Source organism: Mesocricetus auratus, unplaced genomic scaffold (genome assembly GCF_017639785.1).
Source record: "Mesocricetus auratus isolate SY011 unplaced genomic scaffold, BCM_Maur_2.0 Super-Scaffold_100007, whole genome shotgun sequence".
Taxonomy (NCBI): domain Eukaryota; kingdom Metazoa; phylum Chordata; class Mammalia; order Rodentia; family Cricetidae; genus Mesocricetus; species Mesocricetus auratus.
The window spans coordinates 52,792,826-52,864,914 of NW_024429191.1; the positions used below are offsets into that span (position 1 = coordinate 52,792,826).

The 72,089-nt window shown below is 41.3% G+C and overlaps 4 protein-coding genes across 4 annotated transcripts; 1 reads left to right on the forward strand and 3 right to left on the reverse strand.

Annotated features, from left to right (window-relative positions):
- Positions 1–19,332: 19,332 nt before the first annotated feature.
- Positions 19,333–20,271, reverse strand: LOC121141161 (olfactory receptor 1A1-like). Its single transcript, XM_040748011.1, has one exon. It carries the CDS (start codon positions 20,269–20,271, stop codon positions 19,333–19,335), a length of 939 nt encoding a protein of 312 aa, XP_040603945.1.
- Positions 20,272–39,706: 19,435 nt separating this feature from the next.
- On the forward strand, positions 39,707–40,708 carry LOC121141206 (olfactory receptor 1P1-like). Its single transcript, XM_040748050.1, has one exon. It carries the CDS (start codon positions 39,755–39,757, stop codon positions 40,706–40,708), a length of 954 nt encoding a protein of 317 aa, XP_040603984.1. The 5' UTR covers positions 39,707–39,754.
- An 11,246-nt stretch (positions 40,709–51,954) lies between these two features.
- Positions 51,955–52,902, reverse strand: LOC121141162 (olfactory receptor 3A1). The gene has a single exon (XM_040748012.1). It carries the CDS (start codon positions 52,900–52,902, stop codon positions 51,955–51,957), a length of 948 nt encoding a protein of 315 aa, XP_040603946.1.
- Positions 52,903–62,637: 9,735 nt separating this feature from the next.
- Positions 62,638–63,762, reverse strand: LOC101844005 (olfactory receptor 3A1-like). Its single transcript, XM_040748013.1, has one exon. The coding sequence runs from the start codon at positions 63,748–63,750 to the stop codon at positions 62,803–62,805; it is 948 nt and encodes a 315-aa protein (XP_040603947.1). The 5' UTR covers positions 63,751–63,762; the 3' UTR covers positions 62,638–62,802.
- Positions 63,763–72,089: the final 8,327 nt, after the last annotated feature.

The window sequence follows — 72,089 nt, forward strand, 5'->3', positions numbered from 1 at the left end:
TGGTTGCATGAATTTCCACATAGAATGACAAAAACTTAAAAGGTATTTTCTTAGAAACTAAATAACAGAGAGAAGCACGGCTTCTTGGTAGCAGCATTTTCTCAGGTGGGATATGTTTTGCTAGAGACAAGCAGAGACTCGCACGGCCAGGGCTGGCAGTAAACTTACTCCCACCATCTTGGAAAGACAGCAATTAAAACAGCTATGGCTTTTATTTTAACAATGTTGTTTAGCAGATAACAGACACATGGACAGAAAAATATAAAGATTTACAGTAAAGTCAGATTCAGATAAAGTAAGACCTCTAAAAGGTTTATAGTGTGTTAAAAATATATGTAGGCCTGAAAGAGAAAAACAAACAGGATAATGGCTGGGTGAGGTGGCATAAGCCTTTAATCCCAGCACTTCAGAGGCAGAAGCAGGCTGATTTCTACAGAGAAATCCTGTCCCATAAAAGGAAAAAAAATAAAAGAAATAGAGTTATAGTAAATTAATAATTAGATAGATAAATAAGCCATGTAAAGATGGAAAATACAGAGTCTGGATGTTGTATGATATTGTGTTGTCTTTGAATTGTTTGACTGCTGAGGAAATAGCAACAACTGATAAAAGAAATGCTGCTGGATTAATACAACTTATATATCTTAAAAGCTCCTTGACTTCGAAACAAGAGGAGGCCGGGAGTCCAGGGAAGCAGCTGTTCCTCCGGCAGCAACAGGTAAACAGGCTGGCTTCCCGGCCTGTGTTCCAGTGCCCGCAGATCGCCTGGGAACTACACAGAGCTCCCAATCCCGGCGGGAGCCAAGCACCCCAGACTCCAGATCTTCTCTCCCACCAACGAGACCAGGAAACCAGAGGAGGCAGGGAGACCAGGGGAGTAGCTGTTCCGGATCAGGTACAACAGGACCCAGCATAGGGTCCAGGGGACCAGGTAGGAGGCTAAGCGCCCCAGATTCCTCTTCTTCTTCTCCACCCACGGGACCAGCATTTGGACAAGGAATAGAAGAACCACCAGATTATTGGACTTGCTAGGACCCATCAAAAGGGAACTCTGGTCCCCAGACCAGTAAGGGGCTCTTTCTGCACCCACTAGAAGAAGAGATGGGAAAGAGACAATACAAAAACACAGTCAGCAACAGAAAAACAAATATGACACCGCCAGATTCTAGAGACTCCACACCAGCAAGACCCCAACATTCCAATGTGAACGAAGCAGAAGAGAACGACCTTAAAAGCACTTTCATGAAAATAATAGAGGCCCTAAAAGAGGATATAGGAAAATCCCTCAAAGAAATGGAAGAAAAACAAACCAAAAAAATGCAAGAAATGGAAGAAAAAACAAACCAAAAAATGCAAGAATTGGAAGAAGAAACATACCAAAAAAGGCAGGAAATGGAAGAAGAAACAAAGCAAAAAAATGCAAGAAATGGTAGAAAAAACAAAGCAAAAAACGGAAGAAGAAACATACCAAAAAAGGCAGGAAATGGAAGAAGAAACAAAGCACAAAATGTGAGAAATGGAACAAAAAGCAAACCAAAAAATGCAAGAAATGGAAGAAAGAACAAACCAAAAAAATTCATAAAAGGCAACAAACGGATGAAAAGATAAACAGAAAATTGCAAGAAGCAATGCAAACACTGCAAGGGTTGAAAACTGAAATAGAGACATTAAAAAAACCACAATCTGAAGAAAGGCAGAAAATAGAAAAGCTGGACAAACAGTCAGGCACTACCAATACAAGCATTACCAACAGAATAGAAGAGATGGAAGAGAGAATCTCAAGTGTTGAAGATACATTAGGAGAAATGGATTTATCAACCAATGAAAACCTTAAATCCAACAAATCCTTAACACAAAACATCCAGGAAATATGGGACACCATGAAAAGACCAAACCTAAGAATAATAGGTATAGAAGAAGGAGAAGAAAACTACCTCAAAGGGGCAGAAGGCATATTCAACAAAATCATAGAAGAAAACGTTCCCAACCTTAAGAAAGACATGCCAATGAAGGTACAAGAAGCCTACAGAACACCAAGTAGAATGGACCACAAAAGAAAATCCCCTCGCCACATAATAATCAAGACCACAAACATACAGAATAAAGAAAGAATATTAAGAGCAGCTAAGGAAAAAGGCAAAGTAACATATAAAGGCAGACCTATCAGAATTACACCTGATTTCTCCATGGAAACTCTGAAAGCCAGAAGGTCCTGGATAGATATTCTACCTACACTAAGAGACCATGGATGCCAGGCCAGACTACTATACCCTGCAAAGCTCTCAATAACTATAGATGGAGGAAACAAGATATTCCATGACAAAACTAGATTCAAGCAATATGTGTCCACTAACCCAGCCCTACAGAAAATTTTGGAAGGAAAACTCCAACCCAAGGAAGCTAACTACAATCAGAAAAACATAAGCATTAGAGAATCCCTCTCTACCAACAGCCAAAAGAACAAAGGTGTGAAATTCCACACATAATTCCACCAACAACAACCATCACAAATCGAAGAAGGATGAGCAATCAATGGTCATTAATATCCCTCAATATTAATGGCCTTAACTCACCCATAAAAAGACACAGACTAGCAGAATGGATTCAAAGACAGAACCCTTCCTTCTGCTGCATACAAGAAACACACCTCACCCTCAAAGACAAACATTACCTGAGAGTTAAAGGTTGGGAAAAAATTGTTCAATCAAATGGACCCAAGAAACAAGCAGGGGTAGCAATCCTAATATCTAACAAACTAGACTTTAAAATAAAATCAATCAAAAGAGATGAAGGAGGTCATTACATACTCATCACAGGTGAAACCCAACAAGATGAAGTGTCTATCCTGAACATCTATGCCCCAAATACAAAGGCATCCACATTCGTTAAAGAAACATTATTAGAACTTAAATCTCATCTAAAGCCCCACACAGTTATAGTGGGAGATTTCAACACACCACTCTCACCACTAGACAGGAATACCAGACAGAAACTCAACAAAGAAGCAAAGGGTCTAATAGAAGTAATGACCCAATTGGGATTAACAGATATCTATAGAACATTTCATCCACATAAAAAAGAATATACCTTCTTCTCACCACCACATGGAACCTTCTCACCACATACTTGGCAACATATCAAACCTCAGCTTCTACAAAATAATTGGAGTAACTCCATGCATCTTATCAGACCACCATGCTTTAAAATTAGAATTCAACAACAACACAAATTGCAGAAAACCTACAAACTCATGGAAATTGAATAATGCTCAACTGCACCATCCCTGGGTCAAAGAGGAAATAAAAAAAGAAATTAAAGACTTCCTAGAATTCAATGAGAATGAAGACACAACATACCCAAACCTATGGGACACTTTGAAAGCAGTGCTATGGGGGAAGTTCATAGACTAAGTGCTCACATGAAGAAACAGGAGAACAGTTATACCAGAGAATTAACATCACAGCTGAAAGCTCTAGAACACAAAGAAGCAAACTCCCCCAGGAGGAGTAGATGCCAGGAAATAATCAAATTGAGGGCTGAAATCTGTCCCGCGCTACCGTCTCGCCAGCAAGAACGACGCAGAACACTCGGATCCTTCTGCAGTAAAGCTTTAATGCATCTTGAGAGATAGATGATCAGCTTCTTAGAGGGAGACCCCAAGCTAAGAAACCCAGCCCCTTATATAAGCCTAGGAGCTCCGAGTGAGATGTGTAGAGCCGGGATTGGTGGTTTGCACATCACCCCAGATGACGTCACGGGAGAGGCACAGTTTAAACAGTTAACTCCAACTGACAGCGACAGTTAACTCCAACTGACAGCGACAGTTAACTCCAACTGACAGCGACAGTTAACTCCAACTGACAGTGGATGTCAGCGCCATCTTCTAACGGCAATAGCGATAGCGAGGGCGGCTCCTCACATCTCCCCTATTCATTTATTTTTGAAGCAATAGGACACCCACAACTTTGGAGTGGAGATAGAGGTCAAATCCCCATGTGCAAATTCGGAACATGTACAAAGCTCCTCTCCAGGGTCTTATCCCCAGAGGAAGTCCTGACCAGTCCGATGTCTTTTTTCTGGGGGAAGGAGATCATGACATAGAACCTTCATGCAAGATGACTTATCTCCCAGGAGAAAGTCGTTATACCGCAGACCTCTCCTGTGCAGTGCTTAGCCTTGCAACTCCTTGGGCTGCTGAAGCCTACCCACTCTATCCCGTGCAATGAGACTAGCCTCGTGGGGTGCAAGAGCTGGGAGGCCAGCGACCTATTGCTTTAACATGGTTAACCAAATGTCAGGGATGCTCCGTGTTCTAAGGCAGCAAGTGCTTGTGCCACCACCACTTTCTCCTTTTGTTTGGGCTCTGAGCGTACACACCATCCAAAGCATCAACACTATTCCACAGCAGAGAACTAGGCTAAATGATCCTACCCCCACCCATTCCTTAAAATAAGAAAATGCAGATGAAATCCAGGGGAGAGGTCTTCCATCAGAGAAAGATCCAGATGCGTCGAATTCACTTGCAGGATCGCCATTCTCAACTCACGGAGTGTCTGCTCAAACTCAAAAGTCCAATTCTGTAATAAATGTTGAGACAGAGCTTTTGACAGGTTAGCTGCTCTTGTAAAATTCTCATATTGTACTAAGTGACACAAAGGCCAGGCAACTTTGTTCACATCCCAATTTGGCCATCTGCCACAATATATCCAATTGTTCCTGAACCAAATTAATCTGTTGGTTTACCAACATCAGGCCTCCTTGTATCTGAGAATTGGCAGTGGCCTGTTTATCTAGGACCATGGTCACAGTGGCCTATAGTTCATTAATGGTTTGAGTTGTCTGCACAGTGGCAGAAAGTGCAAGGGCCGAGGCGGTAACCGAAGCAGTAACCGCGGCGGTGGCTATCAGGCCCACAATAATAGCAGAGATCCCAAAATCTCGCTTTTCCCTAAACAAACTCAAATTACTTGGCGCCTCAACAGGAGCTGGAATAAATCGAGGCATGCGCATTACCAAAGCAAAAGGGTGCTTAATAGCATCCCAGCATAATGCATAAAAACAATTCTAAGCAGAACAATTTATTTCTTTCTGATTCTTACCTAAGGTATCATTACTCACAACCCAAATAAAGGGCAGCTGAATAATTAGTTCTCTTAAAAGGGGTATACTTAACATTGGAGGAGGACCAATCAGATGATCCAGAGCTCTGTCCCTCACTCAGACTGTTGCCTAATGCCCCTTTCCAATCAAAAGTAATCTGTCCCTTCTCACTATCATAGGAGAAAGATCAGTACAGCTTCCATTAATTCAAAAGGATTAGCATTAGATCTTTCTGGATCCATATGAATAAAATTATCCTTTAATGAAGAAATCACAGTAAAGCACAAGCTTCCTACTAATGACAAGGTTCTCTCATCCTGAAAACTCTGTATCTGAGGATCTAAAGGCAAAAAGGCAAGCCCCAACTCTCTATTATTTGTGAAAAATCTAGGGAACACCTGGGCATTCTGCATCACTGGCATCGGTAGGGGAAGGTAGACATGATGGCCCACCGTAACTCTCCCATCATACTAGGAACCATCATCCCGAGTAGGAGAGTCTTCATCACCCACTTGGCCTCCATCCTTCTTATTCTGGAGTTGTGAAGGAGCTCTTCGAGTGAGTCTTTCAGGGATCCACAGGGGTTTTCTTCCTCCTGTGGAAAAACACACACAGCTCCCCTGGATCTTATAAGAATAGGATCCGGGCCTTTCCAGAGATCAGTCAAGACATCTTTCCATTTTACCATTTCTTTTGGCCTATCAGGCTCTAAACTGTGGCGATCAGCCGCAGTGTGGCCTTGGGCATCACAGTTCAAGAAATTAAGGGTAAAAAGTGCCATGGATACAGCAACTCTTGGTACCGAGGGTAGAACATCCTCAATACTCCCCTTTTGTTTAATCAGATATGATTTGAGTGTACGATGGGCACGTTCCACAATGCCCTGTCCTTGAGGGTTATAAGGTAGGCCAGTTAGATGGGTAACATCCATTTGCCGACAAAACTGTCGGAATTTTTGAGAGGTATATGCTGGTCCATTGTCTGTTTTTAAAATTCTGGGTTTTCCCCAAGCACTCCAGGCCTCAAGGCAATGTTGAATCACATATGAGGCCTTTTCCCCTGTTAGGGGTGTGGCAAACATTACGCCAGAACAGGTGTCAACAGAAACATGAACATATTGAAGCCTTCCAAAAGAGGGAATATGAGTAACATCCATCTGCCACATCTGCAATGGTCTGCATGGGTAGACAAGGCAGCGGCCACCAGCTTTGTAGCCTTGTCCGCTAAGTCATTCCCTAAGGACATGGGACCTGGGAGTCCAGAATGTGCTCGGACATGGGTAATGAAAACAGGAAATCTCCTATTTAACAAGGCAGCTTGTATCTTCTGAAAGATGTTAGCAACTCTGCTGGAGGATCTTATTATTCCAGCTATCTCAAGGAGATTAACTGCATTAACCACATAAGAGGAATCTGATACAATATTGAGGGGTCCTGGAAAAGCCTCAAGAACCTCCAGTACTATCAGACATTCTACAACTTGAGGTGAAGTTTCATTATATTGTTTAGATATAACCCTATCCTTGACCACATAAGCTCCCATACCAGTTTTTGATCCATCAGTGTACACCACAGTCCCATCTGGGAGTGGGTCTTTAGCTGTCACTTGTGGAAACACTATAGCCTGGTTTAGGGCAAACTGTAAAATTGGATGCTTTGGAAAATGATTATCAATTTGTCCTGAAAAGGAAGTAACTAAAACTGCCCAATCACTAGATGTGGCTGCCAAGGTCTGAACTTGTGCAGCAGTATAAGGCACAATCAAGGAATCAGGATCCCTGCCAAAATGTGTAACAGCTGCTTTTATTCCGCGAAGCGCGAGCTGTGCAACAGCATCAGGGTACCAGTCAATAATCTTAGCAGGGGAAGCATTTGGATGAATCCAAAGTAATGGTCCATGTTGCCACAGGACTGCAGTTGGCAATTGAGCTGTCTTAAAAACACACAGATTAAAAGGTAGTGACTCCTCAATTCGTTGTAATTGTGCTTCCTGTAAGGCCTCTTCCACCATCTGTAAGGCTCGGTGGGCGGCAGGGGTAAATTTTCTGGGTGAGGAGATATGAGGCTCACCCTCCAGGAGATCGAAGAGGGGTTTTAGATCAGCAGATGGAATTTTTAAAAAGGGCCTCAACCAATTTATATCTCCCAGAAGTTTCTGAAAATCATTTAATGTTTGTAAGTGGTCTTTGCGAATTTCTATTTTCTGAGGAACTATATTTTTGGGAGTAATCTTTGAGCCCAAAAAGAGGCCTGTATCTGCAATTTGAACCTTTTCTGAGGCAATCTCTAATCCCCACTGTTTTAATTCAGCCACCAGCATGGGAAAAGCCTTTTGTAAAACATCTAACTCTTTGTGACAAATAAGAATATCGTCCATATAATGGATAACGATTAAAGATGTAAATTGCTTCCTAATTGGCTCCAAAGCCTCCTGCACATACAGCTGACATATTGTTGGGCTATTGGCCATGCCTTGCGGCAGTACCTTCCACTGAAATCTCTTGTCTGGTTCCATATGATTAAGAGAAGGGATAGTGAAGGCAAACCTTGGTCTATCCCATGGGTAAAGTGGAATAGAGAAGAAACAATCCTTAATATCTATAATAATAAGCTTCCAATCTTGAGGAAGTGCAGAAAGCAAAGGAAGGCCTCTTTGAACAGGGCCAAAAAGATGCATCTGATTGTTAATGGCCCGCAGGTCGTGGAGTAATCTCCACTTCCCAGATTTCTTCTTAATAACAAAAATTGGTGTATTCCATGGGGAGGTAGAAGGCTCTAGATGCCCCAGCCGTTCCTGTTCTTGCACTAATCTTGTGACAGCCTCTAATTTTTCAGAGGATAGAGGCCATTGAGAGACCCATAACGGCTCCTCTGTTTTCCATGGTATGGGTCGTGAAGCCTCAACGGCCCCTAAATAAAACCCAGTCCTTTTCTACCCCGATTTCCGTGTTGTGTAATGGGTTTTATTCTGCCTTGTTCTTGCCTACCCAAGCCTCTACCATTTGTATACCCCATCTTTGCCATAATGGCTGATGCCTGGGGGAGTATTCATTAGTTAGGGTCATGCCCATGGCTTGTAACACATCTCGTCCCCATAAATTTACAGGGAGTGGCAACACATAGGGGGTAAAACATCCCTGTTTGCCTTCAGCATCCCGCCAGGTTAAGGCTGAGGCACTGATGGCAGGAGAGGACTGGTATCCAAGACCTTGTAGAGAATGAGATGAAACAACAGTGGGCCAAGACTTCGGCCACCAATGGAGTGAAATAATGCTTTTGTCTGCTCCCGAATCCATTATCCCTTCAAATTCTTTTCCATTAATTAACAATTTTATTGTAGGTCTCTCATTTAGGGGTATAGCCAGATAGGCTGAATCACTTCCAGAAGATCCCATAGCCCTTTTTTGTAAAGTGTAGGTTTCTCCATCCCCGAGGGAGGGCAGCAACACCAGTTGTGCAATTCTATCTCCCTGCTTTATAGAAAATACACCCCGAGGGCTAGAACAGAGAACTTGAATCTCCTCTTTATGATATGGGTCAACAATCCCAGGATATATAATGAGTCCCTGTAAAGTTAAGGAGCCACGGCCCAGAATAAGCCCAATGGTGGCAGGGGGCAAAGGTCCAGGGAATGGACTGGGACCGGTTGAACATTCATTTGGGGCATGAGTAAGAAGTCGGAGGCGGCACGCAAGTCCATTCCGGAGGTTCCTCGGAAACCTCTACTTCCTCTTGATTGCTTTTCTGAAATTGGTTCCCATATTTCTGAGGGCCCTGGGACCATGGGCCCCGTGACCCGTTTTTTGATTGGGGTACCTTGGATTCTTCAATAGGGGGCAGAAGCCTCCCTTTTACATCCCGGACTGACCTGCATTCGCTAGCCCTATGATAACCTTTACCACAACGATAGCAAAGCTTCGATTCTCTTGTTCTTTCAGGGGCTTGACAATCTTTCTTAAGGTGCCCCATTCTCCCACAATTAAAACAAGCTTTTCGATTAGATAAATCTCTATACCTGTGCGTTTGTAAAATGGCGGCAGCTAGTCCTGCATTGGTTAGGGGTCCCCCAGCTCCCTGCACACTCTGAGCCAATCTTGTAAACCTTTGCTTTTGCGAGGGCGATAGCCGCTCGACATTCCTGGGTTGCTTGTTCATAGACAAGTTGCTCAATCAGGGGCATAGCTTGTTCTGAATCACCAAAGATGCGACTGGCGGCCTCTGTCATTCTGGCCACAAAGTCTGAAAATGGCTCTTGGGGTCCTTGGACAATCTTTGTAAGGTGTCCACTGGACTCTCCCCTTTTGTGAGGGCCTTCCATGCTTTAATAGCGGCGGCCGACACCTGACCATAGACACCCCAGATGTAGTTGGTTTGATTAAGGGCATGTTGACCCTGACCTGTCAGCATTTCAAATGTCCACTGCCTCTGATTCTCATCTTCAGCCGTGGCATTAACTCTAGCTTGTGCCTGGGCTGCATCATACCAGAGAGCCTTCCATTCCATGTATTGTCCCATGTTGGGAAGCACTGCTTTCACTGTCGTTTGCCAGTCAGTGGGAGTCATGGCAAAATTAGCAAGCCTTTCCACCTGTAATGTGGTAAAGTTAGCATTGACCCCATAATTACGAACGGATTCGGCCAATTCTTTAATTTGATTGTAATCTACAGGGGTATGTACTCTTCCGCCTTCCGCATTCTCGAATACTGGAAAAGCCATTTGTATTTTTCTCCGTTCCTCTAAAGGTAAAAAGGAGTCAGTACCAGTATTCAGCCGAAGCTCATATGGCGGAGGCGCTGAGGGGCGTGAGCCCGCCGGATTTATAGGCGGTGGCCTCACATTCATTTTTGTTTTCAGTGGCCGGTGTCTATCAGGGTGATATCTTTTTTCCTCATACCGTGCCACCTCCTCCTCTAGACCACCTTCTTCGCTAGAATCCAGAGTGTCAGAATCAGAATTATCTAGCTCCAAGGCTTCTAGCTCTACTGCAGGGTATAGACTAGATTCTGGCTTTTTCTTTTTCTTAGATTTGTTAAGGGGTGAATGATAACTCCCTTCTTTCTCTCCCCCTTTCTTAACTTCCTGGGGAGGGCCTTTTTTCTTAGACATGTCTTTTCTTTTGCGAGCTCCCATTCTCTCACTCCGTTCAGTTTCTGACATGCTATCCTGAACTTCCTCTAAGGTTCCCTGACTTTCTATTATAGCAGGGTGACAGGCCTCATCCTCCAAGCAGTTTTTAACTAGCTTCCAAATGGCTTTGGTACCTAAGCAGAGATCTCCTTCTGCATGCTTCCTGTCTAGTTCTTTACCTAGCTTGTTCCATGAGGCCACAGTGAGGGACCCGGAACAAGCATACCATGGTGCCACTCTATCTACCTCCTTCATAAAATTTTGAAGTGTTCGTGGTGCAATTTTAAGATCTCTTTGTTTTAGCACAGTCTGTAAGGCTGTAACCACTGACTGTGACGACCCCATCGCGCTGACAGCTTATCTAAAAAACGCGCTCAACTCCGTTACCAGACTGACAGCACCAGACTGACAGCACCAGACTGACAGCACCAGACTGACAGCGCCAGACTGACAGCGCCAGATGGACAGCGCCAGATGGACAGCGCCAGACGGACAGCGCCAGACGGACAGCGCCGTTCTGTCAGCACCAGCCACGATGAAGGAGAAGGACAAACAGGACTAGCACCAAAGCCTCCACTGACCCGTCCCACGGTGATGACAAACTAAGGCCAAAGTCGAGAAAAGGGTTGTTCAGGATAAAGCATACCTCTCTGAACCTACGTCCCTGCAGTTCTGAATCCGCCCCGTTTTCCGAGGGGTCTCCCGCGGCGCCGGCGATGTTGAAGAGTTCCCGGGTTTCGGCACCAGATGTCCCGCGCTACCGTCTCGCCAGCAAGAACGACGCAGAACACTCGGATCCTTCTGCAGTAAAGCTTTAATGCATCTTGAGAGATAGATGATCAGCTTCTTAGAGGGAGACCCCAAGCTAAGAAACCCAGCCCCTTATATAAGCCTAGGAGCTCCGAGTGAGATGTGTAGAGCCGGGATTGGTGGTTTGCACATCACCCCAGATGACGTCACGGGAGAGGCACAGTTTAAACAGTTAACTCCAACTGACAGCGACAGTTAACTCCAACTGACAGCGACAGTTAACTCCAACTGACAGCGACAGTTAACTCCAACTGACAGTGGATGTCAGCGCCATCTTCTAACGGCAATAGCGATAGCGAGGGCGGCTCCTCACAGAAATCAATAAAGTAGAAACCAGGAAAACAATACTAAGAATCAATGCAACGAAGAGTTGGCTCTTTGAGAAAATCAACAAGATAGACAAACCTTTGTCCAAACTTACCAAACAGCAGAGAGTGAACATGCAAATTAACAAAATCAGAAATGAAAAGGGGGACATAACAACAGACTCTGAGGAAATCCAGAGAATCATCAGGTCATACTTTGAAAACCTGTACTCCACAAAATTCGAAAATTTAAAGGAAATGGATGACTTCCTGGACAGCTACCATTTGCCAAAACTAAATCAAGAACAGATAAGGAACTTAAATAGACCTATAACCCCTATGGAAATAGAAGCTGTCATCAAAAGTCTCCCAACCAAAAAAAGTCCAGGTCCAGATGGCCTCAGTGCAGAATTCTACCAGAAATTCAAAGAACAGCTTATACCAATTCTTCTCAAAGTGTTCCACACAATAGAAGCAGAAGGGTCTTTGCCAAACTCATTCTATGAGGCTTCAATAACCTTGATCCCCAAGCCACACAAAGATACAACTAAGAAAGAGAACTTCAGACCAATATCCCTCATGAACATTGATGCAAAAATACTCAATAAAATACTGGCAAATCAGATCCAAGAAAACATCAAAACAATCATTCACCACGATCAAGTAGGTTTCATCCCAGGGATGCAGGGATGGTTCAACATACGAAAATCCATCAACGTAATCCATCATATAAACAAGCTGAGAGACAAAAATCACATGATCATCTCACTAGATGCTGAAAAAGCCTTTGACAAATCCAACACCCCTTCATGATAAAGGTCTTGGAGAGATCTGGGATAACAGGGACATACTTAAACATAATAAAAGCTATATACAGTAAACCAACAGCCAACACCAAACTAAATGGACAGAAACTCAACGCAATTCCTCTAAAATCAGGAACAAAACAAGGCTGTCCACATTCTCCATACCTTTTCAACATGGTACTTGAAGTTCTAGCTATTGCCGTACGACAACAAAGGGGGATCAAGGGGATACAAATTGGGAAGAAAGAGGTCAAACTTTCACTGTTTGCAGACGATATGATAGTTTACATCAATGACCCAAAGAACTCTACCAGGGAACTCTTACAGCTGATTAACACCTTCAGCAAAGTGGCAGGCTACAAGATCAACTCAAGAAAATCAGTAGCCCTAATATATACAGATGATAAAAGGGCTGAAAGAGAAATCAGAGAAACATCACCCTTTACAATTGCCACAAACAACATAAAATACCTTGGGGTAACGCTAACCAAACAAGTGAAAGACCTGTATCGTAAGAACTTTGAATCTTTAAAGAAAGAAATTAAAGAAGCCCTCAGAAAATGGAAAGATCTCCCATGCTCTTGGATAGGTAGGATCAATGTAGTAAAAATTGCAATCCTGCCAAAAGCAATCTACAGATTCAATGCAATCCCCATTAAAATACCAGCACAATTCTTCACAGACATTGAAAGAACAACAATCAATTTTGTATGGAAAAACAAAAGACCCAGGATAGCCAAAACAACCCTGTTCAACAAGGCAACGTGTGGAGGCATCACCATCCCTGACCTCAAGCTCTATTACAGAGCTATAGTCCTGAAAACAGCTTGGTATTGGCACAAAAATAGACAGGTAGACCAATGGAATCGAATTGAAAACCGGGGTATTAACCCACACACGTACGAACATCTGATCTTTGACAAAGAAGCTAAAAATATACAATGGAATAAAGAAAGCATCTTCAACAAATGGTGCTGGCATAATTGGAGACTGGCATGTAGAAGAATGCGGATCGATCCATGTTTATCGCCATGCACAAAACTTAAGTCCAAATGGATCAAAGACCTCAACATAAATCCAGCCACACTGAACCTCTTAGAAGAGAAAGTGGGTGGTACCCTTGAACGAATTGGTACAGGAGACAGCTTCCTGAACATAACACCAGTAGCACAGACAGTGAGATCAACAATTAATAAATGGGACCTACTGAAACTGAGAAGCTTCTGTAAGGCAACGGACACAGTCAGCAAGACAAAAAGGCAGCCCACAGAATGGGAAAAATATTCACTAATCCCACATCTGACACAGGGTTGATCTCCAAAATTTACAAAGAACTCAAGAAGCAAGTCTCCAAAACACCAAAGGACCCTATTAAAAAGTGGGCTGCAGAACTAAATAGAGAGTTTTCAATAGAGGAGTCTAAAATGGCTGAGAGGCACTTGAGAAAGTGCTCAACATTCTTAGCCATCCAGGAAATGCAAATCAAAACAACTCTGAGATACCATCTCACTCCTGTCAGAATGGCTAAAATCAAAAACACCAATGACAATTTATGCTGGAGAGGATGTGGTGAAAGGGGGACACTCCTCCATTGCTGGTGGGAGTGCCAACTGGTTCAGCCCCTTTGGAAATCAGTATGGAGATTCCTCAGAAAAATGGGAATAAACCTACCACAAGACCCAGCAACTCCACTCTTAGGCATATATCCAAAAGATGCCCATTCATACAACAAAGATGTCTGTTCCACTATGTTCATAGCAGCTTTATTTGTAATAGCCAGAACTTAGAAGCAACCTAGATGTCCCTCACCCGAAGAGTGGATAGAGAAAATGTGGTACATCTACACAATGGAGTACTATTCAGCAGAAAAAAATAATGGAATCATGAGATTCGCAGGCAAATGGATGACACTAGAAGAAACCATCCTGAATGAGGTAACCCAGTCACAAAAAGAGAAACATGGCATGTACTCTCTCATATATGGATTTTAGACATAGATCTGGGGAGTGCCAGCCTACAATCCTATGGCCAGAGAGTCTGGGAAACAGAAACTTCATTTAGTGGCTGATCGAAGAAGAGGCAGACTCCCTTGGTTAAGTACTGCGCTGAACTCAAGGAATCCAGTAACAGAGAGGGAGGACTGATGATCAAAGGGATTAAGACTGGGCTGGTTTAACCCCCAGAAACAGCTGACCAGACAAAGGTTAACTCGTGAATCCCAGGCATCAGCCTGGGAATCCAGCATGGGACTGATCAAGACCCCCTGAATCTGGGTGTCAGTGAGGAGGCCTAGGGAATCTATTGAGCCTTGGGCAGCAGATCAGTACCCATCCCAAGTATACACACGGACTTTGGACTCCCATAGAACAATGTGAGGTGCACTCTCACCCTGAACTCTTGGGGAAGGGTCTAGGCCCTGCCCTATATGAAATGACAGACTATGGACACCCCCATGGAGGGCCTCACCCTCCCTGGAGGAATGAGGGGATAACGGGGGGGGGTTGGGGGGAGGGGACGGGAGGAGGGGAGGGAATGGGAGAGGGACCTGGAACTGACTTGTGAAGCAGCCTCGTTTCTTATCTAAATTTAAACTGGAAAATAAAATATAAAAAAAGAAATGAATTGAACATGTAAAACACATTCTGAAAATAAATACCAAATAATGTAAACTTTTCCCTTGCAACTAATAAATTCCTCTCCCAACTCCAAAAAGAAAACTCCTTGACTTCAAAATTTAAGTATAATATTTTACTTTGGAAAAGAGATTTTACTTGTGTTTATACAGAAAATGAAAGGCTGTGGATTCCTTCCAGACGTCTATGGTTTCAAGAAGTAAGACCTCCAGAAGCAGTGGCCCAGGTGATCCAACATCTAAAACAGCTGAGATGATGCAGCTTGCAGACAACAAAAACAAGGACTTAGCCAGGTTTCTGTGTTTTGTCATGTTCCCCATGGTATGGACAGTGCCCTCAACCAGCAGGAAGCAGTTTGGAATGAACAATGCCCAAATTCCCAAATATTGTTTATAAATTTTGTTTTCATTTAAATGGGGTTGGTTATAAATGATTAATGATCACAACCAATCTCTTTTTAAAGGTAAAAGGGAGATATGGGATAGAAATGAATACTTTGTATTGGAATGGATTTTCACTTATTGATACAAATTTAAGGCCAATTTTGTGATGTGTATATTTTTCCTGTTGTTTAAGTATAGTGTTTATACTGATCTTTTAAAATATAATGCATAATTAAATACAGATTGCATATAATCACCTATAATAGTCAGAACTTAGGTTAGTTAGCTTTTCTAGATATACAGAGATGTATTTGAGATGGATAGATATTCTTAAACCTTTCACAGACCTTGAGAAAATTGAATTTAAAATGGTTCAGGGTTTTCTTGACAATGAGAAATGTCTTCTCCTGGCAGCACCAATAATATCAGAGAAGATGATGGGCATCGAAGAAACTCATTATGGAGTTTACTTTCAACATGGCAAGATTAGCCATTTGGGCAAGAATCTGCTCTTGCCTGCACTGTTTGATTGTTGCTGTATAATCTGGACATGTAGGACCCGCAGGAAAGTAACTACTGAACTTCAAAACTAGATGGACAGTCCTAAAGGGTTCCTGCTTCATGGAAGAGTCTGCTGAACTTTCTGTAGGACACAGAAAAATGACTGACAAACTGCCAGTGCAGGCAGACAATTTAAAATTTCCTGCTTTGCTGAGAAGTCTGCCAGACACACCATGGCCTATGGGCTGAAGATGGATGCCCCAACATTACAGAGGAACTTCCGGTGACTATCCAGGCAAAGAGATGTCTCTGTCAATTCTAGTGTTTATATATTATTCTTCTGTGGTCTTTGATGGAATTGAAGACAGACAGTTATAAGTACAGTTTTCCTTTGTTATGATAAAAGATAAGTTATATATAAGACTTAGACTCACCATGATAGGATAGATGATAGAATATTTTCCTTAAATCTTGCTAGATGTTAATGGACTAAATATTGTATTTATAGTTCTTGCTTAATAACCACCTTGCTATATATTTTACTATGTTAAAGTTAAAACTTTTTATTTTAGACAGAAAAGAGGAAATGATGGAAAAAGTCCTTCTGTGTATGTGTTTGTCCGATTGGTATAAGTAAAACACTGATGGCCAATAGGAAAGCAAGATAGGTGTGACTGAGAGTCGAGGAGAATTCTGGAAAATGTAGTCAAGAGTGGAGAGTCGCTACGTGATCTACTGGGAGGAAAGGATGCTGTCAAGAGGGCGTTCTCAGAAAGATAAGTCCTTATAGAAATATATATTAGTAGTCATTGGTTAATACTTAAGACAGTCTGGCCATTGAGAAGCCCTGGACATTGGCCAATAGCATTGTAACTGATAGAGTCTCTGTGTGTTATTTTGGGGGGCTAAAGCAGTGATGGGACCTGGGTGGAAATCCTGCAACACCTGAACCTCTTTGGCCCTGGGATAAAGGACCCTGATGACACCGGTACAGGATAGCTGTTCCTGCTCCATAATAGAGGAACATGCCCTCACACTTGGGAAAGCTCACCTAACCCTCTCCACAAGCCTGGAAGAGCTGGCTCACCTGAGAGGAGGGGATCCAGCCAGTAGCCTGGAGTGACCAACTCAGCTGCCATGCAGGCACACATCCACGTCTTGGAGTTGGCACACCCTGACGTCTACACAACCTTCTGGAGTGTGTGAAGGGGCTGATCCTGTAGAACCATACCTTCAGGATCTCCATGGCTTGGGGCAACAACAGGATACCAGTGAGGGTTCAGTATTGAAGGTATACAGAAGCCAGTCTGGACCAACAACCCATTACACAATGAACATTTACAAGTAAAGTTGTTTGGGAAAAGTGTATATTGTATGATATACAGCAGCTTCTAATGCCACTGAGATGAATAAAAAGACAATGCAAAGGTGCAAAAGATGGAGGAGTGAAGTGTTTCTTTTTTCTTATTGTTTATTTTTATCTTATTTTTATTCATTTTAGCTTTTCTTTGAGGGGGACACTACAGGATTGAGGGGTGGATATGGAGGGACTGGGAGAGCAGTGGAATTGGGATGCATGATGTAAAGTTCCCAATGAATCAATAAAAGAGAAATATAATAAAAACGGAAATGCATTTCACCAGAAAAAGCCCAAACTACCCAAGCCTTTATTCTTTTTCTATACCATCATATACATTAGTTTATTGTTTGGTGTAGTAACATCCACTTTTAAAAAACTTTATTAGTGGCTATTTAGTTCACTAGTAGAATGAACATGCTCAGATCATTTTTCTTGGAGGCCAAAAAGATGCTTCTGAGGTTAAGTGTGCCAGCTGCTAAGACTGATGAGTTTAATTTGCTCCCAGAACCCATGTGAGGAAGGGCAGAACTAAATGCTGAATGCTGTCATCTGATCTACACATGCATATTCCCTAATAAAGAAATGTAAAACACCAAAGCTAAACCAAGCCAAACAAAAACCCTTTATTTCTTAAGAGGAGAAACTGCCGGAGATGGAAAGGGAAAAGGAGGAGAGAGGGGGGATAAGTGAGACAGAGTAGCTGAAAGGGTTAATATGATTAAAGTATATTATTTTCATCAGTAGAAAAGTTCTAACAAGAAAGACCTTTACTTTTTTTCTAGGTTTTTCGAAACAGGGTTTCCCTGTATTGTTTTGGAGGCTATCGGTCCAGCCCAGCCTCGAACTCACAGAGATCCGCCTGCCTCTGCCTCCCGAGTGCTGGGATTAAAGGCGTGCACCACCACCGCCCGGCAAGAAAGACCTTTACTTTTAACAATTAATACACAGTAAAAAAAGAACAATAGAACAAATATTTTCTAGCTATGACACTAAGAACGAAATTATGACTGAAGTTCACTTTGTGTGGCACTAGGATTAGAAAGTGTTTTCCCCACATTTCTTCCCAGTCTCCAAAATTACACTCTGCCAAGTTATTCTGAGATGTAAAATATAGGTCATTAACACTACTTAAATTTGTGTCAAGAAAAACAGCTAGAGTAGTATCAAATGTTGAGCTGTGAAATTTTGCTGCTAACACTCTGAAACTGTGGTTGGGGAGATGGTTCAGTCACTAAGTGCCTGCTGAGGACCTGAGATTGGGTCCCCAGCATCAACATCAAAAGTTAGGTGTAGTAGTGTGTACCTGCAATCCCAGACCTCAGGAGGTGGGGACAGGAGCTTCTTCAGGGCTTGTTGGTCAGTATAGTGAAACTAGTGAGCTCCAAATTCAGTGAGAGACTCTATCTCAAAAAATAATGTAGAGAGTGATGGATGAAGACATCCTGATGTAGATCTCTGGCATCCAAATGTATGAGCACACCTGGGTATGTACACCTACAAATGCTTGTACACACACACACACAAACACACACACACACACACACATACCCCTCTGGTGTCTCTTTAATAATTTTCTGGCATTGGTGTTTCTGGGAGAAATCTGAAGCCAATTTGAATGTATATATTTCTTTAGATAATCCTTATATTTTGACATTGACATTTTATCCTGAAAATGTCTTTTCAATCACAAATATGCAAAAGCATGAATAAGGTCCATGAGGACATATGCCCCTAACTATTCTCCAGGATACAGGGAAGCTTTAAAAATTCAATTTATTTTAACTGGTACATAAGAAAACACAAATTGTATACATTAATTAAGCAACATACAATCATTTGATACAACTTTCCTTTGAGTAATATTTAAATCAGGTTAAATTCACTTCCTAAAATGTTTGTTTTAAGTAAATTTTATTTTTAAAATTAATTTTAGATTCTCACACAAAGCAATATTTTTATTATGGTATTTTCATACATATGTACCATTATACTTTGTTCTCAGTCATTCTTATCTCCACCATTCACCATTAAAAATTTTGAACCTCTTTCTTTTTTTTCTTTTGAAATGTACAGTGACTAAGAAGACTCTTCCCTGAGGACTAGTTCTCATATTATGAGATTGTGTTATTCAAGCTGCAAGAGGGCAGAAATGTGTCAAAATCAGATGCTCCCTCAGACTATCTGAAGGCTCTTGAGAGAAAGAATTTCAAGCTGGAAAGATGACAGGTAGCTCCTTGAAGTTGTTATATTGGAGCTGGATTTTCCCAGTGCTCCTGATGGGGAACCACGGTGTCTGCATGGTGTGGTCTCACATGGGGGATGAGGAGGCATTGTGACAGAAGAGTTTCCTCAGCGCAGCCTTCATGTCCCTGTTCCTCAGGCTGTAGATGAAAGGGTTCAACATTGGGGTCACTGCCGTGTACATCACAGTTATCAATGCATGCTTCAGACTGTAACTGTTCAGGGGCCGGAAATACATGCCCATGACTGTGCCATAGTACAAAGACACCACTGTCAGGTGAGAGCCACAGGTGGACAGGGCTCTGAGGAAGCCCTTGGTGGATGGAACCCGTAAGACTGTGGAAAAGACCCTAGCATAGGAGATGATGATGCACAGCAGCGGCACAGAGAAAACCCCCACCCCGAGGTACATCATCTTCACGTTGACGCGAATGTCAGAGCAGGACAGCTGGAGCAAAGGAGTGATGTCACAGTAGAAGTTGGCCACATCCTTGTTGCCACAGAAGGACAAGCGAGCTGTGAGTATGGTGTGGGGCAGTGCATTGGCATTTCCAATCACCCAGGACCCAGCAACCAGCAGGACACAAGGTTGTGAACTCATAATTGTTGCATAATGAAGTGGGCGGCTGATGGCCACAGCTCTGTCATATGCCATTGCAGCTAGTATATAGCTGTCTGTGTTTCCCAGTGCTATCATGAAATACATCTGTGCCAGACATGCCTCAAAGGAGATGGCTTTGCTACCTAATAGATGGTTGGCCAACATCTTGGGGATAGTTACAGAGGAGAAGAAGATGTCAACAAGGGAGAGGTTGGCAAGGAAGAAGTACATAGGATTATGAAGGCGAGTGTCAGAGTGAATGGCTAGGATGATGAGCGTGTTTCCAATCACTGTGATGGGATAGATGAACAGGAAGAGGATGAAGAAAAAATATTCCTGCTCCTGCTGCCTGGTAACTCCCAGGAGAGTGAAATCTGTGGACGATGTCTCATTTTCTTCTCTCATGGCTCCTTCAAGATGAAATTGGACAGGAAGCCAGAACCATTATCACAATTATTAGCTACATGTTAGCACTCCCCATATCCAACAGATAGATGGATAGATAGATAGATAGATAGATAGATAGATAGATAGATAGATAGATAGATAGATCTGAGTCCATGAAATTCAGAACAACATAATTTGGAGGAATCCCTGTTGATCAATTGTACAGATTATCAATTATCTATGAAAATTAATCATGCCTAAGAAATAAGGACTCTGGCCGGGCATTGGTGGTGCACGCCTTTAATCCCAGCACTCGGGAGGCAGAGGCAGGCGGATCTCTGTGAGTTCAAGGCCAGGCTAGACCAACTGCCTCCAAAACAGAGAAACCCTGTCTCGTAAAAAAAAACAAAAAACAAAAAAAGGACTCTGTATAACGTATTCATTTTTTCTACCAACACCACCACAGCATCATCAAAGATTATTTCATAATTAAAGTTTGCATTGCATGATATAGATATATAGATTTCTCTCAGAGGAAAATCATAAGTATGGGACAAATATGAATTATTTCTTGTTCATCCAACACATAGGACATAGTCTCCTAGAGCCTTACAGTTTAAGAGAAAGGTTGGAATCACACTCATCTCAGTAATCATCATAAAGAAAGACAGGCTTTTGGAAGATTCAATCATGTATGTCAATCCAAATGTTCCTTTGGAAAAGCTAGCCTATTATTTGTCATTGTCATTGACCGAATACAGAGTGATCTCATACCCCAGTGCATAGATTGAATACAATGCCATGGGGAGACTGTAAGTCATAAGAATCACTGAATTCAAGTCCTACCAGCAAAAGTCCAGTGAATGTTCCTCCCAGCTCTCCCATTCACAAAGTAGACTTTCTCTGTCTGCTTCACACATTTCCCTTTGGCAGCTTCTCAATTACACACACTTCATGCTTTCTCTCTAGTCTTCTCTTCCTGTTCTTCGTTATTTCTTTTGCTACCACCACTGCTTCACAAACTCTCCACTCTATTTCTGTTGTTTTAACTTATAACTTACAGACTTTAATTTTCTTATAACTTATAAACTTTAGTGGGATATATCATCATATTTTTCTACTGGAAATGTTGTAATATTTCTTTAACTGATTCAGCGGTCTCCTCCAATTTCCCTTATCTTTTGCTCTCGGGCATTGATTATGACAGAGACTATTGGCTGTTTGGTCATATCCATATTATTCTCTTCTTTATCAACAACTCCAATTACATCTACCAGTCTCCCATGCAGTGAGGTGCAATCATGTGACTGAGTTTTAATCAATCCAATTATATTCTCTACTTGAGAGTTTTCTCCACACTCCAGTACTAAAAGTTTGGAAATGTTGAAGATGCTGAAATCCCCGGATGATTTGATCACATGAGATGATTTTGCATCACTAGCTGTCCCATACAGGAGAGGTCTCCAACACACACACACACACACACACACACACACACACACACACACACACACACACACCCTTGCATTCTTACATAAAGAAAAATGATTTCTTACTCTTTAAAAAGTCATTTAACAGATTGTGATCAATTTGCTAATGTCATCTTAGATATCTTATGTAGTCCACTAATTTTTCTAAAGTTGCTACTATTAAAAAGTTAAGTAATTTCCTGGCATTAGTGGTGCATGCCTTCAATCCCAACACTCTGGAGGCAGAGGCAGGTGGATCTCTGTGAGTTTGAGGCCAGCCTGGTCTACAGAGCAAGTTCCAGGACAGCCTCCAAAACAATACACAGAAACCCTGTCTCGAAAAAAAAGTTAAGTAATGATTATTCCTCCACCCTTTTCAACAAAGTGCTTGTAGTCTTAGCTAGAGCAATAAGACAAGATCAAATGGTATAAAAATATGAAAGAAGAAATCCAAGTATCCTCATTTGTAGATTATATGACTCTATACATAAGAGACCCTAAAGAGTCTACCAGAAAGTTCCTATAGCTAACAAACTTTAAACAAAGTAACAGGATACAAAATTAACTTTATAAAATCAGTATCCTACTTGTATACCAGTGACTAATATACTGAGAAAGATAGATATCTAGGGTGAATCCCATTCACAATAAATCCAAGCAAAGTAAAATACTTTGGAATAAATCTAGCTAAAGGAGAAAAAGACAACTATTAAGAAGTTTTTAAAACACTAAAGAAATTAATGAAAAAGACACTAAAAGATGGAAATACCTTGCAAGTCATGGAGCATAAGATTTAATATTTTAAAATGATCATCACAAAGCAGTCGTCAGACTCAGTAGACTGACAATCACACGTGTACCTCCATTCTTCACATAAATAAAAAATAATCCAAAAATTCATATGAAAACACAAGGACCCTCATTATTAAGGAATTATTGGCTGTAAGTGTTTTGTTGGAGGTATCACCATATCTTATTTCAAGTTATACCACTGAACCATAGAAATCAATACAATACTGTCAAAAATCAGACGCATAAATGAATGGAACAGAACTGGGCACCCAGATATAAATTCATGCAACTACAGCCACTTAACTTTTTGCAAAGAAGTCAGTTTATACACGCTGGAGAAAAGAGACTTTCCAGTAAACAGTGCTAACAAAAACTGGATTTCTGTGTGTAAAATAATCAAACCAGATCCTTCTCTCTCACTCTGGAATGTATATACCTTCATCTCAACAACACTTCGACAGCTCCTAGGAAGCCTTGCCATGTAGAGAGTTGCAGGTTGTAACAGCTACATGAGAAAGTTAGAAGTCATCTGCCCATGGAGAATGAATAAGGAAAGTATGCCTTCTCTTTAATAAATTTTAACATAAAATAATATATTGGTGTGCAGCAAAGTATAATGTCTGAGTAGGAAGGTACTTCTAATAAGAGAAGTAGGAGTGAGAGGCAGAAAAATAAAATTTGGGACAGAAGCAAAGACAATTTCAGATGTATTTTAATAACTGCTTTGAAAGATTAGAACAGGCTTTATATTGTAACAGCATTTCTGTAATCCCAGAACTGAAAAATTTGAAGCAGGAGGATTGAGATTTTGAGGCCAATCTGGCTACATGAGATACCTTTTCTGAAAAACAAATCAAATATAATAACTGGATCAAATATGAAATAATATTCAAGCTACTAAAGCCATATGGGTCTTTGACACGGTACTCTCCAGATGTTCTAGCATTTTTAACACCAACTTTGTAAATAACGAATTGGATTTCAAATAAAGTTATTACCTGTTGGTGATGAGTTAGTTCAGAGTGTGGCCATGAAGATGGTGGCTCAAGACAATATTTCATGGAAGCTAGGAAACAGAGAAAGGATTCTTTGTGAGAAGTAGAAAGTGAAGTGTTTGTATTCACAGGTGAAGAGAGGTCCAGGATCCTGAATCATGTCAAGTGAGACAGGATCAATGTGAGGAAGACTTGGGTGAAAGGAATGAGGACAGATTGAATGATCTTTGGCTAACATCATTTAATTATCTAAATCTTCACCCAGATTAATAAGTTCCTGTAAACCTCATCTTCAAGTCATAATTCGTAGTAATTGTGAATTGGTAATTTGCGATCGTGATGGTTTATAGCTTTGTTGTACCTCAGGTTATGCCATCAAGTCATGCCACCTTCACAACTGCCTTCCAGACACTGGGTTGATTATGTCCTCTTCCCCAAATATGTCACCCTCAGACAGCATCCCATTCTTCCACTTTCTTCTCCCAGTACTTCCAAAGGGTAGTGGAGAAATCACACAGACGTGGAATTAGTATTCTTGAGGCCAGATCCCAAGTAAGTAGCCTTCATCAAGCATCGCTATTACCTATGGAAGTCGATCCACACCTCTCCTACTCACAAAGCCCAGCATGATACCCACATGAGTACTGGACTCATCATTGATTATCCTATCCCATAAAGGACAATTTCTTAATATGTTTCTGATGCACACCATTCCCATATGTCTGCCTCTATCTTGTCCTTTTTCTCCCAAGGGAAAAAGTATCCATGTATCAACCTAATTTCATTCTTATTTTCTTTGTTTTCTTGGCTATTTCACTCAATCAACTTATTTGCCTGCTCCAAAGTATTATAGCTGCATGTCCTACCTACTGACTAATGAGCACATTGTAGCCTCTACATCTTTCAGTGAACCTTCTTTGGTCCAGAAGTGGCTCTTTACAGAACTAAAAATGTGCTTATAACATGCAGGTGTGATTGCATACATGACAGAGCTTTTTTTCCAACTAGCTCACTCCAACCATTAACTCATAGATTAAGTCCAATTTTCTTAATGTAGAGAAAGCCTCGAGGACAGACATTTAGACTGTAGATGGTAACATCAACCAATCGAGAGGCAGTGGCACAGATGAGGCTGAGGACTAAGAAGGAAACAGCATGGAAAAGAAGTCTGTGAGTTTGTCTTGTGGAGGGTTTTGAACTAATGCAAGGACATTATTCAGGAACTTGCTATTTATAACTATTAGCACACTGGCTATAGTTCCCACTAACCCTTTCTTAAAGGAGATATTCAGTCCTTTATTTAATGTAAATATAAGTATTTGATGATATACACTAAGTGGCTAATGTATATGACAACATTTTGATAGACAGTCCATTGCAAAAACTGTGTGATTATTTTTTAAAGTACAGTTGAAAAGTTGGAAACATCAGCTTTTTAACTACTTTTTCCTGAATTACTGTGGGAGCAGTCTCTTTCAGATTAACATCTTGGATGGCAAGGCCATGCCCATTCAAAGGATTCTAGGTGTGTTTAAGTTTTTAGAGGCTGCATTAAAAGACCACAGAACTCAGCTGAGAAAGTTTGTATTGAAAATGTGAAAAAACAGTGACTGAGAGAAAAGGGATTAACAAATGGATCAATATCCTAGTGGTCATGTGTTGGTGAACCCACATTACTTTTATACTGAAGATTTCATTGATAATGAAGTGACAAAATTAATGCCTAAAATATTATAAATATAATAATTTGTTCTTGAAAAGATACAGTTGAAGAACATAAGGAAAAGTTGCAACCCAAAAGGTTTGTATAATCAACAGATTAAAAAAATACAGAAAATAAGAGAAGAATGGTTTGTGAGTGTGGGAGCTAAGGCATGGAGGTCCATGATGCCAGGTCTTAGAGTTCTGTCAGGGAGGGTAAAAAGATGACTTCTGTACAAGAAGCAAAATGAGCCTTGTACTGTTGAGGAAAAGGAAGAGACATGCATCAACAAGAACAGGCCTGAGTTTCCCGGAAGGCATCAGTCTCACACACAGCTCACCATGGAGAGTATTTGGGCTTTGACATGTTCTACAGTGCTGAGGACAATTTTGCAAGGAAAGGTGAGACAAATTGCCTGCCCTTCTCACCTGGGTATGAGAGACAAGGTCAAAGAAACATGCTTCAAATGTCTTCAGATTTTAGTAGTAGTCCCACTCCTTGAGTCTTTGACTCAGCAAAGGCTTTAACCACTGCCAAGTTCCAAATAGTTGGAGCAAACACATCTTTGTAGTTCCTCTCGTATGGCCCTGCATTTGCACAGCTGGGCTGCACATGTCCATGACACACAACACACATGCAACACAGTTCAGGAGGTAGAAATTTCTTAGAATTAGGTAACCAAACCATAACAGCCCTTCCCAGCCCTGGATTCAGACAAAGCCCCAGGAAACATGTGATCAGAGCAGGAATTCTCAGTCTGCCTTTTGTCTATTGGATCATCAGAACTTAGGTTTTAGAGCCAGGCTGAGATTTGTATCCCTCTAAGCTCTCCATATCACCCTTGATGTGATAAAAGGACAAGATGATTCTATTTTCCTTGTGGGAACTTTTTGGGGGTCCAGAAAGAACATGTTCATGGCACAACTGCTGCTGTTTGTGGCTAGACCAAGCTGTTATAAGTACTCTCTCTCCAATGTCCTCAGACCTACCTGAAGTCAAGAGACATTGTCATAAAACATCCTGACCCTGTGGCCTTCACTCCTGTTCCACAAGTAGAACTTTGCAGGCAGCCACTAGTGTGGTCCTGGATCCAGGAATACTCAGAGCAGCATCCTGATGCTCTGTTTAGATGGGAAAGATAAGAATGGGATGGATGGATAGGAACGAGCTCCCAGTTTCTGGACCATAAGAAGAAGGAACAGATGCTGTCCTGGATGGAGCCTAAGGAAGGACCTTTTAAACTACAGCCAAGTGGATCTTAGCAATAAGACTGGGAACTTACCAGCAGGTTATAAAGTCTCCTGAACCAACACTCTCGGGTCTTCATTCAGATCTAAGCCACAGTAATTGTTGGGCCTCATGGAAACTACTCTGCATGTGCCCTTAGGGGACACAACGCCTCTCAGGAGTGATTTGGAGTTTCCTGGAGAGTGTCTCCAAGGTTCAAGCTCTGGGCTGACCTATTCCAGCAACTCTTGTGGGATTTCCCTACCTCTTCTATTGAGACTCTGTTAGGGACCACTGCTTTGGAGTTGCAAGGACCCTGGTATAATTGCGAACTGGTATTCCTGCAAGCCTATATGTAGTCTTTCTTCTGTTCAGTGTCTCAAAGAAAGAATCACAGTTCATGGTTGCACCAGGATTTGACCAGAGAGGTGTTAGAATGCAGCTGTGCTTTCTTTAGTGTGACATGCTGACGGCAGATCTCCAGATTCACCAGATTCTAAGGGATGGAAAGAGTCTACAGACTCCTAGACCACTTTATACATGTGTCACCATCTTAGGAGCCCTAATAATGGCTGTTGTCTTGTGACTTAACACCTCCTGTGGCAGAGAGGTCTCTGCCTTCTGAAGAAAGTGGTGGTGAATGCGGTGAGCCTAGGCTGGCTCACCAATTGCTGACTTTGGCACATATTGATCATAGCTGCCTTCGGCCAACATCTGCTTATTTATATACCACTGTGATGGAAACAGTAATAAGAATAAACACATTCTCATGAAGTTAAATAATTGAATGCATTGTATGCAATTCTTAAAATAGCACGTATTTTTAAATTATATGCATTCTTAAAATAGTACACAGTTCACACTTAGGATTTATTAACTTATTTTACCACTTTCATTTCATTCAAGGCCCTGCACTTGCTGTAGAAGTTCTCTAACACTGAGCCAAAATGCCAGCTCCCTTATTATTTCATTATTTGTATATAGATCTGTATAAAATTTACTATGTATTCTCCTATTTTTCTAATAGTCATGTGACAGATCTCTACATCCTATATCAATTCTGGAAAATTTTGAATGGTATTTTCCTATAGATATATAAGAGATCACAACATGCTAGTTGTTTTGTATCTAGATTGTGGTCCTCTATCTGGTCCATGAACTACCAGCCACAGACAGCATGGTATCCCATGATCAATGTTTCCTTCTTGATAAACACATTTAGGGATGTCGGCATTCTTCTCATGGTCTTTCCTGTGTTTTATCTCCTGGGTACCCATGAAAGGGAAAGGATTATTTTGTGGCACAGAGAAAAATGATGCTTTAATCTTACAATACTTACCAGTGTTTTTTGTGGACACAGAACTCGGGTTTCATTGGCTGATGCACAGAATCCTGACCATCTGCTCCTCCCAAAACAGAAAATATGTGTGTGTGTGTGTGTGTGTGTGTGTGTGTGTGTGTGTGTGTGTGTGTGTATTCTTGGAAGTTTTCCTTCAGGTGTGGGAGACTAAATGTAATTTTCTTTGTCATTGAATGCATTTTAGAAACAGAAATGGTTTATGGGATGTGTCTACAATTCCCCTTTTTGTCTTAAAAGGATATTTAAACTTAAAACAAAACTAACTTGTGTCAGTGAACAAAGTGTATCAAACATCTATCCCATCTAAACCTAAATTTATCTGCTTTGACTTCTAACTTTAAATATAAGGACCAGTTACTTGGGAAAAGAATTTTTGTTTATGTTTCCACAGAAAATGGAAATCTGTGGATTCCTTCCAGGCTTCTATGGTTTGATGAACCAAGACCCCCGGAAGCAGTGGCCCAAGTGATTCCACATCTAAAACAGCTAAGATGATGCAGCCTTAAAAAAACGAAATTAATGACTTATACAGGTTTCTGAGTTTTGTCATGGTCCCCATGGTATGAAGAGCGCCCCCATCTAGCAGGAAGCAGTTTGGAATAAGCGACGTCCAAATCACCATATTGTTTATAAATCTTTATTTTCATTTAAATGGGGTTGCTTATAATTGGTTAATGATCACAACCAATCTCTTTTTAAAGGAAAAAGGGAATTATGGTATGGAAATGAATATTTGGTATGGTTTTTCATTTATTGATACAAATTCAAGGTCAATTTGTGATGTGTATATTTCTCCTCTTGATTAACTATTGTGCTTATACTGATCTTTTAAAACGTAATGCATAATTAAATACAGACTATAGACAGTTACTTATAATAGTCAGAACTTATAGTTAGGTTAGTTAGGTTTTCTACATATACAGAAATATATTTGAGATAGATAGACAGTATTCAAACCTTTCAAAGACCTTCAGGAAATGTCATTTAAAATGGTTTAGGATTTTCTTGGCAATGAGAAATGTCTGCTCCTGGCACATCAATTACATCTGAGAGGAAGATGGGCATCGAAGAAACTTGTTATGGAGTTTGCTTTCAAGGCAAGATTACCCATTTGGGCAAGAAACTGCTCTTGCCTGGACTGCTTGACTGTTGCTGTATAAGCTGGATATGTAGGACCCACAGGAAAGTGACTGCTGAACTCAAACAGTCCTTCAGGGTTCCTGATTCATGGAAGAGTCTACGAGACTTTCTGTGTCCTGCAATCCTAGTGTTTATATATTATCCTTCTGTAGTCTTTGATGGAGTTGAAGACAGATAGTTATCATCATAGTTTTCCTTAGTTATGATAAAAGATAAGCTACATATAGAACTTTGGACTCACAGGGATTGAATGGATGATATTTTCTTTAAATATTGCTGAATGTTGATAGACAAAATGTTGTAACTGTGTTCTTGCTTGATAGCTGTTCAGTTATATATAGTTTGACTATGTTAAAGTTAAGACTTTTCTTTTTGTTTAGACAGAAAAGAGAAAATGATGGGGAAGTCCTGTGTATACGTCAATAAAGCACTGTTGGACAATAGGGAAGCAAGATAGGTGGGACTAAGAGTCCAGGAGGACTCTGGGAAGGAGAAACACAGAGAGTCACAATGTAGCTGCCATAGGGGTAAGAAGTCTGGACCCTTTCTCCAGTAAGAGGAATACTTAGATTAGCAATTATGGAGTAAATACGTAAGTCAGAGATAGCCAATAGGAAACAAGCAAGGCCAACAGCTTCATAATTAATACAGCATCTTGTGTGTTATTTGGGTACTACAACGTGGCAGAGCCCAGGCGACTGGTGGGGAAAAACCAAAGCGGCTGGCAAGGAAAATGCTTCACTCAACAGGTTAAGAAGTCCAGGACCAAAGCTCCCAAGACTCAGCATCTTATTACTCCACATGTCTTGCAACACAAATGCTAACATATTGTTCTGAAGAAACAACATACTAAGAATAACAAGGAGGAGACTGCAGAGTATGCTTAACTTTTGATCAAGGAGAATGAAGGTAGTCAAAGAAAAACACCAGGAACAGGCAAGAGACATGGACTTTCATCACTGAGGGTTTCCACTTCTGAGTCTGAGTCCAGTCACATGAGTGTCTAAGAGTAACGAAGAACTGAACAAACCTCAGGAAAAATTAAATCAGTCTGGAAACAGAATACCATATTTAAGAAGCATAGAAAAGGCTTAAATACACAATTCAGTCAGAATTTACACTTCACAAAACAAATGAGCACACAGACAGAATCCAAATGTGTTCCTGAAAGGAAATACTAAGAAACAGAGGCTCATGCCAAGGAGCAATGCCAAAGAGAAATTGCAGCTTTAACAGAACAGAAAGGATCATCATACAGAAGCACAGCTGCAGTGGAGAGTAAATTAACTTTACAGAGACTGAAAGGCCTCACTGTTCCCCTGTGTTACTGGACTCCATGCAAAGGTCCCTGCTTTGAGGAATTCTCAAGGACTAGGCTTGGCCATCTGCTGTGTGTTCCTCAGGAGCCATCCAACTTGGTTTTCTTTAAAATGTTTTTATTCACATATAGCAGTCACCCAGTAATGAATTTCAGTTTATGGTCCACGGTAGCAGATATGAATTCTATCTGGTATAGCGGGCCTCAGATCCATTCAGAAAGTTGTTGGTTACCCTCACAATGGACTTACCACTAGTACACCAGTGGGCACATCTTGCTAACTAGTTATTAATGTCACATGCAACTTCCACAACTGAATGAGACTGTTAATGACAGTTCTCCAGCAGAAAGCAGGTTCCATTCCCTGTGAGGGTTAGTTAGGGGAAACAAAGTTTCCTCCTCATTTGCATCTGGACTTTTCTGCATCCTGTGACCAAAAATGAGCGCTTTGCCTTTTGAGACAAGATCTGTCACTGGGCTGTAGCTTATCAAGTAGATTAGGCTGGCTGGCCAACAAGCTACACAATGTGTGCCTGCGCTTGTATATTTAAAAATTGGAGATTTGGGGGAATGAACTCATGACCTCCTGTTTGAATGGCCAGTACTTTATTGACTGAGGTATCTCTCCATCTAGGAAAATAACATGCTATTTATCATGTTACATGAAGAAGTTAGTGGTTTGTTCTTGATTATCAATAGATAAATGAAGGCTAAAGATGATGTTATAGGAACAAAACTGATCATCTTGGGCTATGACAGCAGTTAACAAATAAACAATTTATGGTATCACCATGCAGAACAAGAGCTGGGCAAGTGATGGGCAGGACCACACCTTGACCAGGATTGCTAAATTATATAACCTCTTGTTTTCCCACCCCAGTTCTTCCTCTTCTTAAATTTAAGCTCACATCAGTACCTCTCGGATGGACTGGGGTCACTGGGTCACCTTATTTGTACTTCATCCTACACACTGATACATTTTTCCATAACCCATATTTCTTGTGTGTGTGCTACCTCACCTAGTCATATCTTTAATTGGTGTCTGGGTGACTGATCCTGGCTTGTTGAGACGGTAGACTGAGCTTCTACCCTTAAACTCTACTTGAACAGCTAGAAATGAAACTTTTAAAATGGAATGATGGGATCAGGGTGTTTGGAAGCGAGTGTATGACAGGGATGAGCTCTTTCTTGGAGGACTGGTTCAAAAGCAACACCAAGCACAGCAACCAGATTACTCTAAGGGTCATCAGAGGTCCCTCACGATAAAGCGCAGGAGGAGGCACAGTGCTGGGTGTCTGGCTGCTGCAGCACTTATTAGCCGTGAAGACAACAATGACCTGAAGGTTTGATGTTAGCAGGCTCTTCTTGATGTCCTGGGGATTTATGCAGGGAAATGACACACTGAAAACTGCCATGTTGAAGTGACCTTTTAGGAGCATACAGGGAGAACCAGTAATCCCCAAGGCATGTGGAAGGTCACTCATTCCTCTGTACAGACAAATGGATCAAGAATCTAGGCTGGATCTCATTGTGAGGCCCTAATGCATTTCAGTGCTTAGTCCTCCCAGTGTTGTGATTACAGAAGGGAACTGGGAAGGACACGAGACTCTGTGATAAGGAAAGGGACACCTAGGCACTGGAGTGCAGCACTGAGAAGTTTCTAGTCTCTGGGTTGTCTTGGTTGCTCTGTAGCTTCTTTGCTGTCTTGGGCCTCATGCTCACTATGGGAGAGAATCAGTCTGCTTTGAAGAGAAGTCTTCAGTCAAGTGCTCACAGCTGTGGTGGTTCACCTCCATACCATCCCCATCTCCTTCACTGTCTCTTGTTCATTGAGATATATACCTGAGGCTGCATTGGGAGGAGAGACCATACTTTACACAGCAGGACATGTGTAGGAGTGATTTCTTCTGGTGGGTTGTTATGACATTATTGTTGTTGGGGAACAAAGCCTGAAACCTCCTATAACAGCATCTTGTATAGGTTTATCTATACATTTGGCCAAGAATACAGATAAACCACTTTGTTGTCCTTTACATACATCACATAGGAAGACACATGATTTGTCCAAATGTAATGATTTAATTTTGATCATTTAAAAAGAGTAACATATACAGAAAGATGAATTGGTAGATGCTACTTTTCTATTATAATAAATGAACAGTTTGTAAGGAAACAATTGTTATGGTATTTCACCAATATTGCTTTTTCTAATTTCAAATTTACTGGCTGAATTCTATCCTAAGAATGAACATTCTTTCTTGTTTTTTTTTCATTTTCTGCCTTCACCTTCCTCTGTCTTCATTCATCCACATATGCCAGTGTGATATACTTACCTTCATTATATTTACTTAGTTATGATATATTAGTGTCATTATTTTGTTGTTCTCTTATCCAAGATGTAGGAGATAAGAGCCTTCAGAATGACTGCTTTGTCTCTTGGCATGTTTCCACCAATCTTGAGGAAAAATACACTTTGAAGGGAGAATGATTATTTCATATATACATATATGTACACAAATATCCATTTATACATATACATTATATTATCTCAAGAAACACAGAGAATGAAACAATTTCGACAGAAGCTCATGATTTACTTTAAGGGAGTTCTGTAAAAGGTCATAGACCAAAGGAGACTTCATTTAGTTGCATGGATAACTTTCTCTAGTTCAGTCCAAGAAACAAAGAGTTAATGAATTTTCTTGGAAGATGTCCAATGCTACTGGACCACATCACTCCCCTTTTCATGAAATTGCCCCTAAGGGAATGTGTGGGTCCTGATGCAATTGCTAAGCTTTAGTTTCCCACAAGAGATGGAGTCTCACACTGGTTCTTCTGGGAAATAGACGGGTAAGATTTCTGATAGCTCAGGGCTGGAACTCTTCATGTAATATTACTGGGTCCTGATGTTGAAGAACAGAGCTCAATCTGCATGGGATGTGCATGGCTTCCTTGGGCACCAAGAGAAGCTTCACAATGTGATATAATTAGACTCCACTTGAAAGAGAAACAGCAGCCTCAGCGTCTCAGGGAACTTTTCATGTTACATCATTTAACACAGAACTGAAGAAGAGGCCACAGGTCATTGCAATGGTGGCTGAAACAGACACAGGCAGTATGGTGAGCTCACATCTGGGTAGGTACACCATCCTTAAAGGACCCCTGTTCACCACCACAGAGGTAGAATGTCAGGTCCTGGGGAAAATGTAAATAAGGTTTGCTTACCATCTCTAAAGAGCAAGTAGAGGGGGCAGATATGATCACAGGACAGTGGAAGCATAGCCTAGCCTTGACAACCACAGTGCTTGGGAGGAAAGGTAGAATACATTTAAAATCTTCCCAAGCAAAAGGCAGGATTCCCTGGAAGTCAGTGCAGTCAACAAACACTTTAGTGGACGGATCCAGAAAACAGGCTGCAGGGAGAGCAGGTGGAGATAGCCCTGGAGGCTGGTGTGGCCAGTGAAGGGTTTGAGAACAAGGGACATGGAGTGAGATAGAGCCATTCTTGTGGGCAGGAAGGCAGGCAGGAAAAAGAAACCTTTCCCTTCAAATAGAGGAAATCCTGGGTGCATCTTTCAGAGTCACTGCAAGTGTCATACTCTCACCTTAAAGCATACATTCAGAAATGAGGGTATTCTAGGGGGAAAGGGTATGTGCTTTACCTGAGGAGTTTCTTCCTCTCGGGTGAATCCTATATACTAGCATCTGCATCAAGGCAAGCCTGTACTTGGTCCATTGAACACAACTGCAGACAGAAGAGAGGTTGAAATCTCTGACAAGTGCACAATCGCTCCCGGAATGCTTCCTCATGAAGACAGAGGCACTGACTTTCTGTGTCTTATACTGTGATGTTCCCCAGTTTCTGAGTGCAGAGGGAGGAGCATAGTTGTGTATGCCCAATGTTCATGGCTTCTGGGCTCATACTCATACTGACCATCTCTTTGTTCCTGACATTAGCTCAGGTACTGGAGAACCACTGTGCTAGAGAAAGCGGCAGGTGTTGGCCTTTTGTGTGGTGGTAAAGCTGGAGTTAGCAATTATAGTGGAAAATTATTGTTGTATTAAAATAGAGGCAATTGAATTTCGTTACAGACGTGCCAAATACTCCCAGGAAGGCTTGGGGGGTCTTTGGGAACGGATACGAGTTTAATGAAGGAATGGAATAGAGGTTGCTGAAGGAGATTCCCACATACAAGGAAAGTGAGTAGCAATGTCCCAACATGATGTCCAGGTATGAGCTGGCAAAAATCTTCCTAGCTAAGGAACTTAAAATTATTGCATTTGAGTAACAGTACACATACAGCAGATGTGGGACTGTTTATGGGAAAGATAAGGATCAGGACCCTAGGAGACCAGCTAGATTGAGCAATCCCTAAAGACATTTGAGGAGCCACAAATGCCTCGAAGAGAAAGACCCTGTCATTGAATAACAGCTGCCAAAGAGGACGTGATTTTGGTTCAGATATGGGCTCTGAAAGGCGATTGTTCTGTCTAAAGCATAGCACACCACAGCATGCCATTTGGAATCAAAAAGAGTAGAGATCACACCCAGGTGCCATTGTTTTCTCATGTGTGACATTGAGATGACTCACAGACCATACCTTCCTTGTTCAGCACAGGTTTACAGCAAGGTCTACTAGTGCTTCTGAGAGGATTTAAGATTTAGGAGTTTTGGGCTCAGGGTCCATAAAGGGACCTGCTGCATTCAGGTCCCTTGTTATTTTTTCCTACTCTACTCAAGCCTCACCTGAAGGCACTGTCAGGAACACATGGCTCAGTCTTCCTTAAAATACCCCCTTCCTTGGTTGGGGTGGCCTCTCTTTGCTCCTGATCTCTCAGGTCTGGCAGAGCCAGGCTTTCAGTGTAGTATAGTATATTCTGTCCTAGTCCAGGGGAGGAGCTGTCCTCTCAGATTGCAGACACCATCATGTCTCTCTTATCTGTTTAGATACTCACTTATCCTTTGCCATCTGTGCCTTTACCTGTTACCAATGGCAGTGAGTGAACATCCCCTTATACACAGATGAGCTGCAATGTTCTGGCTGCATTAGCATCCTAGGTTTCAGGAGCATGCTGTATGTCTCTTAAACACAGCATGTTACAAGTACGTATTGTGTTTTCAGTCTGGATGAATAAACAGTTGTGAACAAGAAACAGGACTTCTATCAAGAAATAGAAGGCAACATGACTGTCAAAACATGAGCTGAACATGAAAACCTAGGAGGCTTCAACATAGACAAAGAACTAAGACAGGAAACTAAGGAGTGCTGATAGCAGGAGAAATAGTCTTCCCCAGAGAAGAACTCACCAATTGGTAATCCAATACCACATGGTCAGCCCTGAAAGCATGATTGCAAGAAACACTATACAGACTGAGCAGGCTGTATTTACATATTTAATAATATATATTTATATGCATATGTGTATATACATATATGTATATAATATATATTAATGTAACAACATTAATGAATAAAGAGTTCATGGACTTGAAAGAGCAAGGTGGAATGTATGGGAGGGTTTGTAGAGAAGGTGAAAAGAAAGCAATTATATTCTAATCTTTAAAGATAATAGAAATAATAAATTTCTAGAAAGGCATCAGAACAAAACAACTTTACCATATAGAGAGTGTCATAAATGATCAAGTGAATGGAATAATGGTGAGGAAATGGGGTATAATTAGCTCATTATTTTTTGAAGTTAGACTTAAGAATTAAGTCTAGTGATTAAATTGCAATAGTATTATGATCATATTTTAATTTGAGTTCACCTAAAGACAAGAGGGAAGAGTCAACTTGATACAGTCCAAGCAAAGATCCAAATTTTAAAGTCTGGGGAAAGTTTCACTGTGTGCTTTAGTCAAGATCTCTGAACACCAGGTTCCTTGCAAGCAAACAGAGATAAAAGGTCAAACAAGACAAACCAGATGAAGAACTCCGGACAATATCTTAGAATGTTCTCAAGAGGCACTTGCTAGTGTTATAGAGATCAATGAATGAACATATTTGACACTAAAAAATTCCAAGATACATAAATATATGGGTATTCTTAATCTTTAAAACTACATGTAAAATCTAGAAAAGTGGTTATATTTATAAATGCAGGATCATTCTATCTTAGTAGAAATTGCTTCAGGTTCCAGCACTTTACTTAGTTTTTTCCTTCTGGGTTTCTCAGATTCTTGGATTGGACCTTACAATTTTAGATTCTCATAACTGTAGCGCCTTTTGTCACTTTTTTTTACTTTGAAATTTGAATTTGGGGAATATATCTTAAGTTTTCATTTCACAAAATAGGTTCTTCCTTCTGGAACACCTATTTAATGTTGCCTATATCATATATAGGTTATAAGACATTTTTGTGTTGAAGTATGTTAAAACCAACTATAGCTACTGTGGTATTACATCCCTAAAAAATCAGTCTGTATATTAAAAAGAAGCTTTTTACATATCTCCTCAAAGCATTTTCAATGCTATTTTAATTAATTATAATTTTATTCTGTGATACCACTGGCCCATATTCAAATTTCTCTGGATATCCTGCAAACTTTTCCATTTGAGCCATTTGTTCAAACAGAGCCCAGTCCAGAACCTTGCAATGCACGTGGTTGTTTGGACTCCCATTGCAGATGTCAGTCTTTAACAGATCATTTTGTACAACAAGGACTGACTGAGGAGGGGACCACACCCTCCCTGCCCAGCATCAGCACAACCTGGAGCTTGTTGGAAGTGAGAGCCCTCAAGATGCAGCTCAAGCTCTGACGCAGAACAGCACCAACTCGCATGCACTGGTGACACGGGTACTCTAGAGTCCGGGAGCACTGCTGTCTCACCATGGATTCTGTCACAACTGGTAGGCATTTGGGTTGTGTTCAGCTTCCAGTTGTTGTCTATAATGAATAAGCTAAGAAATTTATGTACAAGATTTTAGGGTTTTTTGGTGTAATTAGGCTAGATAACCCTATGAGGAGCCTTTTGAGAAATGTCAAATTACTTTCCATATTGGTCACACTGTTTCAGATTCCACCAAGAGGGTCATAGGGCCTCAGAGTTTTCTCATCCTTGATACAGTTGATTCTACCTGATTGACTGGCTTGATGACCTAGAGGATGGAAAGTGGCATCTCATCATATGTTTGTTCCCCTCACTCTCCTTTTTGTTTGTTGCTTGAAACAATTTTGCTTGGTAGTTGTCCACAGTAAATGTTTTCTATATGAAAACATTAGTACAATCAGCTGTGCCTTCTAGGAAACAATTACATAGACTCAAAGAAAAATACATCTCATCATATGGTTTCAAGAAAGTTGCTTGGGAAAGTGTATGCTGGAAAATGCTTAAAATATATCATAATTAGCTGTTTTCCTTTTATCAGGTTATAACTGTTGCTTACATATTCTAGATAAAATTTTAAACACTACTCCCTAAATGGGAGCACATTGGTACATGCCTATAGTCTCAGAACTCAAGAGGTAGAGGCAGAAGGATCAGTAGTTCTAGGTCATCCTTGGCTACGTAGAGATTAGAAGACAGAGCATGTCTCATATTTTTAAAAAATGGGATTATTCTTCAAAGAACAAATGTTTTCATTATTTCAATAAATCCTAATTTAAATTAAGTTTTAATTTAATCAAAACTTAATTTAATTTGATTAATGTTTTCTTTACTGACATGTTATTCTATGACTTGAATTTTGGTGCCATGTCTAAGAAACCATTGATTTATTTAAAATTTAGGCTTGTATTTACTTTCAAGACTTTCACAGTTTTAGCTCACATATTTTAGGACTTTGGAAATACTGAATTAACTTTGTACATGATCTGAGATAGCAGTTCCAATTCATCCTTTGAATGTACACAAACTGTTGGATATAAATAAGAAATATTTTCGTTAGTTTTCTGATGCTGAGATTCATTTTTACTTTAAATATTTTTGCATTTCCTGCTTGCCTTCATTTTGCTCTTGTCCTTGTATATTGTATGGCTTACTGTATCTTGTAAGGGTATTTGAGGCAGCATATTCTCTTTTACTGTGCTGGTAATATTCCATAGACTCTGATGTGTGACATTATTATGAATATTTTCTAAGGATTCAGTAATTTAGTTTAAATTATTTAATTTTATAACTGGTACACAACTGCACATGTTTATGTGTATTCTATTATAATTTAATGCATGTAGAACAGAGGGGAGGAAGAGTCCAGGAAGAGATCTTGGGGATGTAGTGACTAAGGCATAGTTATTAAGCTGGAAGTGACAGCATTCTACAATACATTTAATGGTCCCACTTGACAATAATCTATTGTATATTCTATAAAATGCAGAATTTTAAAATATTATTCGTAATTATGTACTAAAGACATTTAACAATTTTTCGAGGTTGACGAGGCATTTTATTTTCTAATTTTGTTACTGTCTTCTTTAAGTCCCGTAATTAATTTTAACTGATTTTTTATGAGGTCATAAGTTGAATCATTGTTAGTTTTGTGAAACTGGGTTTAGCTCTGTAATCTTATGCAGTGTATAACTGTTAATGTAAGTAGAAAATTGGAAGTGAAGAGTGTTCATTGGCATAATTGAAATAGAGTGCATATTCACATATATGTATTTTTGGCATTTTATATCTTTTCCTTTATTTAAATGGGCTCTCTTGTAGCCTAGGTTAGACTCAAATTCACTATGTAACAAAGGCTAGCCTTAAACTACTGATCTTTCTATCTCCATCTCCAAAGAGCTAGAATCAGAAGTACCTCCCCCAGTTTTGAATTTTAGACAGCAGAGGTTTTGATCTTCTTTCATTTCACTGAATCTTTGAAGAACAGTCTGGATAGCACAGGTCTTTACTAGGTAGTTTTCTTAGTGTAGAAACATTGTTTCAAGAAGAATGAAAAACATGAACCATTGTCTTCAGAATTTTTTTTTGGTTTTTACAAGACAGGGTTTCTCTTTATTGTTTTGGGGGTTATCGGTCCAGCCCAACCTCGAACTCACAGAGATCCGCCTGCTCACAGCTACTCACAGATCCAAGAGTTTTATGAGTGGGTATGGCAGGCTGACTCCAAATGGTCTACAATTTAATGTATGTAGTTATGTCCATACCTTCAGACTGAAGACTCTCTGGGGGTAAGGATCATTACTGTGTTAGTTATCCGGCACTGGATTCAGTGTTTATAGAACACTTGAAAATGGGTGAACAAATTTTTCTTGGATCCTTAGAGCACAGTTAAGTAGAACTGTAGTACAAGGAAAATACCTTGGCCAGATGAAATGTAGAAAAGCATTCAGGAAGATTATTTCAATGTTCATCATTGGCATATTGCAGAACTTTCTGGAAGAGCATCTTGGGCAAGCTGCATTAAGTGTCCTATGTCCATGTACCTGAGGGTTACTATGCAAACACTGTGATTCTTCTCTAGATAACAAAGAAGATGTGCTCAGCAATCATCTAGAATGAAACATCTCAGAAAGCAAGCCCAAGACTTCCCTCATTGACCTCTGTACTCATGGCAAGAGGAAACCAGACCAGCACCTTCGATTTCCTCCTCTGGGGACTCTCAGAGCAACCACAGCAGCAGCACATCCTCTTCTTCCTCTTCCTGTGGATGTATCTGGTCACCGTGGTTGGGAATCTGCTCATTGTCCTGGCCATTGGTACTGATGTACGACTCCACACCCCCATGTACATCTTCCTCGCCAGCCTGTCCTGTGATGACATCCTTTTCACCTCCACCACAGTACCCAAGGCCCTGGTGAACATCTACTCCCAGAGTAGGGCCATCTCCTATGCAGGGTGCCTGGCCCAGCTCTACTTTTTCTTGACATTTGGAGACATGGATATCTTCCTACTGGCCACAATGGCCTATGACCGATTTGTGGCCATTTGTCATCCTCTCCACTACCAGATGATCATGAGCTTCAGGCGCTGCTCACTCTTGGTAATAGCCTGCTGGACTCTTACAAATCTTGTTGCCATGATACACACCTTCCTCATATTCCGGCTCTCCTTCTGCTCCAAGAAGATCATTCCAGACTTCTTCTGTGACCTGGAACCCCTGATGAAGATCGCTTGCTCTGAAACCCGCATCAATGAGTTTGTGCTTCTCTTCTTGGGAGGTGCAGTTATCTTAATCCCCTTTTTACTCATCCTTGTGTCTTATATCCACATTGTGTCAGCTATCCTCAGGGTCCCTTCTGCCCAAGGGAGGCGCAAGGCCTTTTCTACCTGTGGGTCCCACCTGGCTGTGGTGACTCTGTTCTTTGGAACAGTAATAAGAGCTTACCTGTGCCCCTCATCCTCTTCCTCCAAGTCAGTGATAGAGGACACAGCAGCTGCTGTCATGTATACAGTGGTCACTCCCCTACTGAATCCCTTCATTTACAGCTTGAGGAACAAAGACATGAAAGGAGCACTGGTCAGAATTCTCAGAGGCAAAGTCTTCTTCTCCTGGAGACACTGACTTCTGCAGAGATACTGAAGGTGTCTTCAATTCCCTCTGCTGATGATCTTCAAGACTTCTACCTCAGTTGTCTCTTTCTGAGTCCTATATATGTTTCCTCACAGTCCTACTCACTAACTCCTCACCTCGAGGTTCTTAGATTTGAGGAAAATGCAAAGCTCTCTTTAATTTGTTATGAATTGCTTCTTTGTTCATTTATCTTATAATTGCATTCACCAGAATGATGATTTAGTCAATGACAGACAGCAAGAAAATTCTTTATATGGGGACAATATTCTGAAATGAAAATTCATTATTTGTCCAAAATAAAATGCACGTTTTGGAGAATATTATCCATGAGCACAATGCATTTTGATCATATCAAACCCTACCCCATCCAAATTCTCCCAGGATCCTCCACATCCCAATATCAAATTCATATTCCTTTCATATATTGTATGCACTCCCACACATGTATATTTCTCTTACTGAGTCAAACTCATGTTCCCCACAGGCACATGGGTGCAGAATTGAATACTGTGATATGGGTAACCTAGCATACAGCTTGTCAGTGCAGAAAACTGCTTTCCCTCCTTCAGCAGCAGTTGACTGCCTGTAGCTCCTCAACTCTGAGAGGGACCTGGTATGGTCTTGGGTAGGCAACTATATCTGTTGAAGGTTAATGAGTGTAACATCTCTGCCCTGTCCAAAAGACATTACTTTGTTGCAGTCCTCCAGGATCTCTGGCCCTTATACTCTTTCCTTCCTCTCTTCCACAATGATTCTTACCCCACTTGTCACCTTGTGTTTCATTGTCATAACAAACATTGCTCCCCTGTTTGTGGTGACACTGGTGTCAATAAATGCACTGCTGAGCCTGAGTGTGAAGACTAGGTGATAACTGTCTATGTATTTGTTATACCATTTGTCATCATTTCAGAGTAAACTACTTCAACTCACAATGTTCTTTGTTCTGCTACCAGCAGATTCATATCTTGTGTTTACAAAGTCTCTGGCCTATTCAAGAGGATATTGAGTGGTTGACTTATACCACTTTTGTTTGTTCATATAGTCCATGCTGACAGTGAATCTGTCCTCAGTTTCGAGATATGTGTGACTGCCCATGTTTTTTGTAACCTTTTCCATGGAGAACTGTCTTTTGCAGGGTTAATAATTCTAAAGTCTGTGTAGTCCTTTAAGATGGGGGGAGTGATATATAAATGTGGTACATTTACACAATGGAATACTACTCAGCAGAAAAAACAATGGAATCTTGAAATTCGCAGGTAAATGGATGGCACTAGAAGAAACCATCCTGAGCGAGGTAACCCAGTCACAAAAAGACAAACATGGTATGTACTCACTCATATATGAATTTTAGACATGGATCAGGATAGTGCCAGTCTGCACTTCCACTGACAAAGAGTCTAGAAAACAGGAAAGAACCTAACAGAGATATGCATGATACCCCAGAGAAGAGGAATGAGGCAAGATCTTCTGAACAGATTGGGAACACAGCAAAGAGTGGGGGGAGTGGGAGCTGAGAAGAAGAGAGGGGGAGAAGAGCAAGACAGAGTAGATCATGGGGGAACAGGAAGGTTAATTGAATTTGTATAATCATATTAACTGTGTAATAATATAAATTCATTAAATCAAATTAATTTGAATGTTTAAAATTTTTAAATAAAAGTAAAATTTTAATAATATTTTTAATTAAAATAAAAATAAAGGTTTAAAATTTTTAAAAACTTGGCAGATAAGGTCATGGGGAATATGTTAATGATGAAAATTTTGACAAGTAAGGTCAATATCAAATGAAAAAGACTTCAACTTGAATAGAACAAGTATATTTTCCTTCTGAAAATAGGAAATAATAAAAGTGTCTATTGCACAAATGTTATGAACTATAAACATATCTGTAGCTATTAAAGCAAAGCTTTCAATAGTACAAAAATCATCAATACCCTTGTAAGTATAAAGATTCATGAATACTTTCAATGAGAGGCTAAATAATAAAATTTTAGTTAAATATCATGGGACATGTTCTATATTCCAACATTGTTCCAGATTTCTTTTTATAAGTTTCTTTTTTATTTACTGTTGAGGAGCTGTTGGCAGTTGATGAATACTGGAGAAAGGGGAGTGAGTGTTCTCAAGGGATGTGGCCTCTCATATGTTGTACATGAGGCAGTGGATAGAACTCTGCCTACTTACATACTCATACCACTAATGGACTTAGTTGGGTCTTCATTTTATCAGGCCCTGACTGACTTACCTATTATGATGTATGTTCGCTTTTGACACATACAGCTCTGGGTCTTCCCTTGGGACTTCAGTCACTGCCTGGGGTTAGTACAGATGTTGTACAGCAGTTTTGCTTCCTTGAGCTGAGCAGCACTCTGGGCCTTGGCCAGAGTGAGGTGGTCAGTGGTGATGCCGCGATCCAGGTGATGCCTCCAGAAAGGCAGCAGTCAAGAGAGCACAAGTGGGTGCACCAGTATAATCCCAAGGATTGTCACTCAGATACAACTGTAGTTCCCATTTTAGCCAACTTCTACCCTACAATATGGGACCTGAATTTGTTGCTGTGTTAAAATGTACTCATGTTTCTCCTTCAAAAATAGAGATAAAATACATCCCTTCATCCATTCAGGGCCTGTGTGCTTGGTGATTTTGCATATTTTGTTTTATAATGACTGAAATAATCAACATTATTTTTGTTCATGGGAATACTAAGACGTATTCAAGTAAATGCTCTGAATGTATAGTAAGTAGCCAGCATAAGTCTTCAAGGAATCCGTATCAAGTACCTAGTTAGAAAAGTGGTGTCTATCCTTTACATTGTCTACTGAAAAAGAATCAAAGAATGCCTAAAAATAAATCGTGCTCCTCTTTTAATGGGCTCACTAAAGGGAGTTTCTATACCTCATCTAAAGAATTATGATGATGGAAAGGGAATAGTGTGATAAAAGGATGTAAGTGTAATACCTAGTGTAACAATTCAAAGTTGTTCCTAACAATATACTTGAAAATACTGCAGATAAATGAACTTCCAAGTAACTCACAAGTAGACAGGGAAAAAAATCAGGAAAACAAATACAAACAAACAATGAACTGGCCGGTTCAACTCTAAACATTTTAATAACCACATTAAACCTGTCTGGTCTAAGTATGCCATTTAAAATATATCAGTAGAATGGGTTATAAATAAATAAATATCACCCAATAGTAGGCTCACTAAAAGAAGCAATCTTCAAATATTTAAACACCTTGGTCAGGTTGAAAGGAAAATGGAGAAAGGCATGCAAACATTAGTGAAAAGAACAATATATGCCTGATTATGGCACTATTTATAACAGTCAAGCTATGGAATTTGCCTAACCACCAAAAGATAAATGGATACAGGAAATGGGGCCCTGGTGCCATGTCTTGGGTTTCTCTGTGTCCTCAGGCAGCTCCATGGTGCCAGATTCTGGCTTAGCAACAGATCAGAAAGGGATGTCTTGGTATTTCTTTGTGTGAGTTTGTGTTCTGGTTCTACTAGTCTTTGATGTCAGTCCCCATTGACTGCTAGGACTCAGTGTCCCAGTGCCACAGGCCAGGACAGAGTTCCATCAGATGTCACCACAAGTTAAAACTTGCAGCTCCACTGCCTAGAAGAGGTTTAGACCAATCAGCGGAGTCACCTGGGAGTTAATCTGCTTGCAGGCTGTGCAGCATGCTCCGGGTTCCCAGGTTTTGTGAGTTGTCACTCATGCTGGGGGGGGGGCTTTGCTGATGCAGCTGTCTGTGAGTCATTCCTGTTCCTGTAATGTAATCCCTCAATCACATACCTCTAATGAACCACAGTAACTCATTGGCTCACCAAGATGGACTTTAGTCATATCTATACTTTGTTCTACTGTGGACTCCTTATCTGGGGTGAGTAGATGTGTGTGTGTTGCATCTCTCCAGGAAAAGTTTTGTCCTGGAGAGATGTCTTGCCACACGCTGCTTGTTTACTGGCTTTATTCATTCATTTGGTCTGTTATACTAATTTCATCATTTAACTTCCATTTACTGAAGGAAGCATAATAAAAGTAGAGCTGATACTAAATTGCATATAAAATGATGAGAGGCTGAAAGGGGGACAGATAATAGAAAGGCTAGCTGAAGAGCATACCCTTGGAAAGCTCTGATAAAGGCCACTGTTTGATCTTGGGAAGCTTTCCTGTCAACAAACTCCACATGCTTCCTACAGACAAAGCCTATATTGGGAAGGAACCATCTTACAGATCTGTGCAGCAAAACCAAGACAAGGTAGGACAGTTCTTCAAAATCCCCTGCTTCACAGGAAAGTCTATCAGATATGGTAGGCCTGTAGGCAAGAGTTGGATGCCCCAACATTATGGAGAAACTTTGGGTGACTGTCCAGACAGGCTGTCATTAGGTAATATTTCATCTTTCTGGGATCTCTGATGGAGTTGAAGACTAAATAGTTAAACTTATAATTGCCTTAGTTATGATAGAAAACAAATTAGGTATAAAACTTTAGACTCACCAAGATAGATAATAGAGTATTTTCTCTAATTTTGCCAAATACATATAGACTGGATATTGTAATTGCAATTCTTACTTGATAACTACTTTATTGTATATAATTTTACTATGTTAAAGTTAAAACCTTTTTAATTAGACAAAAAGGGAGAGATGCTGTGGAATAATCCTCCTGTACACTGTGTGAATATATGTTTATTAAATCAATCATAGTGATTGGTCTAATAAGCAAGCTGACTGGCCAATAGCTAAAAAGTTAGGTGGGAAAGCCTAACTGAGAATGGTGGGATGAGGAAGGGCAGAGTCAGAGGAGTCACCAGTCAGATGGAGAACGAGTTGGACACACAAGTAGAAGCCATGAGCCTCAGGACAGGACATAGATTAATAGAAATGAGTTAAGTTGAAGGAACTGGTTAATAACAAGCCTGAGCTATTGGCCAAGTATTTATAATTTATGTTAAGTTTCTGAGTCAGTTATATGAGAAGCAGCTGCTGGTTATTTGGAACAGGTGGTTGGGACAGGAAAACACCATCTACACTCCTGCCACAGTGCTAAACATGCAGCTTACATGTCACTGGGATTCTGAAAGGACTTTTGATTCACCTGAGCTGCCTACAGAGTACCACAGAGTCACCTGAGCCCCACTAGGAGCTCTCTGATAAGGCTCCTCTGAACAGTGACAGTTCCCCCTTGGAACTCCCAATAATGAAAGTTCCTTCTGCCTCTCAATGGTGAAAAGGTCAACAAGGGAAGCTTCTGGGGTCTCTGATACAGAGGAAGTAGGACATAGCAGTGAACTAGCCTCAGCAAATCCCCTAGTGCCCTTAAACACAGAGAGAATAGGCTTCACAAGAAGGAAGAGGTCAGGGGAAAGGGGGTCATGAAAGGAGCCAGGGCCCCTGAGGCACTGTCCTTCTTCTTCTCTTAAGTGGATTTTCCTTTCCAGGAACATTGTTACACCATGTATGATGCCAAGTTTGAGGTGATAAGTCCCTTATCTGTTTGCTAGATCAGAGGAAGGACATGTAAGCACACCCATCTAGACTGGACATCAAAGTAGTGAGGCTTCATGGGAGAGATGGAGGAGCTGCACACACTCTGCTATCCAACCAGAGAGCAGGGGTTGGGCTGCATGACTAGGGTATAAGTGAAGAAAAAGCAAGCTGGTATCTCCTTTGCCAAGGCACAGTCATGCTTTGAGAACTCAGAAATTGGACCTCCTATAAAAAGTAAATTGGGGGAAAGCTATAGAAGGAAACATCTCAGCCCTTAACACAACCACAATGTCTCTCACTCTCTCTCATATAGGTTTTCTCATGCAGATGGAATGGGAGCAGATGATTCTAGTCCTTCTGAACAATAGAGCCACTGAGGCCCAGATGATGTGACTATGTCTTTATTGGTCTCCCTGAAAGCAAGAGGTGCAGTTGGGGACTAGTTGGGACCTTGCCAAGGAGATGTTCTCTTTCCCAGATGTCAACTCAGGTCTTTGAGCATAGAGGAGTCCATTTTCAAACTTAACTTGAACCTGAGAGCAAGAAGAGGTGTGGGGAGTGGTACAGGAGTAGAGGGAAGACTTCTTCATTCTCATCTATCTAATGAATCCATAAGAATGTAGGACTTTCCCCAGGGAGTTCATTACAGCAGACTACTGGGAAGGTAGCTTGGGGTCTGAACATGATTCTGGAAGTTGTGGGTTGTCTTGGAAGTGGTGGCACGGATCAACAGGAAGGCAATGTGCTGAAGATTTAGGGGGAAATAAAGTTAATACATCAGAGATAGAAGATGTGGGTTTCACATTCTGTGTGATCAAGCAATAGCCAGTTCTAGCAGCTCTGAAGCCATTAGTGCAGAAGAAGAAGCAATGGGCTGATGGACATTATTAGAAATAAGGGTGGGGGTGGCAGCAAGTCAAGGAATGCCAAGAGCCAGTAGAACTGAAGATGTGGAATAGTTTCTCCCCTACAGCCTCCAGAAAGAACCATCCTTACTAATGCCTTTAAACAACTTTTACTGGAGTTATTTCAGACTTTTGACTCTAGAAAGATGAAATAATAGATTTCTGTGGCTTTAAGGCATTCATTTTATAGACATGTGCTTTCAGTAGCAGTAAGGAGTTGATTCACTGGCATCTTATCCAGACTTGAGAATTCCTCTATTTCCTGGAGGAAATGTGAGCACAAGTTCTCACTGAGGAGTGAAGCTAGATGTGATGACACAGAGAGATTTTCCTGATATGGGAGCATTTTCCCCACTGAAGAACTGGATCTCCTTGCAAAGATGCTTGGAGTTGGTTCTAATGAACCACTGAGAAGCATATGGACGCTCGGGCAGGATGATGTCAAACACATTAGTAGAACACTCAGGAAGGGGCCAGAAGGACCATTGCTTAAGTTTCCTGGGAAGCTCAGGAGAACATTCCTGTAGTGAGGAAATAAGCTAAAGACCAAATGCTTCTTCCAGAAGCTCACCATTAGTAGCCTTGTAGTTTTAATTTACTTTCCTCTGATGGTGTTGCTTATCTATTCTGTATTTGTTTATCTTCCTTTGTAAAGTATCTGTTGGCCTCCTTTGTCTATCTGAACCCTATCTCTTGGGTTCCCGTTACAATTGTAAAAGGTACAAAGTTTCCATCTGGCATCACTCAGTTGTGGATTTCCTACTCACTTGTCTGTTTTCCTAATATATGTTTGTGGTCCAGCAAATGTATCTGTCTGGTGAATGTATCTAACAAAAGTCTCCCTATGGGGACAGCTCTGATCTCACAGTTTTTTGCCTTTTGCTGTTTATCACATATATTTTATAGGTGACCAGACATACATTTTATTGTGATGGGATACTTGTACTCAACTGAGATAAAAGTTAAAGTGTACACAAAAGCAAGCACTAAATACATCAAATCCTTGGCTTGAAAGTAAACCATGAAGTTCTAAAAGATACCACAGACAGATACATTGATACAATGTTTAAATGGGAAGTCCTTTTATTATGGGCTTGACACAAAGATGACAAATTTCATGAAAATGCGAACCTCAATTTGGGCAGTAGAGGCTCTAAAAGGTAAAAAGAAGGGGACAGGGGATTTATGTTGAGGGGTACATGGCAAATGTGCCTTTTTGGAATATGAGCTGACTCCCAATCACTGCAAAAGTTATACAATGTATATTGGTATTAAAACATGCTAGCCCATGGATATGTACAATCTTTACTTACCAGATACGTTTTGTTTAATTAATAATGAAGGAAGAAAATTCTAAAAAGGTTAGCAAATTAACCAAAAGAGAAACTACACCACTCCCAAAAGGCTGATGTCAAGTCCAAAGGGAACCTGTGGAGTGGGTTTCTGCTTGCCAGGCAAGGCTTTTCCCTTACATATCTAAGCCCATGCTTGTCTCCAGACACCTTTGGTCCCTATTCACATGTACCTGTTATGCATTTCAAAGTCCACACTAGCTTCCTGGCCCCTCTCACCTCCTCTTCTACCATAAACTCCCAGGCTGCTCCAGTTCACAGGCTTCCCTCCCCTTAGCTACTTGTCCTCTTGTAACCCACATGATTTTCCATGCCCCACTTTTCACTTTTCTTTTGTTGTTGTTGTTGTTGTTGTTGTTGTTGTTGTTGTTGTTTTGGTTTGGTTTGGTTTTATGAGACAGGGTTTCTCTGTATTGTTTTGGAGGCTGTCCGTCCAGCCCAGCCTCGAACTCACAGAGATCCGCCTGCCTCTGCCTCCCGAGTGCTGGGATTAAAGGCGTGCGCCACCACCGCCCAGCATGCCCCACTTTTCTACACCTATCCATGTTCATTGTGCTCCTCTCTCTGCTCAGGACTCTTCCAGATGCCCCTGGCTGCTCTCCCTCTAACCTACAATAAAACCCTTCCCCTATCCATGTACTGGTCAGTTGAACTGTTACTTTACTGTGTCCTCACTTACATCAGACAATTTGCTGAAAGGTAAAGAAAATAACAAATATATCAATATCATCTATCTGTCCATCCATTTATAGATAACTAACCACATTTATAAATAAATTCAAATTAAAGAACAACACAACGTTATATTTAATTGTTAAAGACAAAAGATACATTTATAATACCCAGTGACATCAAAGATGTGCAGTAACAAGCATTCCCACACAGTGCAAATCAAGATGAAAAAGGTGCACTTTTTTGGCAAAAAGAAAGAACAGAATAGTTACCAAAGTTTAAATTTGTCTTTGTATTTCCTTTAGCACACATGCACATGTTCACGCACTTATACATTACTTGCAAGAATTTAGCCAATAGAGGTAATTGCAAATGCATGGAATACAGATAAATATTAATCTCAGAATTATTAACTCTTATAAAAGCAAAAATATCAATGAGTTGGAAAAGTAAACCACTGTTAATATATAAAATGGAATATTTTGTAGCTATTAAAGTGGATATGTTTGTAGATAGATTGATTTCTATAATTATATAATATAAAAGAGGAAAGTTAGTTGCAAAGTGGTATTTTGAATGTGTGTGTGAGTGGGTGTGTGGGGCATTGTTGTAGCCCTGGTTTAGACAGGCATTGGTAACATTCCGCACCATTTGGGCTTTTACAGCATGATGAATTTCATGGCTAATGACAAATTTAAGTTGTGAAGGGATTTCTAGTTTGGAATAAAAACAAACAGGACATCGATTTCAAAGGAAAAGGAAGCATAAAAAAATTGTTCAAGAAACCCTGTAATCTCTGTGGGTAAACAGAGAAATGGGATTGTGCCCAAAGTGCTTCTTTGTGATTCTGATATCAGTTGCTTGGTTTCACCTAGTGATTGTGCCACAGCAAGTCACCAGGCAAGTCACCACTTGAAGCACAGCATAAACGGCAAGATGACAGGAAAGACTGAGGCTCCGGGGTCTTAGAGGCAAACAAGCTGTGTTTTTCTGCAATGTTAAATGCTGGTGGTGAGAAGCAATGGTGGAAAAAGTGGCCATTCGCTGTAGAAAGAGAATCTGTCAAGAGACTTAAACTAACAGAACCAGACATGAGTATTGAGAGAGCCTTGATGATTATTTTGTCCCTCCTGCCAAGCACAAGTCAAGAAATATAAAGTATTTGCTCAAGTTCAAGAATATCCTGGACAGCAGAGATATGAGGTAAGAATTCTTGATGTTTTCCCAAACCCTTGTAGAAAGCTTGTTGTTTATATCCTAAAGATTGTCTGATGAGTCAAAAAGGATCAAGAAAGACCCAAATTTCTACCTGTCCTTTACAACATTAGTAGGATTGAATCAGGAGGCAGGAATGTGTACAAAGTGTTCTTCACAATCTCTATTGAATGCATACCCAATATCCCCTCATCTTTGGTGTATTTCCTCATGTGGCAGATATTCTTCCTGACTTTGGTACATCTCTGTCTAAAGAAATGGCAGCTGTGCCCTCAGGCACTCTAGTATACCCAGCAAAACTTGAGATATTGTTTTCTTGGGACAAGGGTAGACTATGCTAACAGCTTTGGACTGACAGGAACTGGTTATTGTTGGACCACACAGAATGGGAAGTTGAATCATCCATCTCTGACATATAAATGCTATCCCACTCAAATCTCTCCACAGCCTCTTGCTATCTTATTTTTTTCATTCCCTCTCATCTTATATTCTATCCCTATAGCCCATGTCACCCTCTCTAATGCTATTATTTCTTCTCAACCCTTCTACGTGACCTTCTATCTGGATTTCTCCTTATTTCCCCACTATTCACTTACATTTCCCACAAATGCTCTACCTCCAATCTTTTTGTCCCTCTTCTGTACACTTTCTTTCCATCTCTATTTTAGCCCATCCGCCAGTCTGCATACCCACACCAAATATTATAGGGAAGTGAAGCCATAGATTCAGGTCAAAAGAGAGGGTTGGAGAAATGAATCCTAGGAATATCAACTAAACAGTAACACTGTCAAGAATAAGTGATTAGTCTTAAAATAATGTGAGGTAGGAATTCACCTAAGTGATAACTAGATTTGATGACTGGTGAACAGAAAACAGGATGAGCGAACACTCTAGGTTATAGCCACACTTTCACTGGCAGGGCAAGGCATCGCCATGTGATCTGCATTCACACATGAATTTTAGAGAGGAATTTAATATTGAGTAATGGGGGTTATGAAATGTTTAAATGTTTAGGTTATAAATTTTTATTTTTCAAAGTTTAGAAACATACAAGAATGGTAATTGGGGGAAGCTCATTTTTCATCATAAATTTTCCTACGTGTGAGTGGAGTTTTAATATTTGCAATCAGGTCTGTGCCCTGCATCCAGATACCATGTTCTCTAAATTACTAGAGAATATGAAACCATACAGCAAACTTCCTTTCTGTTTCATGTGAATCTTAGGAGTTTCATAAGAGAAATGAGCCTTTCCCCCTCTAGGCTTATGTTGCATAGACAGACCAAGTATTCCTGAAATTGAGGAATAAATAAGTCTCTCCAGGAGGATGCTTTCTGAGACACTTTGGGAACTCCAGCTAAAGGGAGGATACAGTGAGTAAAAGCAGAACTCATCAGACCTGGCAGAAATTAGGTACACACCATCTATACCTGGGTACAGCCTCCTTGGAAGACAATAATTATTATCCCTTAAATTAAGCTCTGAGATGGAAAGAGTTCTGAACAATTTGTTGTAGTGTTTGACACTACAGGGCACCCATCATCCCAAGGTTTAGTTTCAAAAGAAATAGATGGAAGGAACCTTGAGACCTCCTTAAGCTGCTGGTCGTCTCCCTGTGAATACCCTCCAGAGGGCACCCTGCACATCAGGGTTCCTCAGGCTATAGATGAGTGGGTTCACCATGGGGTTGATGACAGTGTTGAAAATCCCAATAGCTTTATCCTTATCTGAAAGTTTGATGGAACCAAGTCTCATGTAGTTAAAGATGCCTGTGCCATAGAATAAGGCAACCACAGTAAGGTGAGAGCCACATGTGGAGAAGGCTTTCTTCCTGCCTTCAGCAGATCGGATTCTCAAAACTGCAGCTGCCACATGGATGTAGGAGGTGAAAATGAGTGCCATGGGGGTTCCTGCCATTATGAAACCCACTGCAAAGAGCAGCAGCTCATTGAGCTGGGTGCTGGAGCAGGAGAGCTGGAAGAGCTGGGGCAGGTCACAATAGAAGTGATTGATCACGTTGGGGCCACAGAAGTCGAGTGTGGATATGGCCACAGTGTGGGCCAGTGCATTGCTGAAGGCACAAGACCAGGATGTGGCCACCAAGACCCTCTGGACTGTGTGGTTCATGCGGGTGCTGTAGGTGAGGGGCCGGCAGATGGCCAAGAACCTGTCATAAGCCATGGCTGTCAACAGGAAGCAGTCAACCCCAACCAGCAGATGGAAGAAGAAGAGCTGTGTGAGGCAGGCTCCGTATGGAACTGTGCGCTTGTGGGACAAGAGCCGAACCAACATGGAGGGAATAGTGACGCTGATGCACCCCACATCCATCACTGACAGATTCCCCAGGAAGAAGTACATGGGAGTGTGGAGTTTGGATTCCATCAAGACAGCTGCCAGGATGCTAAGGTTGCCCGCAACTGTGGTCATGTAAGCCAAGAGAAAGACGATGAAGACACCTGGCCACAGCTCTGGTGTCTCCACCAAACCCAGCAGGATGAATTCAGTAACCGTTGTTCCATTGGCTCTAGGCTTTGGGTGCATGAGTTCCTCTAAAGAAACAACCAAGCAGGAAAACAACATGTCTCTCAATGAATTAGGGAAATTTCCATCATAGCTACAGGAAAACTAACCAATTAGAAACTTAAAAGAGTAACTTAATGCCATTCCCTCCCTTCCTTTTCCTCCCTCCAAATGATATAATTATATAATAATATCAAAAAAATAAAAGAAATAGTTTAAAATGTAACCTGTTGTTATTGAGGTATAGCCCTTAAAGGAACTGGGGGTGCTTGGGTATCAATGTGTTTGTAGCATGAATCAGATCAAGTGTTTAATGCACAACAAATCACAAGCCAAGTACATTCTTCATTCTAAAGAAAAGATACCCCAGTTTTGGTACAGTGAAATAGAAAGATTTGCTAGGGAACAGCATCTGATTATCCTTGAAAAATGAGAACAAAGAAGGATGGCACCATCATTATAGTGTTGTTGTAGCATTCACAACACTAAACCTGAGAAATAGAAAAAACTTGTATGTTGGGAAGAAATTCTTTATCTGAAAAAAATAAAAGCACTATCAAGAAAATAGGAGTTAAAATTTAAGAAGTTCCTATTTACTTATATGATACCAGTGTATGTAGACTGGAAACAGTGAAAAATACATTCACTATTGTGTTTTCCTAAGAAGCAAAAGTGCCATGGTATAATGTTATGAGATTACAGCAGGGCGCTCGCGTGCACGCAAACGCGTGCAAAAGAAATTTCAGTTTACCAGTGGCTTTAACTAAAGTGGCATTTTTCCCTTGTTTCAGTTTTCCAATTTGTCTACAGTTGACACAGAGCTTTAAATGTCATGTATTGCCTGGAGCTTGTCGTGTAACCTACTAAATATCCCATCACAGTGAACTAATGGAGCAAAAGAGAAACAGTGCTCTCTTTCTCTGCAGCAGTCAATACCTTTGATGTGGACAGTTTTCTTGGGGCATTCTCTAGTAACACTCCCAGATGAGCAATTGGGAAGCTTGCTCTAGGCTAGACACTATTCTAAGAACTTTACATGTAGCAGCTAATTAATTCCTTCAGCATCACTGTAGAAGGATTACTATTTTATTCTTTGCTTTACATCAAGAAAAATGTGAGCATGCATAAGGCGAGAGACACAGGCAGGGCAGATTTAACCCTCCAGAGTCCCTGCTCTTAACCTCTAACACTCCAGTTAATCCCAGGATGGCAAGGGCTCACGGCCTTAACTTTCTTAAATTCTTCCTGAAGTTCTCTGTGAACAACTCCTGTGACTCAAAATTCCACTCTAATCCCTGTGGCTGGGCTTTTGTGGACTCCAAGGTCTTTCTTGGAGGCAAGTGGTTGAAGTTCAAGTGAGCACCATAGTGATTCATAGCCACAGCAGCCTTTCATATTGATTCCCTGCATCATCATCATTGTTTCTGACAATTTCTCTGCATAGAATGCCCTTGCAGTGTCTTATGGCCACATCTCCAAGACGTGGTGCAAATGATGCTATTTCCTGACCGATCCCTGCTCATTCCAAAATGACATTTGTGTCTTCACATTCCTAATGCACTTTGATTATATTCTACATGGTGCTTGCCTTGTAGAAACCATTTAGCTATTTACCTAATCAATCTAGTTTAATTCAAGTGTAGGGTTCACATCCTGTTTCTCTTTGGGATCTGTATGCATAGGTCCAGTGCTTCTGTGCACCACTTCCCAAATAAATGGGCGGATGCTCCAATTACCAAAAAAGGAACGTTGACTAGCAAGGATTATCAAAAAAATTTTAAGCGACAAATGTGAAATTAGACTAACTAGGCTTTGAAAAGTTTTGAAAGGAGGATGGATAGAGTTGAATGAGAAGCGAAGGTTTCCCTGCAGGTGGGACGATGGTCAAAAATATCTTTTAATGTAAACTTCAAAATCATTTTTTTACAGTCAGAACAGTTGTTTCTTTTAAAAAAAAAAAGACAGTCATGCCATGGCACAAAACACTAATTTCTGCCTTGAACTCAACCAAGAAGAGACTACACACTTTTGACGTCACCTAGCACCACCACTGATGTCTGTGGCTGATGGGATGTTGAGAGGACCATCACCGGTCAGGACAGTCACCGATGCTGAACCAGCTCTTGCACTCCCTTGCCAAAGACCTGTCATCTAGAGCAAGCCCCTTTTTTTAATTTTGAGCCATGTGAAGCCAGGAAGGTCAACCAGCTAACAAACAGCTGAAGTCCCCTTATCCAAGTGACTTAAGGGCAGAGGAAGGGCCATGAAAACTCACCTGGTGATGGCACAGGAACCAAAGGGATTTTGCGGGAAAAGAGGTGAAACACAAACTCATTCAGCTTCAGTGAAAGCGTTAAGGATATATATATATATATATATATATATATATATATATATATAGAGAGAGAGAGAGAGAGAGAGAGAGAGAGAGAGAGAGAGAGAGAGAGAACAGAGAGACTGGGGCATCTCTGTATTTCTGTCCTGGGGATTTATCATTGTGTCAGCCTCTTGGGACCTCAAAATTAGTCCCAGGAAGTGGGAGAAGGGTGTGCATATACAAGCAAAACCAGGTCAAAGATACAAGCCCTAATAGACACCACCGTGGTGAGGCAATGGAGCTTCACATCACAGTGGAACCCAGAATTTTTCCTGTGTCTTTGTTCTCACCTTCAGATTGTTTACAGGCACATAGAGGAGATACGACAAAAACTCAGTTTAGCAGAGGGGCATAAAGAGCTGTCTCCTGTCCCAAAATCACTTGGGAAATTAGAGGTGGCGCTAGAACTGAATTGGGTCTTTAGGCCACGAAAACGGCTCATTTTCTTGCCTGCTACAAACAGGGTCGAGGACTGAGCAAGGCTGACTTCTAAGCTTGTGGATGAGGAGAGAAACTTCCTCGAGTCTGGGGAGGAAGGGGAAACCCAGGAAAGAAGGAGAATCAGAAGAGGCTCATGGAAACCAAATCCTCAAGGATACAATGTGTTCCCACCTTGAACCTTGTTAGTGAGGGCCAGAGGGACTGTGTCTTGGGATTCCTGGAATACTCCTGGGGGTGGTCTTGGAAACTCTGTGCTGGGAAAAACAGGAAGTGAAGGGGCGAAGTTGTTCCCTAATGAGGGTTTCAGCCAGGCCCTCCGAGGCTGGGAGCCTTAGTGATACAGATGACGAAAGAGGAAATTGGAGCAGCTATGCAACACATCCTTCACACTCTTTAGCCCTCTCAACCCAAACCCCAGAGGTGGTGCACACTTGTGGGATAGAGAGACTTGTCTTCCATTTCTTAGCAATTGCTTATTCCCCTTGGGCCTCAACTTTCTCATCTGTGGAATGCACATGATTTCCTTCCTTAGCGTTCTGTGACAAGTTCAACAATATACACAAGAGTTCCTTTTAGAGGATGACCAATACTAACTTAAAAACAATGGATAATATTTAATACATGCTTGCTATACTCATGTATCAAGAAATTTACATGGAGTTGATTTCTAATCAGTCCTTCCAATGATTCTGTCATGTATCTATATCCCTCACATTTTACAGATTAATAAATTGAATTTCAAGGTGATTCAATCATTTTCTTATAGCCACATATGGATCTGAGGGCTAGACATTTAAATATGCGTTTATACCATAGTTTCACACCTATGCTATGCAGCACCCTCTCTCTCTATCTCCTAAAAGACCAGTTGACCATACACTGTGGTTTTAGGTTTATTTTTGTGTGCAGCATTAGCTTTCCTTTTTATCTTATTTAACATTTTTTAAGAGTTTCATATATGAGATCTATAGTTACATCATTCCCACTGCAAATTTCCCCTCCTTAAACTCCCTTTGTGCCCTCCCACTCTTTCTTCAATGCATTTTAAAATTATTATTATTATTGCTGCTATTATTATATGTATATAGAAATACAACCTACTGATCCCACTTAGTGTTGCTGGTATATGTGTGTGTTTAGAATTGAACAACCTGCTAGGGGCTCATCCCTGTGGAAGATTGATTTTCTCCCTCTCTTAGCAGCCATTAATTGCCCATAGCTCTTTGTGTAGGTTTAGGGCCTTGTGAGATTTTCCTCAGCCATGTTGGGATGTCAGCTGATGTTGTCATTGTGTAGCTCTTGTTTCAGCAACCATATTGTTAAGATTTTGATGGTGTTACTCCCTGTCATCTGTAGAATGCACTACCTCAGAGCAGACAGCCTGGTCCTCTGGCTCATAAAGTCTGTCTGATCCTCTTCATTGTTGTTCCCTGAGCCCTAGGAATTGTATTATAGTTGTATCATTTGGAGATTGGTCTGGGAAGGGGAAACACAAGAGGGTTCGACATGTGATGCCATGGGGGTAGGACGCCGGGAACTATTCTCCGGTAAGAAACATACTTAGATTAACAATTATGGGGTAATTACTTAAGGCAGAGCTAGCCAGTAAGAGACAAGCAAGGCCAACAGCTTCATAATGAATATAGCCTCCTGTGTGTTTATTTGGGACTCATGCGGATCTAGAACCAGGCTGGCGCGGCAGAGCCCAGGCGACTGGCGGGGGATAAACCAAAGCGGCTAGCAAGGAAAAAGCATCTCTTAACAGAATGGTTGTCAGGAGCGGGATTGAATTTCCACGCAAAACAACAAAAGCTTTAAAGGAATTTTAGAAACAGAAGAACGGAGAGAAGCACAGATTTTTGGTAGCAGCATTTTTCTCAGGTGTGCTCTGTTTTGCTAGCCACAAGCCGAGATTCACGCGGCTCGCTTACTGGAGTCTTCCTGACTCGGCAAAAAAAAAAAAAAACCAACAAGGTTCTTTTAAGAGACTCTGCTAACAATTGATAGGTGTGTACGTACAGCTGCAAGTGGCAGCATTTGCTGGATGTCAGCATGGACTGAGGCGGTAAGCTGGAGTCACGCTTACGCCCGCCATCTTGAAATGGCAGTTTAAAACAGCCGCAGTTTTACAGATAAGACACGTGGTCAGAAAAACATAAAGATTTACAGTAAAGTCAGACTTGGATAAAGGAAAGCCTCTAAAGGTTTACAGTGTGTTTAAAAATATACGTGAGATTAAGAGAGAAAATAAAATAGCAAAGTGGTATATAAATATAAAAGCCGGCGTTGTGGTGGCGCACGCCGGTAGGATTGCTCCAGAGGCAGAGGCAGGCAGATTTCCAAAGAGAAACCCTGTCTCAGAGAAAAATAAATGAAAGTGAAAGAAATGAAGTAATAATAGATAAATAAATAAGCCACGTAAAGATGGAAATCACACAGAGAGTCTGGATACTGTACACTATTGTGTTTTTCAGTTTTTTCATTGCTAAGGAAGGAACAAATGCTAAAGTACACTTGATTATAAATGCTGCTGAATTAATTCAACTTATATCTTTTGAAAATGCATTGACTTCAAAATTTAAGTATAAGGATATGTTACTCGGAAAAGGAGTTTTAGCTTATGTTTCTACAGAAAATGAAAAGCTGAGGATTCCTTCCAGGCTTTTGTGGTTCGACGAACCAAGATCCCCGGAAGCAGTGGACCAGGTGTTCCAACAATCGAAACAGCTAAGATGATGCAGTTTTACAGGCCCCGAAAATATGGACTTATACAGGTTTCTGAGTTTTGTCATGATCCCCATGGTATGAACAGCGCCCCCTTCCAGCAGGAAGCAGTTTGGAATGAGCGACGTCCCAATTCCCATCTTGTTTATAAATCTTTGTTTTCATTTAAATGGGATTGTTTATAATTGGTTAATGATCACAGCCAATCTTCTTTTAATGGTAAAAAGGGGAATTATGGTATGGGTATTGCTTTTCATTTATTGATACAAATTCAAGGTCAATTTTGTGATGTTCATATTTCTCCTCTTGATTAAGCATTGTGCTTATACTGATCTTCTAAAATGTAATGCATAATTAAATACAGACTATAGATAGTTACTTATAATAGAATTTATAGTTAGATAAGTTAGGTTTTCTAGATATACAGAAATATATTTGACATAAACAGTCTTCAAACCTCTCAAAGACCTTCAGAACATGGCGTTTAAAATGGTTTAGGGTTTGTCTTGACAATGAGAAATGTCTGCTCCTGGCAGCACCAATTACGTCTGAGAGGAAGATGGGCATCGAAGAAACTCGTTATAAAGTTTGCTTTCAACATGGCAAGATTAGCCATTTGGGCAAGAAACTGCTCTTGCCTAGATTGTTTGACTGTTGTTGTATCATCTGGACATGCAGGACCCACAGGAAAGTGACTACTGAACTCAGTCTTACAGGGTTCCTGCTTGATGAAGAGTCTACGAGACTTTCTGCAGGACAAAGAAAAATGACTGACAGACTGCCAACGCAGATGGACAGTTTGAAATTTCCTGCTTTGCTGAGAAGTGTTCCAGACACATTGTGGCCTATGGGCTGAAGATGGATGCCCCAACGTTACAGAGGAACTTCGGGTGACTGTCCAGGCAGTAAGATGTCTCTGTCAATCCTAGTGTTTATATATTATCCTTCTGTGGTCTTTGATGGAGTTGAAGACAGATAGTTATAATTATAGTTTTCTTTAGTTATGATAAAAGATAAGCTACATATAGGACTTTGGACTCACAAGGATAGGATGGATGATATTTTCTTTAAATCTTGCTAAAATATTGTAACTATGTTCTTACTTGATAACTGTTCTGTCATATACAATTTGACTATTAAGACCTTTCTTTTGTTTAAACAGAAAAGAGGAGATGTTGGGGAAGTCCTGTTATTTGCCTGTGCATTTGTCAATAAAGTACTGTCTGGCCAATAGAAAACCTAGATAGGAGGGACTAGGAGTCGAGGAGGATTCTGGGAAGGGGAAACACAAGAGGGTTCGACATGTGATGCCATGGGGGTAGGACGCCGGGAACTATTCTCCGGTAAGAAACATACTTAGATTAACAATTATGGGGTAATTACTTAAGGCAGAGCTAGCCAGTAAGAGACAAGCAAGGCCAACAGCTTCATAATGAATATAGCCTCCTGTGTGTTTATTTGGGACTCATGCGGATCTAGAACCAGGCTGGCGCGGCAGAGCCCAGGCGACTGGCGGGGGATAAACCAAAGCGGCTAGCAAGGAAAAAGTTTCTCTTAACAGATTGGCACCCTACAGTCATCTGTCCTCTGCATTTGATCATCTGTGGATTTCTGTGATGGTCTCTGTCAGCTGCAAAGAGAAGCATCTCTGATGAGGGGTGAAAACTAAAGGTATTTGTGGCTACGAGGATAAGAATGTGGGATACAACTGGCAATTCTACTGGTTTAGGAATCAGGCAGCAGTAGGCAACACAACTCCTGCACCAGAACCATTACAGAAGAGGGACTGGAAACTGTAGGAGTGGAAGGACCAGGGAATCTACCATGAGACTGCATCTCCTAGAAATGACAGGGAAGCTACATTCATGGTACCTCAACAATAGGGCTGCCTAAGCAAGACCTGAACAATGACAATACCAATAGACATGCTATCATGGAAGGAATAAATCTCACAGAATCCCAGACCCTAGACAAAGAACTTAAGGAAACTAAGATATTTGCAGAGATAGAATAAGTCTTTCCAAAGAATGAGTCTCCTGACTGGTTATCTAGTACCAAGTGGTCAGTCCTGAAATCATATACATACAAGCAACAGTTAATAGACACAGAAGGATGTATTCATATATTTATGTGTTTGTGTATATGTAACAATAAGAAACCATGAAATTTAGAGGGAGGAGGCATGGAGAGTGTTGGATGCAGGGAAGGGAAGAGTCGAAATGATGTGATTATATTTTAATTAAAAAATTACTGGGCTGCACAAGAGATTTTTGATGACCAGAGCCCCCAGCAGGCCCAGCCTGGACCAGGCTGCAATAACAACCATAGCAACAGGAAATGTTCATATCTTTTTGATAGCTCTTCCCTGATTGGCTGGATGTGGTTAAAGATGTAGTTAATTAAGCCCCATCTGGTCCTGCTCAAAGATTGTTAACACCTTATAGACAATAAATTGTGCCTGGTTTAGAGTCTTCTCTGTCTTTGTGCTCCATTCTTGGAGGATGGTGGGACAAGAATCAGAGTGGAGATCAGAGATGATCTTTATCCATCAACTGTTTCATTATCTGTTGGGGCCTGATGTTTACAGAGCTGTGGAAGTGTGTGCAAGAGGAAACAGGTCCAGGGACTTTCACTTTGTCTTTCCAGGGAAGGTAGGGAGAGATGGAATTATGTGTAGGAGGAATGGAGACCTCTAACCTGACAAGAATGGGCTTCGAGCATCAGAAGCACTCATGAGTGATGGGAGGGATAGGGACCTTTATTTAACCTGTCTGTGTGGAGTACTTTTAGGAGTGGAAAGTGTGCACATAAGTTGTGTGCACATGAAGTGCAAAGTTCAGGGACCCCTTACCATGGGTAAGGGTCTGCGGACTTCAAACTTGTCTGGGTAGGGTGCTCAGGGAGTTTTTGGCATAGGGGAGCACATGTAAGAGGGAGGTGGTCCAGAATGCCTTACCTGTCTGGGATGGTTGTTTGTAGATCCAGGGAAATATTGAAAACTAATTTTCTTATAATTATGGCACAGTTTCCATAAACTTATAAAAAGATATATTTGAAGGCATAAAACATAAAATTTGCAGTTAGTGGGAGATGAAAAAAAACAAAAGTGAAAGAAAAACCAAAAATTGGGAGACTGGAATTATTTGAGAAATATACAGCATAGCTTCTACAAAGCAATATGAAAATTGTTAGCAATCCACATAAATTCTAGGCAAGGGACACATCAAGACAATTCCCAACAAAGCAGCACCAGTTCATTGCACTGCCTAGCCCAGATGGCCATAATTAAGGATGGTCATGGGTGGCTTAAGCACCAGAAATGCATTCTGTTACAATTCTTCAGACACAAAGTCCAAGATCCGGTTGCTACCATGGCCAGGTTCTGATGAAGACAAAGTTTCTTCTCTTGGCTGCCAGGCAGTCACTTCCTACCGCATCTTCACATGTCAGGGAGTGAGGGTGATTGAGGGTCCTGAATCTCAGGAGGCCACCTCACTGAGTGAGGACCCCAACACAACCTCATTTCACCATAATCACTGACACATTTCTTGCTTGAAAAAATATTTTTAAATTGTTGGGAATTTCATGCATGTACACAATTATTTTAATCATGTTTACCTCCATCACCACCAAGGGATTACCCCTGGATTCCTGCCCCAACAGTTTGCCTCTCAGGTTCATGTCTTCTTTTTTTAAATAAATATCCCACTGTGTCTAACTAGTGTTGCCTGTAAATGCATGGGTGTGGGGTCATCCACACCAATGGGAATATTACTTTATAATTAACATATCTCCAAATAAGTCGCACTGTGGGCAGAAGGGCCAGGGAGTCTGCAGATGAACTGGGACGGAATCACAGTTTGATCCATATCATGGAAAATACAATATTTGAAAATACAACCAAGCTTAGGTGAACCTCCAAAAACTACATCTCAAGACAACAAGTTTTAATATAATAATGACTTCTAATTACTTACAGTTAGTTACACATTAAAAGAGTTTATTTATAACAACCACTGTTGTCAAATATTTAGAAAGAACAGTTTCACTTACCTTTGGAATAATAAAATAGTGTAAAATTTGTGTAGGGTAAGAGAAAAATATACATATAAATCTCAGTTTTTATTTCATTCAGCTACAAATTTGTATTTATCATGACATAGAAATACTTGCAGAATAATAAAACAATATCTACTTAAAAATCTTGTATTGGTGTATTTTTTTCTTCCTCTTGAGATAGTTGGTCATGCAGCATAGGTTGGCCTCAAAGTTACTGTCAAAGATGAGACAGAATTTCTTATCCTTCTGCCTCCATTGGGATTACAAGCATGCACAACTATACCCAGTTTATACTGTGTTTTCTTCTCTTCTGATGACACTCATGTCATATCTCGCTTTCCTGTCAGTACCCTTCTCAGGGCACCCTGCACATCAGGGTTCCTCAGGCTATAGATGAGTGGGTTCAGCATGGGACTGATGACAGTGTTGAGGATGCCAATGCCCTTGTCCTTGTCTGAAGCCTCCACTGAACCCAGTCTCATGTAGCTGAAGACACCTGTCCCATAAAAGATGCCCACCACAGTGAGATGGGAGCCACACGTGGAGAAGGCTTTCTTCCTACCCTCAGAAGATCTGATTCTCAAAACTGCAGCTGCCACATGGATGTAGGAGGTGACAATGAGAATCACAGGTGCACCAGCCATGAGGACACCCAGCCCAAAGAGCAGCAGCTCATTGAGCTGGGTGCTGGAGCAGGAGAGCTGGAAGAGCTGGGGCAGGTCACAATAGAAGTGATTGATCACATTGGGGCCACAGAAGTCGAGTGTGGATATGGCCACAGTGTGGGTCAGTGCATTGCTGAAGGCACAAGCCCAGGATGTGGTCACCAAGACCCTCTGGACTGTGTGGTTCATGCGGGTGCTGTAGGTGAGGGGCCGGCAGATGGCCAGGAACCTGTCATAAGCCATGGCTGTCAACAGGAAGCAGTCAACTCCAGCCAGCTGATGGAAGAAGAAGAGCTGTGTGAGGCAGGCTCCGTATGGAACTGTGCGCTTGTGGGACAAAAGACGACCCAACATTGATGGAACAGTGACACTGATGCATCCAACATCCAGCATGGACAGATTCCCCAGGAAGAAGTACATGGGAGTGTGGAGTTTGGGCTCCACCAAGACAGCTGCCAGAATGCTTAGGTTGCCCCCAACTGTGAGCAAATAGGCAAAAAAGAAGATCACAAAGATGGCTGGCTGCAGTCCGGCTGTCTCTACCAAGCCCAGAAGAATGAACTCGGTAACTGCTGTTCCATTGCTCTCAAATTTGGACTCCATGAATTCCTGTTATAAGACATTTCAGAGTAGAAATGATCCATCTTTAATGTAATTAGTCAATGAAAATACACTGATCCATTTTCAAGAAGGAGAAAAAACACGGAAACTCAGAATTATGAGAAAATTAGTAACATAGGAAAAAGTAATTAAAGTCAGTCATGGTGATACATGAAGGAGGTTGATTCAAGTTGGAGGCCAGCCCAGGCAACATAGTGAGAGGATAGACAAAGGGAGAGTGAGACATGGAGAGGGAGAGACAGGGAAACAGGTTATACACAAATCAAAAATTTTAGACAAGTATTTTCAGAATGTTTATCTTCAATTTATCAAGCAAACTCCTTTCTTTGGCTTTACACTTTTGTGACTTTTTGCTTTTGCAATTGCAGTTATATTTATTTTTCCTCATTTTTATTAGTTCTTTGAGGATTTCATACAATGCATTTTGATTATCTTCACTCCTACTCCCAATCCTCACAGATCTGGCCCCCTACCCTACCCAGCTTTGTGTCCTCCTCTTTTTTTAAGCTACCTAGTACAGTTTATGCCACATATATATATATATATATATATATATATATATATATATATATATATATCCCTTGGAGGTAGTCTGCCTGCCAAGAGCCATATCCATATAAATTCTATTTTAAATCATCTATGTCTTCAGTAAAATTAGCTTTGATACACTCACTTCTAATTTCTGTATTAGTATTACTATTATTAAATTTTATTCTTTGACAAGTTCTTGGCATCATTCCTAAGGGTTTTTACATAGATGCTAGGAATCAACTCAGGTCTCCATGTATATATAACAAGTTCTATACTGGCTGAGCCAAATCCTATATTTATAAAAATGCCTTGTTTTTTATCTAGAGCTAAATAAAAACTACACCAAATAGAACCAAACCTGGAAACAGTCTAAATAGGCAGTTCTCAAGAGAAGACGCATGGTCAACAAGGTTGAGTGACAGACTCCCTTCACAGAATAACTTAGAAAACTAACTTGGCCCTTTGGGAAGTTTCTTCTGGGGGTTGTTGGGGATAGAAGTTGACGAAATGTGAGTTGCCTAGTGTGTTCATGAGGGACACCAGTATCAGGTCAAGCTCCATGAGCCCTTGTCCATATGCTACCACTGATAAAGCTGTTGTAATGTTGTTAAAGTTGTTGAACCATGATGCCAGGAGACCACAGGACTAAATCAGCCATGAAGATTTCCTGATGTATTATTGCCTGTTCATCACAGTACTTATGACAGAGGGCAATGTTTTTTTTTAACTAAACACTTAAAATTTTAAAACATATATATTTGTTTGTAGTGATGTGCATTCATGTATACATACATGTGAATATGTGCTATGGCACATGTGTTATGGTGCTATGTACACAGGTCAAGGGAGTCAGTTCTCTTATTCAACCATGCTAATCCTGGGGATTGGACTCAGATCGCTGAGCATGGCAGCAAGTGCCTTTGCTTGCTGAGCCTTCTTACTGGCCCACAGAGAGCAATCTTAACGGCATACAGCTAAAACCTGTCCCATTTCTTTTGTGAAGATAAATGATGGCTGTTGGTATGATGTCTGTTTATACATGCTTTAGCAGTGTTGCCAATTAGAGGTTTTCCTTACAGACATCGCATTTCCTTCTACAGTTCTCTCTGGAGCAGTTCTGATTGTACCCCACTGATTCAGCAGATCTTCTGACCACCTCTTCTCTCCCAGCCAGCAGTTGATCCTCTAAACACTGAACACATCCCCTATCTGCACAGTTAATTTTCTGTGTGCAACTTAGGCAGAGCAGCAGACATGAGCACACAGGATTAGTTGGTAGAGTGCCAATCAAAATTCCACACAATATAGTGAATTTCTGCTCTATATGTGAGTTAGGTGGGCGACATTCAATTTGGTAACCCTTATATTGTCTAAAACCCCCTTACCCTTAAGTCAATGGTCACATTCATCCTGTGGGTCCTACACATAGACCTAGAACTAATCCAATAAGTGTCATAAGAATTGGCACATTAATGGGGGAAAGGCATCCCCGAGGCCCATCGAATAACCAAAGAATAAAGTCCTCTGGCATACTCTCTCCAAAAAAATTTAACTAAAGTTGTAAAGGTTTTGTGCTCTTCAACTTCCTTCCCTCCCCACCCTACTCCCCCACTTTCTCTGACCGTTTTGCCTAGAATGATTTCTTATTCCAAGTTATAAACTTCTTTGCCTGAATGAGACTGCACTTCCCTTATAAGGGTTATCCTGGTTTCCCCTGGCTCAAACTGCTTTCCACTAATCTCCTGTAGCACCCTGACTGCACCCTTCCTGAGTCTCTGCTACCCTCTTGTATGGCTGTTTCTCCAAAGGACACAGCTGCACTCCACTGTGGCTTGTGGGAAGACTTTCATCTGGTTCATCTTCACATTCTCAATGTCTGTCATCACAGGGTACATGCAGTGGGTTTTCCGTATTTCCAAAACAAATGCAGAATGAATTTAGGAACTAAAACCGTGAGGCCAACATGACCTCAGTCATGGGACCTTGGGCTGGACCGTAGCAGCTGGGAAGGTCTCTTGGATGAGCCAGAAACTGTGTAATATGAGAAACTGCTGTGACTATAGAGAAGCAAGCACAGGCTTGAGTGAAAGTCACAGGTGCACTGCTGGAGGATTTTAATTCCTTTGTTCATAGGGGCTAATTCCTTAGGAAGAACTGAAACAACTGACTTATCTGAAATGATTTAACCCTGAACAGCCCCAAGTTATTTGTCAATTAAGAGGGCAAGACCCTGTGAATAAATAAGGCTAAACAAGAAGGTCTGGCCTCGAAGAGAAGCCCAGTGACCTCTTTTCTGTGCAAATGGAACTTACTTGTCATTTCCAAGATTCTAGGATGAGCTAGGTCTGTACATCCAAGAAGCCTGTCTCACACAAGGTCACGATGGTGGCCTTAGCAGGGAAATTGCCCTGCTATCCTCATGCATTCAGTCTGAGATGCAGGCTTTCTCAACTGCACTTTAACCATTCTCAGATGTTCCAGCCAAACACTATGGGTCTGATGGTAAAGTCTCAGGCAGGCTCTCTGATGAAACCAAGATGGATCCTTGAGGGATGGTCCAGGCAGAAAGGCTAGAGTCTCTGAATGTACTCACCCCCCATTAGAAACAGTAAGTGGGTTTCACCCTGGGAATTTGCCCAGATGACAGAAGGACCCTGGCCAAGGTGACTCTAGCTCTTACTTTCATATGATGTATTATCTGAACAAAACTTTCCCTACTGAATCCTCTGAAATAAGAAGTCTTCATCATTCACTAGCAGCTCAAGTGACTTCTCAGGGAGCAGAAGGGGGCTCCCGGGAGCACTTACTCACCTGTTTCACGTACTGAGGTGAGAAAGGCTTCTTTGGAAGACAAGGGAGAGGGGGAGGCACTGTTGTGCAGGCCCTAGTCCCAGAGAACAAGGTGGGGTCATATATAAGAAAAGGGGTGAAATGGAGATGAGATCATCCTGCCATGGGGCTCTATCCACTGAGGAGTCACTCTCTAGAGACCTCAGAAATTAGCCCTCCCAGGAAGGAGTTTAGAGAACTGCAATCCCAAAAAGTAACCCAGGTCTTTAATGAACCCAATAATGATGTTGTGCAGCTTTTAACTTTTTTCAAAGGGTCTCACACTCAATTCTCTACTCTACCCTTCATATTAGTTCCATGGGCACAGCAAGGGAATTACCAATCCCATTTTTCACAAGAGGATGATGAAATTTAGTTTTCATTATTTTCCATTTGCCGTAAAGCTAATGGTGAAACACAATGTGCTTTGTTCTATGCTGTCTCTGACCCCAGTGTGAACTTTGAGCAGAGAGAAGCCAAGTTCCAATTTTTTATTTGACCTGGAGATGAGAAGGGGACACAAGAAATTCACATCCCCAGTTGAGTCCTCACAAGTATCATGCCTTTCCCATTAGTATGGAGGGATCTCATAGTGTAATGGCAGTCAGAGACCTGAGCCAAGTCAGGAGGATCCAACCCAAATGCCACCACACACTGTGATTTTCCAGGGCCTTAGAAGCTGAGGGTCCTAATGACGAGATTAACGGCAGATGGCATTGGCCTTAATAATCCCTCTCTGGGTGCCCCAATCTCAGTTAACAGGAATTTCCCATCTTGATAAAAAATGTGCCTTTCCTTGGTTGCAGTACCCTCCTTCCCTTTTTATGATTTTTAGGGCATCCTGGTGTGAGATGAAGAGCATTGGTGTATCAAACAGACTTGTTGATCTCAATGAAAATAAAGTAATATTTTTACCCACCCAGGACTGGTCTGAAAATTAAATTAGCCATACACAAAGTACTTATTAACAGTTCAACAAATTCTATGACTGATAAAATGACAAAAACTAATAGTTATTTTGCTGATGTATCTTACTCAGATTGGCATGGTCCCAGCAGTAGCATGACCCTTGGACACTAGCATGGTCCCAGAATAGGAATCTCAGACATCATCACAGACTCTGACTGCAGTAGGACCATAGACCCAGACATGGCCCTTAGCTGTAGCTCTGGCCCAGAAATCGCCATGGCATTGGATAGCAGTACAGGCTACTCAAATCTGCGTGGTCCCGGCTGCAGCATGTCACTCAGTCACCAGCATGGAAACAGGTGGCATCCACACAGCCCTTGGTGGCAGCATGGACCATGGACTTCAACATAGTCCCTGGCTACAGTAGGGCCACAGACCCAGACGTGGTCCTCTGTAGTCGCCTGAGTCCAGACATCATCATGGCGCCAGGAGCAGGGCAACCTCTAATACCCACATACTCCCAAGCAGCAGCCCAGCCCCTGGAAACCTGCATGATCCTCATGGCAACAGGATCCATGAACATCAACATAAACCTAGGCCACTGTAGGGCCACAAACCCAGACACGGCTCTCACACACCCAGACAATACCATGGCCCAGAAAACACCATGGCCCCAATTGGTAGCACAGGCCACTCAGATCTGTATGACTCTGGTTGCCACATTTCTCAGACTCCAACAAAGTCACAGGTTGCATCCTAGACCCCAGGACTCCACGTGGCTCCTGGCGGCCACATGGACAATGGAATTCAACACAGACCCTAGCTGTGGTAGGACCACAGATGCAGACATCGTCCTTGGCAGCAACCCAGGTCTGAATGTCACCATGGCCCCAGCTAGTGGGCAGGCCATCTGGATGGCAAGGGCCTAGCATAGTAGTGTGGTCCTCAGACACTAACATGTCCCCAGGTGGCAGGCCAGACCTCAGGGATCTGCACGGCCCTCATGAAAACAGGAGCCATGGACATCAACACAGACCCTGGCTGCAGCAGGACCACAGACCCAGACACGACCCTCAGCTGCAGCCCTGACCCAGATATCACCATGTCACCAGATAGTACATGCCACTTAGATCTGTATGGCCCCAGGTGCAGTATGGCCCCTTGGCACCAACATGATCCTGGGTGGCCAGTCAGACCAGGGCAACCACAAATCCTCAGACCTTGGCTGCTGCATGGCCACAAACCCAGACATGGCCCCAGGTGACAGCACATGCCACCAAGATAAGCATGGGTCCAGCAATGGAATGGCTCTTGGACACCTACATGGCCACCGGTGACAGCCCCAGATACTGGACATTCTTGTGGCCTTTGGTGGCAGCATGGACCATGGACACCTACCAGACTCTGGCTATGGTAGGACCTCAGACCCAAACATGGCCCAGGCAGCAGACTGGACCTGGGCATCACCATGGTCCTGTGTGGCAAGAAAGCCTCCCACCTCAGCCTATTCCCAACTTCCTTCTCTTCTTCCATTCCACTTCTTTGCACAGCACATGAACCATTCCTCTTCTTTCTCCCCCAGTCTCTTGAGGACCCAGGCTGGGTTTTGGGCAGCTTGCACACACCTGAGCCTGATGGCATCAGACTAACTGTAGATGTCTTCCCATCATCCCAGGTCTTGAGGACCGGGGCTGGTATTTTGGGTAGCTTGCACCCGCTTGAGCCAGATGGCATCAAACCTGTTCTCTTTAGTTAGTCGCTGAATTCAGTGCACTTCAAATTTAAACAGACACAGAAGGATGTTCTGAAACATGGAATTTAGAAAGCTGTTACGAAGCTGAAGTAGGATGACAGAGAATCAAGAAAAATTCAAAACAACTGGAGATAAGAGGGAGGGAGGGAGGGAGGAAGGGAGGGAGGGAGGGAGGGAGGGAGGGAGGGAGGGAGGGAGGGAGGGAGGAGCAACTGACCCATCAAGATGATATGGCTAATGCTATACACATACTGTGAATTGGAGATAAAAATCATACCTGTGGTTGAAGATTCTACAGGGATAAGGACTTATCAGAAATTCACAGTTTCACAGAGTTGGAGTGTTGCATATCCACAGTCAAATTATCTTGCACCATCTCTAACTCTCTTAATAGCCACCCATAGCTCACTCCTGCATCTGACGTAAAATTTTTGGCAAAATGCATACCCTTTGAAATATGCTCTTAAGAGACTCACTTCCAAAAGTTAAAAAGCTAAGAATATCATGTGAAACCTATAACAGTTTTCTCTGCTTTGGTACAACTTACTTACCTACAGTCTTCTCCAACACACTTGGTAAATGCATTGACTTATGACATTTTGTTCTATAATTAGTAAAAGTTCATGTAGCTGGTTCTATGGTGGGATATGTTATTTGTGGCAACCTGAATCTATGTTTGCTGATCATGATCTCTTATGTTTGGCTCATTAAAAAAGCTATCTTTGGGCTAGAGAGATGGCTCAGTAATTAAGATCACTGAGTACTCTTCCAACACATTGACTGAGTATTGACAGAGAGATAACAACCAGACCAACCTAAGAGACTGAAGGAGACAGAGACAGATGAAGGATTTATGAACATAAGGCAAGTATATAATCAAAAGAAAGTTGATTACCTAGACATTAAAAGTAAGCCATAAATGAGCAAAGGAATCAAGATCAGGCTGAAAACTTACAGAGGCAGCTGACCTAAGTCTCAGACTGATGACTGAGAGGCCAGCATGGGACTTATCAGACACTCGCCCCACCTCCCACCCCCGAAACTGGGTGTCAGAGAAGATGCCTTGGCAATCTATGGGACCTTGGAGAGTAGATCAGTGTTTATCCTGGCATACAAATAGACTCTGAGAGCCCATTCCACATGGAGGGATGCTCTCTCAGCCTGGACACATGGGAAAGGACATGACAGACTCTGAAAATCACTTATGGAAGGCCTTACCCTCCCTAGGGAACAGAGGGGGGATAGAGTAGGGTGGAGGGGTTGGGAGAGCCAGGGGAGGAGGAGAGGGAGAGGGAACTGAGAGTAACATGTGTAAAAAGTTAAATAAAAAAATAGTCCCTAAAGGATTGTGAAAGGCAATATGCAAAACTCAAATAGAGAAAATATCTGTATGAAATTAGGATAGGAACTAACAACTTCACCTAGGTCAGATTACACAAAAAAAAAGAAAGCATATTGTAAACTTCACTCTTTTTAACTCAGTGTATAGAAAAATAAAGGGGAAACACATACTGTAAATTGACTAAAAGAATCTATCATGCACATTTCCACAAAGGATTAATAGTAAACAGATCAAGGACTCCTACAAATTTATAGAACAGAACCAAAAACTCAGCAGGAAACCTGCAAAAGTCATCACTTTTCCTACCATAGTAACCATTAGCCCACAATTGTCTCCTACACACTCAGTCCATGCTTTCCCTTGCCCACTTCTAAGCCAGCCCATGCCATCCTCAACCACCTAATGGGTGCTCTTCAGTGTCTTACAATCTGTTTTGTTGAATAGGGATACAGCATAGCAGAAACTAGTGTGGTTAATAAGCAAAATGAAGATATTAACTAAATGATAATTAGTGGAGTATATAAATAAACTATGAAAGTTTCAAGTGTTACAAAGAAATGAAGAAATGGACAGGAACAATTAAATAATGAGCCCATATGTAAGGAAACTCCAATTCATGTATCCTCTGCTCAGCAAATAAGTTTCCTAACTGGCTTCCAGAGAAAGTCTATTAGATGCATCCCAGAAAATTGTACAGGGAAATGACCTTGGAAGGAGGAATAATAAAGAAAACATGCTACCTTCTTATTAATAAATTTTAGCACGAGGAAGTATATTGGTTTATGGCAAGACTTAAGTCTTGAATATTAATGCCAACAAAGGAAAGTGATTATCATGATGTGATGGACAAAAAAAGAATTTGGATGAAAAGAAAATGGCAAATGTGTCTGCAATATTTACTCTAAAAGTCAAGCAAATTCATTCCAGTGTATTAACTCTATATGATTAATTTTATTA

Coding starts and splice junctions, on each gene's coding strand:
- LOC121141161 (XM_040748011.1), bottom strand. CDS start 20,271: ATGAGAGAAGAAAATGAGACATCGTCCACAGATTTCACTCTCCTGGGA.
- LOC121141206 (XM_040748050.1), top strand. CDS start 39,755: ATGGCAAGAGGAAACCAGACCAGCACCTTCGATTTCCTCCTCTGGGGA.
- LOC121141162 (XM_040748012.1), bottom strand. CDS start 52,902: ATGCACCCAAAGCCTAGAGCCAATGGAACAACGGTTACTGAATTCATC.
- LOC101844005 (XM_040748013.1), bottom strand. CDS start 63,750: ATGGAGTCCAAATTTGAGAGCAATGGAACAGCAGTTACCGAGTTCATT.